At 34.1% G+C, this 69,868-nt stretch overlaps 8 protein-coding genes across 14 annotated transcripts; 4 read left to right on the forward strand and 4 right to left on the reverse strand.

Annotated features, from left to right (window-relative positions):
* Positions 1–1,105: 1,105 nt before the first annotated feature.
* Positions 1,106–2,844, reverse strand: LOC114753788 (leucine-rich repeat extensin-like protein 2). The gene has a single exon (XM_028942502.1). It carries the CDS (start codon positions 2,682–2,684, stop codon positions 1,302–1,304), a length of 1,383 nt encoding a protein of 460 aa, XP_028798335.1. The 5' UTR covers positions 2,685–2,844; the 3' UTR covers positions 1,106–1,301.
* Positions 2,845–10,470: 7,626 nt separating this feature from the next.
* On the forward strand, positions 10,471–16,221 carry LOC114753787 (phosphatidylinositol 3,4,5-trisphosphate 3-phosphatase and protein-tyrosine-phosphatase PTEN2A-like). The gene is made up of 13 exons (XM_028942500.1): positions 10,471–10,582; positions 11,547–12,074; positions 12,499–12,600; positions 12,690–12,746; positions 13,233–13,298; positions 13,646–13,822; positions 13,935–14,021; positions 14,149–14,213; positions 14,284–14,360; positions 14,839–14,885; positions 15,003–15,133; positions 15,223–15,292; positions 15,490–16,221. Exons 2-13 carry the CDS (start codon positions 11,628–11,630, stop codon positions 16,009–16,011), a joined length of 1,848 nt encoding a protein of 615 aa, XP_028798333.1. The 5' UTR covers positions 10,471–10,582; positions 11,547–11,627; the 3' UTR covers positions 16,012–16,221.
* LOC114753789 (cyclin-D3-1-like) lies at positions 15,017–28,722 on the forward strand. 3 transcript variants are annotated; one of them, XM_028942504.1, is made up of 5 exons: positions 15,017–15,021; positions 27,179–27,700; positions 27,796–27,997; positions 28,088–28,218; positions 28,317–28,722. In XM_028942504.1, the coding sequence occupies exons 2-5, from the start codon at positions 27,197–27,199 to the stop codon at positions 28,626–28,628; spliced, it is 1,149 nt and encodes a 382-aa protein (XP_028798337.1). In that variant the 5' UTR covers positions 15,017–15,021; positions 27,179–27,196; the 3' UTR covers positions 28,629–28,722. The 3 variants fall into 3 exon arrangements, with proteins under 3 accessions (XP_028798337.1, XP_028798336.1, XP_028798338.1); XM_028942503.1 differs by having other exon boundaries at positions 27,182–27,700; XM_028942505.1 differs by having other exon boundaries at positions 27,188–27,700.
* LOC114753790 (protein SRC2 homolog) lies at positions 22,218–25,594 on the forward strand. 2 transcript variants are annotated; one of them, XM_028942506.1, is made up of 8 exons: positions 22,218–22,318; positions 22,422–22,531; positions 22,622–22,726; positions 22,902–23,028; positions 23,134–23,205; positions 23,848–23,893; positions 23,989–24,328; positions 25,105–25,594. In XM_028942506.1, exons 2-8 carry the CDS (start codon positions 22,489–22,491, stop codon positions 25,140–25,142), a joined length of 771 nt encoding a protein of 256 aa, XP_028798339.1. In that variant the 5' UTR covers positions 22,218–22,318; positions 22,422–22,488; the 3' UTR covers positions 25,143–25,594. The 2 variants fall into 2 exon arrangements, with proteins under 2 accessions (XP_028798339.1, XP_028798340.1); XM_028942507.1 differs by having other exon boundaries at positions 22,219–22,318; positions 22,426–22,531.
* Positions 28,723–39,929: 11,207 nt separating the features above from the next.
* LOC114753785 (cyclase-like protein 2) lies at positions 39,930–44,329 on the reverse strand. Of its 2 annotated transcripts, XM_028942497.1 has the most exons (8): positions 43,812–44,329; positions 42,874–42,918; positions 42,358–42,430; positions 42,033–42,130; positions 41,346–41,416; positions 40,426–40,502; positions 40,215–40,250; positions 39,930–40,076 (listed from the first exon to the last, which is right to left on the reverse strand). In XM_028942497.1, exons 1-8 carry the CDS (start codon positions 44,236–44,238, stop codon positions 40,037–40,039), a joined length of 867 nt encoding a protein of 288 aa, XP_028798330.1. In that variant the 5' UTR covers positions 44,239–44,329; the 3' UTR covers positions 39,930–40,036. The 2 variants fall into 2 exon arrangements, with proteins under 2 accessions (XP_028798330.1, XP_028798331.1); XM_028942498.1 differs by having other exon boundaries at positions 39,930–40,250; positions 40,368–40,502.
* Positions 44,330–46,029: 1,700 nt separating this feature from the next.
* Positions 46,030–53,628, forward strand: LOC114753786 (sodium/proton antiporter 2). 3 transcript variants are annotated; one of them, XR_003741048.1, is made up of 11 exons: positions 46,030–46,404; positions 46,981–47,157; positions 47,287–47,415; positions 48,640–48,816; positions 49,252–49,358; positions 50,173–50,293; positions 50,616–50,677; positions 50,781–51,083; positions 51,365–51,659; positions 51,791–52,013; positions 53,610–53,628. XR_003741048.1 is itself a non-coding variant. In XM_028942499.1 (10 exons), the coding sequence occupies exons 1-10, from the start codon at positions 46,144–46,146 to the stop codon at positions 51,908–51,910; spliced, it is 1,752 nt and encodes a 583-aa protein (XP_028798332.1). In that variant the 5' UTR covers positions 46,030–46,143; the 3' UTR covers positions 51,911–52,225. The 3 variants fall into 3 exon arrangements, 1 of the variants encoding a protein (XP_028798332.1); XR_003741047.1 differs by lacking the exon at positions 53,610–53,628 and adding an exon at positions 52,092–52,225; XM_028942499.1 differs by lacking the exon at positions 53,610–53,628 and having other exon boundaries at positions 51,791–52,225.
* Positions 53,629–53,715: 87 nt separating this feature from the next.
* Positions 53,716–62,292, reverse strand: LOC114753792 (D-3-phosphoglycerate dehydrogenase 1, chloroplastic). Its single transcript, XM_028942509.1, has 5 exons — positions 61,661–62,292; positions 55,423–55,799; positions 55,235–55,345; positions 55,051–55,146; positions 53,716–54,581 (listed from the first exon to the last, which is right to left on the reverse strand). The coding sequence occupies exons 1-5, from the start codon at positions 62,205–62,207 to the stop codon at positions 53,910–53,912; spliced, it is 1,803 nt and encodes a 600-aa protein (XP_028798342.1). The 5' UTR covers positions 62,208–62,292; the 3' UTR covers positions 53,716–53,909.
* A 4,203-nt stretch (positions 62,293–66,495) lies between these two features.
* LOC114753791 (receptor protein kinase-like protein At4g34220) lies at positions 66,496–69,188 on the reverse strand. The gene is made up of 2 exons (XM_028942508.1): positions 67,498–69,188; positions 66,496–67,320 (listed from the first exon to the last, which is right to left on the reverse strand). The coding sequence occupies exons 1-2, from the start codon at positions 69,104–69,106 to the stop codon at positions 66,710–66,712; spliced, it is 2,220 nt and encodes a 739-aa protein (XP_028798341.1). The 5' UTR covers positions 69,107–69,188; the 3' UTR covers positions 66,496–66,709.
* Between the last annotated feature and the right edge of the window lie 680 nt (positions 69,189–69,868).

Consider the following 69,868-nt stretch of genomic DNA (forward strand, 5'->3'; position numbering starts at 1 on the left):
AATGATTAAGTGTCTTGCGGGTTATAAAAGGGTGCAGCTGTTAAGTTTCCTACAAGGGACCTTCTGCTCCTCATAATACTACTCCTTCAGTTTCTAAATATAAAAACCTTATATGTGTATAGGGTCTTATATTTAGGACCGGAAAAGTATTAGAAACCCAAAGAGATAACATGTTATGTTTCATATTTTGCCATTGCAATCTCTAGTTTTTGTTGGGAATCATACTGGTTTCTCTCTTTTAGCATTTGCAAATTTGGCTCTTTCTCCGTTATTTTGTAGTATCTCACAACTTTGTACTTTTAGTTTTACAAAAGTTAATGTTTTATGAGATTGACTTGATGCAGCAGTGCGGGTTGTGTCCGTGCTTATCCATTAACTAACACCAGGCCCTTTGAATATAGGTTTTATGCATAGTACTATTTCTCCGTATTCTCTCCGCTTCCTTCAAACAATCCAAAACCAAACATTTGTGTGCCATATTATTGAAAAGCCATCTTGCGCCTTTGGACCACCGTACCCAAAACGTAATTTTTATTGACCCATTGTGATAAGCCATGACGGGCTTCATTTTCTTTTAAAGAAAAGTAGTACGGTCGCATGACATAATTAATATATTACTATTCCAGTCCTTAATATAATATTATTTAACTAATTTATTATATTTAGAAACTTCGGTAAGTTTAGTTAATTATAAAAAATATGACATTTTTTTTCTAAAACATCATAATCATCTTTCTTAATATCCTTCATCCCTCACTTACTTGATTATAGTTGAGAGAGTATTTATAGGGGTAATTTAGAAAAATTGATAAATATGAGAAATAGATCTTATATTTAAGGTTAAAATTAATTTAACAATTAGGTCCTATATTAAGAATCGAAGGAGTATTATATAGTGTGCTACTTCTTCATGATTTGCTGGGCAAAGGCACAACTAGAAGAAGCACCAAACAATAATTAAACAAGATTGATTGATTGTTCCAAGTGTCTCAATAAATTATACTAACCTCCAATCTTGAGTATAAAATCCAATTTATATATAAATTGGATTTTATACTCAAGATTGGAGGTAGTATTAACATTCTAAGATGTCTCTTTCGGATAATTACCATATCAAACTTAGTTGCGACAAATTTCAGAGAATTAACAACACTTGAGGAGCCCAAATTTCGTTATTCATAATAAACGCCATCTTAACGAGACCCCAAAGCAGAAAAGTTAACCATAAAAACACAAATCCACCAATACGGTGGGAGGAGAATACACGTAAGCCAGCCTACCAACATGCTTGGGCCTTTGGTTCACATTAAACGATGGCGTGTCGGCTTCAGTGTCTCGTACGTCACAGGCGCGGGAGGCGGCGCCGTTTCATCGTACTTGGAATAAGAGCCTTTCTTACACGGAACAAGCTTGAGAGACCATTCATTCGGGCATGGTTTCACGCAAGATAGAAACTTGTGACATTCTTCTGGTGATTTCTGATTGGGAAGCCCCTTTATGCAATTCTGGCTCACATCAAGCACCTTAGAATCTATCAGCTTCTTGCATTTTGGTCCCACGTAAGTGAAATAGTTACCCGCCAAGGTAAGATTCCCGTTGTTGCAAATTCCAGGAAGCTCGCACACTGATTCCGGAACAGCGCCGTAGAATTTGTTGTTAGCTAAATTCAGGAAGCGAATCTTCTGTAAGCATGCAAAAGATTCTGGGATTGGACCAGTCAATGAGTTCTTGCTCACATCGAAGACTACAGCTTTTTTCAGGAACCCAATCTCGTAAGGTAGACACCCAGAAAACTGGTTTCCCAGGAAGAGAACTTCCGTCAAAGTCTTCGAAGCATTTCCTATGCTACTTGGGATTGGTCCCGTGAATCTGTTGTTGGCGAATGTGAGGTATCTTGCAGGTGTGTTTCCGAAATTCCACGGAAGTTTGCTGCTGAATTTGTTGTTGTTGATGAAGATGACGTCTAGATCCATGGTGAAGAGCTTCGGAGGGACTGGTCCAGTGAGGTCATTGAACCTGAGATCTAAGAAAAGTATCTGATTATTTGAAAGAGCTTCCATTGGGAAACAACCTTCGAGCTTGTTGTTGCTTAAATCAAGCTCGAAGAAAAATTTGGAATTACTGATTTCTGCGGGGACCTGTCCTGAGAAATTGTTGGAGTTGACATGGAAGAATGTCAACTCTCGAATCGAACCCAAGATTCCTGAAAGACTCAATCTTGAACCTTGACGACCAGAAAAACCAGCTTGGTTGAAATCTAATCCTGCAACGGCTCTCTCCTTATTCCCATATGGGTAATCCGCGCATCTAACACCCTTGTAGTTACAGGGGCTGTCTTCAGCCTTCCAGCTTCGGGTGAAGCAATTGGGGTCGTCAACTGTCTTGGCAAATTTCAGAAGCACACGGCGTGCGCTCACCAGCCGGCGAGACAGCGGCGGAGGCGGCGGAGGCGGCGGAGGCGGCGGAGGCGGCGGAGGCGGCGGAGGCGGCGGAGGCGGCGGAGGTGGCGGAGGCGGCGGAGGGGGACAGTCGGCGGGAGGAGAAGGGGCGCCTCCGCCTCCGATGATGATCTCTAATGCTTCTCTTTCAGAACGAGGGAGTTCTGCAGAAAGAGCTGAGAGTGATGGGTGAAGTAAGGAAGAAGATAATATGAGTGAAACGATACAGTAAGAGATGGCGTCCATTGTGTTAACTCGAATGAATTCTGATGTGAGAATTTAATATAATTTTCCGAAGATAAGGACGGAAAAGTCAATGTTCACGAGCCTCAGTTTCAGAACGAAACACATTACAATGAAGGGAAAGATTTTAGTACTTCTTTCGTGCGGTAAAGGAGTCAATAGTAAGTTAATTATATTCTTGTACAATCTGGGTTATTTTCTTTTTAGTTTTGCTTTTTAGGGAAAAAATAGTTGTATTGAAAACTAACAATTTTTTGTTTTCTAAATGTCAAAACTTTCCTCTTGGAAATATTAAAACTATCACCTACGTACATATTGTTTACAAATTATACACTATTTCTGGTCCTTAATATAATATTTTATTTTATTTTTATTTTGGTCATAAATATAAGTCTTTAATTCATTTCGTCTCTTATATTTATGTATCTTTTTCTAAGATAGTCCTTCTAATAATGGTAGTTTTAGCCAATACACTTGATTAGTAAGGATATATTAAGAAAAATAATATATATTTATTACAAACAACTAACTTAACTTATTTTTTTAATATCTTTAAATTAGTTATAATTAGGATCGGAAGTAGTATTATTTTTGAAAATATCAAAGTAGCTGTAATTTTCTATATGAAAGTAGAGATCTAGGAAAAACATGTGTGGAAGGAAGGTAGAAGGTAGAAATGCTGTTAGGCGTTCGTTTTCGAACAAGGACGCCTTTTCCCGTACGTTGTGTGAGTGCGTATAAAATGCCATTTTGGTAGGTCCTCAACTTTTAAATCATATGCCTCCGTACTCCAAGACATGCAAAAGACTCTGAAAAGATAACCTTTTGATCATGACACGTTTGCTATCACCCAAAAAAGAGAGAAAATTAAATAATAATAATAATAATAATAGAAGGATAACTATTTTAATATAATTTAATTTGATATTTATTATATTTTTATCATCAATTTATTATAATTATTTTTTACTTAGCACCATAATCGAATTTTTGTTTTGGTCGTTATAATTTCACGTAATACCTTTTTATCTGTATAACTTCATAAGAATTTAATCTAAGTTAATGTGAATAAGCAATGAACAAAATGAGTTCTAATTTTTGCCTTATACTTGACGAAATTAACTTTTAGTTGTCAAATTTAAACCAAGTCCCTATGAAATTATAAGGACTAAAAATTAACAATTTAAAACTGTAGGATTTAAAACAAAAAATTATTCAAATCCTAAGAACTAGCAATAATATGAAACCCTTTTTTTCAAATTGAAGGGTGAGGGTGACCTATCGCAGAGGGCATCATGCATGGCCTCCAATGCCAACCTGTTTCCCACATTTTCTTCTTAATAAGACACACAATCCATTTGAATCATTCAACATTCGCCAAAGGAATGAATCATTGAAGTTTGCCTCAAATTGCGTATTCTCAAATAACGTGGTTAGTTTGATCATGTTTTTATCAATGAGTCCTCCTAAAAATTGTGAAAAGAAGTGGATGAAACGAAAAATTCCAAGAGAAACCTGAAAATTGTTAAATTTTAAATTAGGTTTGTTTTCTGTATTTTAGCTGGTTTTATTACACTTGACTTATACAAATAACAGCATACTTTTTTCATAAAAATTCCTGATTTAGGATTTAATGATTTTTAAGTTCTTTTTGTCGGATTTACTTATGAAACAACTTTTTAGGAATAACTGAAATTTTTGACAAATATAAGAAAATAGAACAGTTTCTTAAAATGCATCAAAATACTTGGAAATATCTTATAACAAGGTCTGAATGAGTATTCATTTAATACCAACTTTTAACTTGTGAAACAGTACATAATCAAATAATTATGTGGAAGAATATAATAAAGTACGAGTATTACGTAAGGACCGTCGGTTGATGACCTCCACGAAAGAGGTGGTCCACATATGTCTCACATTTTTTCCACTTTGGTGAGATGTTTACTTCTCTCCTGAAAGGTATTGCTCAACACAAATGAGCTTCACTTTAATTTATTATCTTGCATGGCCTCAAAGGAGTTGAATTAAAAATACTTACTTCTCTTGTTCTTAATTTATGCCCTAATAGAGGAGTTAATATTTGTCATATATGTAAGATTTATCTTTAGTCTATTAATTTTTTTAAAATTAACCTTATTAATATTCTCTTAACAATAATTAAGTAGGAGAAGGAAGAAGAGAATTGAGCAAGATATTTAAGGTATTTTAGAAAAAAATATATCATATTAATTAATTTAATTAACATTCTTAATATACTCAAATTAATTAACTAAATCTTACCGTAAGGACTGGATGAGTATTAAATAGTACTCATCCACACCTCTATATTATTTTTCCCCCAACATTCTGCCTCTAGTTCTAAGTGTAAAATCTATTTTAGAGTGTAATTATACTACAGAATAGGTCTTACATTTACGAGCGGATGGAGTATCATAGTATAAAGGGTTCGGAAAAAATATAATATAGAGGTGTGGATAAATACTACTATTTAATACTTCTTCGGCTTTTAATGATACACTACAAGATGAGTCTTATATTTAGGATAGGAGGAATATTCACTACTACAAAAAAAAAAATTTAACGGCGGTTAAAATAAGCTTTTTACGGCGGTTTTGAGAGCGATGTCTATGTTATCAGTGTAAAATGTAGAGGATTTCATGGCGGTTTAAGAACTGCCATGGTATGTGACTTTTCACGGCGGTTATATAAATAACCACTTTGAAAAGTTTTTTTTTAAGTCTACGTTTCACCTTATTGATCAGGATGGAATGGGAGAACAAAGTCTCAAAGGAAAGGGTCTAAAAATCAATTAATTGATAATCTCTCACCAGTTAAAAGCATTCTGATAGAGCAAATGTAGATTTTTTCCCGCCGTAATAGCGCCACTTAGCTTCACCTTCAACCACTAGATCAAAGCCACTAAGATTTAATAAAGATAAAATCAAAGACTCAGATCTGAGAAAAATCAGATCTCTTTAAACTCAGATTAAACATCATATTTTTAACTAAAGAAAATAATCATATCAAACTACAAAAATTATGAAATTCACAGAAAGAATGGAAGTGAAAAATTCACAAATAAAAATGAAGATGGCGACAGTGATGGAAGAACATGGCGGAGATGATAGAAGTAACAGATAAATACTGACAAAGGTAGAAGAAGGGAGAAAATCAAGTGAGGACGGTAATGGGGGACTATGAGCTCTGACTCTGAAAATTGAAAACTATCACGCCATGGATTTTAAAATTCTGATAGATTTTTTACGGCAGTTATTTAAAAAACCGCTGTTAAAAGTATTTTTTACGACGGTTTTTCAAATAACCCGCCTTTAAAAGCATGCCTATAATTTCAGAAATGCTGCCATTATATTTTTTACCATGTTTTTTAAATAACCGCTGTAAATCAGTGTCGTGAAAGTTGTTTTTGTAGTAGTGATTATATATTATTACCCTTGGTCCCGCGCACCAAGATTCCTATGACTTTTCTTCTTAAAAAGACTTCAACGATAGTAGCATGACAAGAGGGAATACACCTAAGGCAACTTAATTTTAATTTATCTTAATAACAAAATATCATATATACGGCAATAAATGAATTTATATATACAACATAAAATCACAATAAATTGTAATGTCTGAATTATGAAGGATGCAAGTAATTCTTTAGGGTAAAAAATAAAAATGGATAAACACAACAGCCAATTGGGAGGCTGCCGACAAATTTCACAGAGCAAATAAAGCTGGAATTCGAAAATACAAATGCAAGTTGTCAGGATTTGTCTGCACTTGCACGTGCATGATTGATAATACCGCTTGGCTTTCTTACCGCGACGTACACTTTCAATTATTGAACCTTAAATATATTTAATTAATATTTTATCCTATTTTTTTTAGGTTTCTTAAAAGATTTGAGCTATTACTGCTGTACACCAACTAGATATATTTCTTTGTAAAAAATTGATCAATTCGACGTACGTATAAAAATAAATATTCATCCTTTTTATGTTATTAATACATGTGAAATGCCTTGGTAAAAAAAAATACATGTGAAACGTAAATTTTGAAGCGCTTTTCTCACTGTGTACATAGTTTGAAAATGAATTTTAAAATAATTTATAAATAGTTTTGCAGTTGTAATTCATAGAATACAAAGTAAATATGTGACGACTGTTTTGTCTCAACTTATACAAACATGTTTATAATTAAGTGCTTGTAGATCACAATTCCAAACCAATCCTAAATAGTTTCTCATCCATTCACAACTTATTAATTATTCAACAAGATATTATTTTTGGGCCAAAAAAGAAGCACAATATTATTGCTGATCAAGTTAGAGAAATTAAATACTGTCCATTCCCGTGCACATTACATGCAGGGCTAGTTTTCCGGCTACAAATTAAGATTATTTATTTTTCATGCTTTTTAAAATCACAAATTAATTTTCTATTTATCTCAATAAGACTAGTACTATTTTTTCTTTTTATTGTTGAGAGAAAATAAGTCAGGTTAAATACTTCTGTCATCGATGAGGAGACCCATGATATTTTTTAAAAAATCTTATTGGTCATGATGGATTAATGACTGGGACAAAAGAATTGCCCTTTTTCCTTGCAGACAAAATTAAAAAGGACATCACGTGACATTTTAAACTCTTCGAAGATCCAAATCACCTTTAAAAGATGATAAAATAAATAAATATTCCTCGAGCCATCACCCATATTCATAAGGTTTATATACTTACCTCCTTAAAAGGCAGTAATAAATTGAAAAAATTGAAATTAAATTTTTAATTATTTTATGCAGTAACTTTGGAAAATATCATTATCAAACTATTTTTGTAGATTTCAATGGAGATTTTAACCTTAAAATATCAATATTATGAGTTATGGATTCTTAAGTGGGGACCAAATACGACAAATGAAATAGGGGGTGTTTGGATAGAAACCAAACCATAGTTTCAGAAGTGTTTTTACGGATTACGAAATAAATATGTAGAGGAGATTACCTCGTTTTACAGAAAAGTGCTTCTGAAACCATAGTTTTGGGTTTCCCAAACACCCCATAGTCAGTCAACTGATTATTTATAACACTTACATGGGGCTCACCCTTTTTTCTTGGGGGGATCTGAATGGGGTTGATACAACCGAGAAACGAGCCCGTGGCACCTGGACGTGGCTATATAGGCCTAAGGGGATTGGGCTACGAAGGTGGGCCTCGTCTGGCCCATATCATTTCTCCCCAATTTATTTAATTACTTAAAATTTACCCATCATCCTTAAGTTTAGTTGGCAAGAGGTTGGACACTCTCACAAGTCGCAAATGAAATGAGTTCGATCCTTGAGCTGGTTAAGGTGCTGAGGGAGGCATATTCGTAGTTCAGTGAAACTGAGAGATTATTATTTATTGGGCAAAAAAAAAAAAAAAAAAGACTTACTTGTCATCCTTCTATGCTTATAGGGACAGGTTCCAATAGACTATAAGTTAGTTTTTCTGTTCTTGCATTGTGAGTGAACCTAACCCCTTTCCTAAAATTCTTGCACCCAAAAAAATTACTTAAAATTCTTAATAATATTTATAGCTCTGTGAGCATAAATTTGATTTGTGGGTTTTTTTTTTTTTGGACTGAGGATTTGTGGGGGGTTGAATGGATGTTTGATTAATTATGGAAACCATGATTTGTGATAAAAAGCAGCCAAATATCTCGTACTATTTCTGGTCCTTAATATAAGATCCAGTTTGACTTTTAGTTTGGTCCTAATTATAAGATTCCAATCTATTTTGTCTCTCATATTTATACATTTTTTCCAAGACAATCCTTCTAATGATGATAGTTCTAGCCAATACACTTAATTAGCAAGGATATTTTAAGAATGACAACACTTATTTATTACAAATAACTAACTTAACCTACTTCCTTAATCTCTTCAAATTAATCAACTAGGTCTTATAATTAGGACCGGAGGTAGTACAATTTAAGAATTGATTAATTATATCAAAACCATAATTTTCATGAAAATCAATGATAGCATCAAAGAGTAATGTACCAAAAACACCCTCCATTCAATCACAGACGGCGGTGCAAGATTTGTCCAAGATCTAACGTGCCAGAGAGAGGCAAACGTATAGTGTTGGTGGAAAAATAGATTTGTGAAAAACTATTGAGCGTCTGGATTTTTTTTATTTAAAAAACCATAATTTTCTCTCCTAGCATCCCTCCTTCCTATACTTAATGGGGAAAACATATTGTGACATATGTAGGAATCATGGGAGACTATGCAATTTGAATTTTGGGGTTGCTGGAATTGCCCAGTTCTAGACAAAACTCTCGGGTGTTCAGCAAAGCCAATTACAATTTTACATAAATCAAGAAACATATTAAATGTCATTTTTTAAATTTAACAACATTTTAATTTTACTCTTATTAATATATATGTGTTTTGAAAAATAATAATATATATAATAAATGAAGAATAACATAATACGTTTCTGTTTAAAATTTAATATTAACTTATAAATAAAACAAAACAAATTATTCTCTCTCTGCTTTATATACAGAATAAGAGGAATATAAAAAACTTAAAATCCATGACTTAAATATAATAAATATTAAAAATAAAATATTCATAGTCAAAACATTTAAATTCTTTTCTTTAATTTGAGTATCGTTATTAACATTCTCATAAATTCATACTACCTCCGGTCCTTAATATAGGACTTCGTTTAAATTTTATTTTGATTTTAAATATAAGATCTCAATCCACTTTGTTTCTAATATTTATACATTTTTTCAAGATAACCCTTCTAATAATGATAGTTCTAGCCAATACACTTGATTAATAAGGATATTTCAGAAAAAAAAACAACATTTATTTATGACAAATAACTAACTTAACTTCTTTTTTTAATTTCCTCAAATTAATCAAACTAACTCTTATAATTAGAACCGGAGATAGTATCTTATACAAAATATGAGAGGCGAAAAAAAATTCCAACTATGATATATCTACTCTACGTCAAGTCCTTTTAGTATCACACCAAACTTTAATTAACCGCGTTAATGTATGAAATGAGCTGAATGGGTGGCAAAAAAAGGAAAAGAAAAAGAAAAAGAAATGAGATGAATGAAATAAAATAAGTGCTTCAACTTAAATTGTCATTTTCCTCCATTTCAGACAAAAAATTGGCATCTACCTATCGTTTTTTTAGGGAAAACCATATTGAAGGTACCTATACTTTCTCTCAATTTTTAATTTGGTACCTATGTGTTTTTTTTCCTTTCAATTAAACATTTAATTTTATCTTTTTAGCAACATTAGCTCTTGTAACTTTGTTCTATTGATATTTTTAGTTTCTACAAAAGGATTAATAATGTTAATAGAGCAAAATTAAAAGATTTAGTTAAGAACAAAAAACACATAGGTACCAAATTGAAAATTGAAACAAAGTATAAGTACCTCCAATATGGTTTTTCTTTTTTCTTTTTAATTTTGACCAGCATTGGCATCTACCTATCTAGGATAAGCATTAAGTCAATTGTTTTATTTAAAGTTTACTAAATGATGACGTGATCATTTCTAATTGGAGATAATTTGCAGGGGGTGTAATAACCTAAGAATAAGTTTTTTAAAAAATTTTCGGATCAATATTTGGACACCGCTGGATTGCAACTTTCTGACGTCACACATATTTTTCAGGTTAATCGACGCTTGTCGGTCCATTGACCAAAAGATCATCGTGAAGCGACGCTAACATTAAATAACTGCCAATCCATTTCTCGCCAATGCCCTAATCCTGTGATCCCTAATCAGCTCCGTCACTTGCCCTTTAGATCCAGTGCATAGATTCCCACGTCGATTTGAGTCTGCTTCATTTCTCGCTTCTCCTGATTTCTGACTTTGGTAAGATTGGCTCCTTGCTCAAGATCTCAAATTGCTGAAATAGCCGTTTTCTAAATTCAATTTTGATCGTCTCAATTTTATTTTTCGTTGAGTACAAATCAAGGAAGGTGTATTCCTCCATTTTAAGTGCACTTTTGATCATTTCGCTGTTTTAATAGCTCGGCTTTAGGCGTGCTTCGGTTTTTTTTTTTTTTTTTTTTAGGGTCATGGTGTTATGTAGTTCTATGGTATGAAACTATTATCTCCGAATGTTTGAACACATAAATGTAGTCTGTGGCCAATGATTGGCTAGGCCGGATGGGATTGAGTTGAACAGGAGGCAGTGTAATTTGTATGAAATCCCTAAGATGGCTGTTGGATTCTGCCATTGAGCTTAGTCCCATCCTCCTCTGGATACTGAAATGAAATGTGAAAATGGTTTTCCTTTTATATTACTTCTGAATTTTGAATGAGGGAGTGAAATAAACGTTCATTACCACAGCATATTGTTTCTGCTGGCAAGAACTGCATGGAAGCAGAAGAAATAAACTTTTTTTTCCTCGCGCACTGTTGTCGTCCTATTGAAGCCGCAGCTTTACAGGCGTTTCTGAATTTTTCGAACAAATTTTTGAATTCTTTTTAATGACATATCTGGGGTTTTCCTTCCCTAATAATTCTGCATTTTCTGGGGCCTTATATGATTTTGCCTACTTGTAACTTGATTAGCCCTTTTTCCGCCTTGATCGCGAATAACTCTACTCTCTATGCAGGGATAGGCAACTTAGACACAATGACTGATAAACATACTACTAATGGATAGCATATTTTCTTTGTTTCATCTAATTTATAGTCTCAAACTAGCCTTTGGTATGATATATAAGTTTTTGCGCACGGTTCAATGGAGGAACATAATGTAAAACGATAATAACTATTTGATTTTCGTTATCATACATTTTATTAATGCTCATGATGTTTGTATGTGCAGCTTTAGCCAGAAAAATGCTGTAGAGATACCTAATTTTCAAATCAAATCCAGCTAAGTCCCTGTTAGTACATTTCCAGTCAAATGGATCCAGTGACTGCTGATACACCTGATTTACCTCCTGCTAAACATCCATCTAGTTCACCTTCTGTTAAAGATCATGAAGGACAAACTTCTCCCCCTGCAGTCTCTGGGCAAGAAAATTCTTCTCATGTGACCTCATCTGCGCAATCTTCCACTGGCATTTCATCATGGGCTAGAAATTTGAAAATTCCCCAGCCATTTTCTGGCTCTCAAGATGATTCAGCTACTGAAAATTCTGGGAAATCTACCTTTGCACGCTTCACGAATAATTTAGCTATGCGGTTGTCTCCAAAACCATCTTCATCAGATGACAGCTCCAATGAAGCTGCTCAATCTAATTTAATTGAAAGCTTCACAAAGGGTCTGGTTGACTCTTCAAGAAATGCTGTGAAAGCTGTGCAGGTCAAGGCCCGACATGTTGTTTCTCAGAATAAACGTCGATACCAGGTGCTCTTCATGAGTGTTCCAATTTACTCTCTGATTATTCCAGCATGGTATCTTAAATCCTAAGCACACGCATTCTAAAACATTTTTTTTGGCCTAATGGAGTGACTCTTAATTACTATTCCCCCTTGCCTTCCTTTCTTTAACCAGGGGCATTGTGCTTATCTATGTACCCTATTGATAGACCCCTGTTGTTTTATGATCAATATTGTTTATGCAGAAGAATAATTTGATCAGACAGTATTTTAAAATGTTTGGTTCTCTATATGATTTGATTTGTGTAACTATAAGGTTGCAGATAGTTGCCTGCTCTTTGTTTAAATATGCCTTTAATTTAGTATTCTACATGAAATCCTGGTCACTTCAGTGATCAAAACTTTGTAGAAATTTTTATGATATAATTTTTTATCTCGTACTCTTTTTCCAGGAGGGAGGATTTGATCTAGATATGACATATATCACGGAAAACATTATAGCTATGGGATTTCCTGCTGGTGACATGAGCTCTGGGTTCTTTGGTTATGTAGAAGTGAGCTGTCTAATCTAGCGTTCAGTTTGTTTTGATTTTATTTTTCATTTAAAATGTTGCTTTTCATACTAATTAGGCATGCACTGCAGGGGCTTTACAGAAATCATATGGAAGAAGTGATTAAGTTTTTTGAGACTCATCATAAGGTGCTAATCCATCCTCCTAACAAATTTAGTTTTGTTATGACAATTCTAGTACAAAATCAAATGTTGCAAGGTATGGATGATGTTATGACAAAATATTTCCTACCGCAAGTGTGCAGGTTGTATCTAAGTAGTAAAGTTTTGGATACGCAGAAAAAATTGTCATTAAATCTCCTAAACGGCTGGCAAATGTGGGAATTAACAGTTGCCAAGACACATTCTTAACTCTGACAATCTGATTAACTTCTGTTGTTAATTTGTTATTGAACATTTTCCTTTCTCTGTGATCACCTTTGTTTTTCTATTACCATCAAGTCTTCCCACCCTGTAAACCACATGGTTCCCATGTTATCTTGCAACCTTCCTTACATATTATTTTGACTACAAGTTGATACTGCATCAGAGCCACTTTTCTCAAATTGATTTCTTGTATTACTCATCTTTTTTTCCCCATGCCTTAATTGTTTCTCATTTGACATGTGTTTTCAGGGTAAATACAAAGTATACAATCTTTGCTCTGAGCGGCTGTATGATGCATCATTATTTGAGGGGAAGGTATGTTTCAAAAGTGATATTTTTGTGCACACTGCATAAGCCTGAGCCTGATAATGAATGCCTGTTTTCCTAAAGAATTTCTTCTTAAATTTAGATGTGTTGAGGCAAGCAAGTGAATTTCGTCCATATTTTTCTAATTGTTCTCTTCAATTTTATCAACTTTCATCATCCTTATCTGTCATCCAATTGACAAGTCATTCCATCAATTTGCACTTTTATTGATCATGCCAGGCTGTTTGTGTTATGTCTCTGTTTAACTATTCAATATTTGTTTCTCAAGTGATATTTACGTTTCAGTCTAAATTTATTCTACATCTGGCATATGATACATCAAATTCTTTCTTTAGGTGGCTAGTTTCCCATTTGATGACCATAATTGCCCACCAATGCAACTGATTATATCATTTTGTCAAAGTGCTTACGCATGGTTGAAGCAAGACATTGAGAATGTTGTGGTTGTCCACTGTAAAGCTGGAATGGCAAGGACAGGGTTGATGATTTCTAGTCTTCTATTATTCTTGAAGGTGATATTTTATACGACATTTCCTGAAAATAAAATGGATGGCTGGAATTGTCTTTATTTGTTTTGGTATGTCACTCAATCTATTTAGAGTTGGTGACTTAAATGTGCTGCAGTTCTTCCCTACCGCCGAGGAGTCCATTGATTACTACAACCAGAAAAGGTGTTTGGATGGAAAAGGGCTTGTTCTGCCAAGTCAGATTGTGAGTTCTTCAATAAATTGGAGACTCTGGACTAATTACAACCCCCATTGTTTTGCAAGTCTTGTCTTGTGCTCATGAGCCTTTTTTTTTGTTTTTTTTTGTTCCCCCTTTTTCTTGTCTTCACTAGAGGTATGTCAAATATTTTGAACGTGTCTTGACTTACTTCAATGGCGAAAATCCTCCTGCCCGCAGGTATATTTTACGTTCAATGCGACTGTAACTTCTCTGTGACTTTCACATGCTGACATTTTCTTTTGAGCAGGTGCATGCTTAGGGGAGTCCGACTTCACAGGTGCCCTTACTGGATCAGGCCTTCTATAACTGTCTCAGATCATAGTGGTGTGTTTTGACTTTCTTCTCTCAATTTTCTCCATCTGCTGGTTTTCAAAATTTGCTTGACTATGATGTTACAATTCTGTACTGGTTTTCTGGACATTTTTGCTAATATTTACATTGTTTATGACTCTGTTTATTATTAATTTGTAGTTCTATTGTATTATGGACTGTTTAAAATAGGGTTTAGCTTTATGACGCACATTTACACATTTAGTTGGAAGGCATGGATTTGTTAGGTTGTTGTGCAATTCCTACAAATCCACCTTTTGACTACAGTTCCGTGACTTCTGAGAGATAAATCTGAGTGGTAGAAAAGTATAATGAACTGCAGGATCTGTAGCACCTTCGTCTGTGAAATACCTCTCAACTATGGTCAGCCACCCAGAAAAGAAACAAAAGAGAAAAGATAAAAATATTTTTGCAATACTTTTTGTTAAGTTCTGTCAATTTGTGTTTGTTCTTATCCTTTTCTAATATGCAGGTGTCTTGTTCTCAACTAAAAAGCATCCAAGGACCAAGGATCTTAATGTGCGTTTGTTTGATTTGGTGTCAACACATTGAATGTTGATATTAAGTTGTCTTTATATTGAAGTTCTCCTCTATGGCTTTAATTCCTGACAAAACGTTGTCTGCCTGCTACCGCAGCCAGAAGATTTTTGGTTCAGTGCACCAAAGAAGGGAGTAATGGTCTTCGCATTGCCTGGGGATCCTGGTCTTACAGAGGTAGCTGGGGACTTTAAAATTCATTTTCATGATCGTCAAGGAGATTTTTACTGGTATTTGATTTATATTCGGGATAAGTATTTGATAGCTTCTGCTGGCAACGCTACATTAAACTGAAATTTCGTGCTTCTTTCTCTTGTAGTTGGCTGAACACAACAATGACTGAAAACAGGAAAGTATTGAACACCAGTGATCTTGATGGTTTTGACAAGGTAAGAAGTTAGGTTTCTCTGCAACGAGAGCTTGACGACAACACACCCTTGCATTTCTGTTGACTAATTTTGTCTGTGTCTAAATTAAGATTTGCCAATATTAAAAGCGGTCTATCTCCTGTTAAATAGAGTGACCCTCTAGTTCCTTTATAGTTATATCCATATTAAGCTCAACATTTCTTGCTGGCTTTTGGCAGAGAAAATTACCTTCACCTGGATTCCTGGTTGAGGTTGTGCTTGTGGATTATAATGGCAATGTCACGACACCCAAACCTGAAGCTGTTACCAATAGATCAGATGAGAGGTCAAGTAGTATTCCTGCCCCAGTTGATGCAAGTACCACGGCTCCAAAAGCTGAAAAAGAGTCGGAGAATCGTGATAAAGAGGATGATGTGTTTTCAGACGGTGAGTCAGAGGATTCTACTGCAAGAAGCAGGCAGGCAAAAGCAGCTTCTGAAGCTGTTACTAATTCTAATTCTGCCACTGGATCTGAGTCTAAAACTTCAAGTGAGATGACAAGCTTAACGCATGCCACGGAACAAATTTCTTTGGGACCTACGAGTGCTACTCCAATTCCTAGTGGCAGTAAACCAAAAAGTGGAGATGCAAGAACAGCGTCCAGTCTGGAAGCTCCCAGCTCAGAAAGTGAATTTAAGGCAATGGCCGCAGATGCCTCTGTATTTACGTTTGGGGATGATGAAGACTATGAAAGCGAGTGAAGAAGTACAGTGTTAGCATCCTAATATAATCCATCCAATATTTGTATATAATATTGCATGATAGTTGATCAACAATAGGATGTTCATTTCATTTGATTGTCTTGACCTTATAATGCTAAATCTTGGTTACGATTCACTGGCTTGATCCTCAGACGTTGCAATATGATTCCTTCGAATGTATGTGAAAAAGTTTATTGTTTCACTGCCTTATCCCTGCTTGCCAAGCTTCAAAATTCTCGTCTGGGCAGATCACAAATGAACTCTTAACGGCTTTACTCTCCCAAAAGGATCGAGCAAATATTTCTTCATGGTTTAATGCAGTTCAAGAGGGAGGGAAGCTGCAGGCAACGGCTGATCCTTGATCGGGTTCCGCAAAGTCAAAGTCAAATCAACCTTGTAAAGTTAAATGTCCGTTAGGATTCGTTGTAGAGAATTGATTTTGCACTGTAATTTCAGGATGGTCCATTACTCCATTTCCCGCCAAACCATCCATTGACTTGACAGAGTCAATGGAGGGAACACGAGGGATATTTCGTATGGTATTGGTAGGCGTGGCTTGGGAATCTCTCTCATTCTTTATCATTTCATTCGGCCGCGCGTTGATTGACCCTTGAGAAAACGGGTGGGTCTTCTAATAATTCAAAGGGAAAATCACAAATAAAAACCCCTGAATACATGAAATTGCAAAATGGGATCTTCAATTGATAAAATTGCTGTCAGGGATCGGGTCTCAAATATGAATTATGAAATATTAAGGAAAAGATGAAAATGTCATTCCCCTTCTCTTCTTTCTCTCTTCCTCTTTCTCTTTCCTGCTCCTCTCCTTCCTCTTCCCCCCCTAACGCCACTTCGTCATCCCCACCCCTCTTCCTTGATCCCACCGCAATCTCCTCCCACTTCTCTCATTCTCTTTTTTTAGGCGATGGCTTCACGTTTGCCATTACACTTGAATCCGACCAAGATTCGGTCTTGGACAATTAGCAGTATCTCACTTGCGAGGAAGTACTGCAGTGCTGGCTCCACCAAATCAAGCAACTAGCTCGCTGCTACAGAGTCCACTACTGGTCGCTTATGGAGGAGCTCAAGGTTAAGTAGAAAGAGCACTATTGGACTTACGGCATGAGCCCTTTTGTGAAGGATCACCAAAACAATCAGGCCAGGCACACTGAACGCGTTGTGGCATCTGGGGAGAATGTAAATTGCAGCAATGGCAATGAAAAGGCAATCATTGGTTCCAATGGTGGGGCTGGTCAAGATCTCGTACATTGCGCTTTTAGCAGTTGCAATCTTTCAAACTCTGCCATATGTGCTATAGTCTTTTGTTGCCATTATCAAGCCTTTCTAAAATTAGATGTGAGCTTGCATAAATATGAGGTAAAGCCATGGAGGACATACGTCCAGCGGCTTTTGTTCTTAAAGATAGTCTTGTGCTTGCTTGGAGAGACTTAAGAGAAACCATCATGATGAGGTTTATAATTAGGGGCATAGAAAGGTTGGAGAGACTTCAGAATAGAAGCTGCTCGCTTATTGGCAGAACAAAAGGACCCGGGGTCGTTATGTTTGTCTTCAGTGCTCCTCCTGCAATTCCCAACGTTCTTTGCTCTAATTAGTTCTAGATTTTGATTGAACAAGAATATTCTTTACATTTATATCCAATTATCAGGTGAAAATGCAGAAAACATGGAAATTAATTAATGTTGTTGTTTTGTATGCATATCACTCGTTAATCATGATAATGGAGATGTGTTACTTTTTCTGAAATTTACGTAGAAAGTGTTGTAATTCTCAACATCATAGTTGTTATTTCATTTTGTGCACAAAAAGAAGTTAATGGTAGTAGATTTGTAAGATTTATTATTTCCTAATGACGATTTGTTATTAGCAATTAAATTGTGAAAATAATGTAATTTTGTATGCCAAACATAGTTAATGGTTTTAGCTTTTCAATAGTTGTAATTTCAATCAATAGTTAATGGTTTTAGCTTTTCAATAGTTGTAATTTCAATCAACTTGTTATTTTTTTATTACAGATTTGTTTCTGTTTCAGACTTATAATTTTCTAATAAATTTGTAATTTTCTATTTCAGACTTGTTATTTTATATTATAAACTTATAATTTTCTATTCTAGACGTGTAATTTTCTATTCCAAATTTTTAATTTTCTATTCCAGACTTGTAATTCTCTATTTCAAACTCATAATTTTCTATTTCAGATATATAATTTTCTATTCTAGAATTATAACTTCCTCTTTCAGACTTCTAATTTTATATTTCAAACTTATTATTTCTTATTACAAACTTGTAAGTCTCTATTTCAATCTTATTATTTTCTATTGTAAACTTATAATTCCTAATTATTTGAGACTTATAATTTTCTATTACAAATTTGCAATTACCTATTGCATATTTAAAATTTTTTATTGTGGATCTGTACTTCCTTATTTGAGAGTTGACACGGATTGGGAGACTTGCTACTCTGTAGAGAAATTTCCCTTGATTTACCCCCACAAATCTCTCAACAATTTCACGTGCAGTGACTTCAAAATGACCAAGTCAAATGAATATAATTCCACGTGGCATCGCCGGTCAAATGGCCATGCGCATGCAAGGGCATGTGGCAATCGTAATTATCCCTTGCGGTTTGGTGATTGTCTCATGTCAAATAGGAATAATAAATCTGAAATACTAGAGAATTATAAATCTCAAATAGAAAATTATATGTCTGATAAAAAAAAAAAAGAAAATTATATGTTTACAATAGAAGATTATAAGTCTACAATAAAACATTATAAATATATAATACAAAATCATAATTCTAGAAAAAAAATTATTATAAAGCTGCAGTAAAAAATTACGATGTTGTAATAAAAAATAACAAGTTAACTATATCTATATCGATATACATATATGAGAATCACATCAAGTGACTGTAGCCTGTCATGACACCATGGAACCTCATTATACATCATCAAAAATCCAGTCACATGTTTGTAATTTGGCTTACTGCTCTTGTCATTTAACAGTAAAATATGAAAATAATGTCAGTTTTTCGTTAAACTTAACTTCATGAAAACCCAATCACAAAAATTATTATTTTGTTTATTACTCTTATTATTTAGTTTACTGTTTTTGTCATTTGGTAATGAAGCGTGGAAATAACCATTGGGAGTTTACTCTTCGTGACAAAATGGAATAGAGAGTTTTGTACCTAAACCAAAAACTATATCATATTATATACTCTTGACTAAAGCTAAACAAATTAAGATCATTTAAAAAACCAAAAAGAAAAGCGATCAACAATATACTCCTCCGGTCCTTAATATAGGACCCAATTGGTGAGTTGGTTTTGGTCTTAAATATAAGACCCATTTATCATATTTATCGATTATCTCTAAATTACCCCTATAGATACCTTTTCAACCATAATCAAGTAGAAGAGAAAGATGAGGTATTAAGAAATATGATTATGGTATTTTAGGAAAAACGTGTCATATTTCTTATAATTAACTAACTTACCTAACTTCCTTAATCTAATCAAATTAATTAAATGGGTCTTATATTAAGGACCGGAGGAGTATAATTGTTTAGACGAAGTGGATGTTTAATGAATGCCAATGATGATCATTATTTGAAGATTAATGTGTCTTGTAAGACAAATAAATCTACCCGTCTTTAAGGGGGGAAAAATACAACCTCCTGTACAGTCATCAATACAAAATAAAAGAGATTACATTATAAAAAAAACAATCAAATACATCTCATCTATTCAGTGACTATAAGAGATAGGAAAACATGCTAGTCGCATGAGCAATCTCTCACTATCTTTGTTTTCAGATATTTTAATTTTCACTTTTGATAGCAATGGTATATTTTTGTTTTCATCTCCATGATTTTCATATTTGTTTATAAAGTTTTGTGTTTCGATTTTTATTATTATTTTTGCTGGATTCGTGTTTTGGGAGGGCATGGCATGAACAACGCCAGTAATGTGATGGGGAAGAACTTTTGGGTAAAAGAAGAAGGGAAAGGGAAATTCACTTTGGGCATTTCTGTCTCTTTATTAATATTTTATAATTAATATTTAGAAAAAATCTCAATTAAATCCATCTAAAATAATGAAATTCTAATTAAGGCTTATACTTTTAACGAATTCCTAATTAGACCAAGAGACCTAATTAGGGATTTTCAAATGTTGCTGAAAGACCGGAATGCCTCTTTGTAATAAAAAAGGAAAATTGAAAGTAGGTGTAAATCTGATTTTAGTTTTAATTATTCTAGTAAATTTACTAATGAGGACATGGTCTTTCTTAGATTTTATGTCAAAGGTGTGTTTTGTAATTGTGAACGTTATGTCAACTCTAGAATTTATGGCCTTTTAGTTTTTTTTATATAATAAAAATTTGATATTGAATAAATCTTGGAAACCGAAAAATTGAAGATGAATTGATGAGTCTAAATGTAAGTTGTGAAATAGTAAAATTAATTTTGATAGATATTCAACAATTCCATGAATCTTTGATTTGATTTTTTCTCGCACAAAAAAAAAATTGATCTTGTTAATCTTTTACATTTGAAATCGTAAAATTTTTATTAGTTCCCATATTTTTGCAATTCTAAAATTAGGTATTTTTTTTATCTTGAATTTTCAATTACTTTTTATTGGTCATAATCATGATTTTTCTTTTTTTGTTTTTTATATGATAATGTTTTTGGCCAAATTTTCATGTGATAATGTTTAAAGAAAAAACATGTTAGTTAAATTCAATTAAAAGAATTAAAACTAAAATTAGGCTTTTTAATTATGAAGGGTATTTCGGTCTTTTAGAAATATTTAAAAATTCCCAATTAAGCCTCTTCGACTAATTAAGAATTTGTTAAAAGTGTAGGCTTAAATTAGAATTTTGCTATTTCAAATAGATTTAATTAGAATTTTCCCTAATATTTAAGACCCAGCTTCTAACAATAATTCTGTAAATTGCAGAACCCATTTTACAATTATATATACTTATAAGTGTTTTTTTTTTTTTTTTGCGATTTTTCCTAATTCAAAATGGGATGGCATTAATGATGCTTTCAACCTTCAATGACAGAAATGGACCGGAAACGGCATTTCCGTCTACTCAATAAATTTTTATTTTGCTGGCAAAAGCCTTAGCTTAGAATAAATAAGCTTGCGTCTCGCGTGGCCTGCTGGCGTGGAGAAATGGTCTCAGCCGCACGGTCGCGTGTTCGAGACGCAGCACGAGAGAGAGCCTGAGAGAATCATAAGAGAATAAATAAGAAAAAAAAATCACAAATAAAGATTCCTGAATTATTAAAATTACATAAAGGTCACCTAAATAGCAAAATTATCATAAGGGACTCAGTCTTATATTGCAAATATGAAATCCTAGTGAAATGTCTGAAATGCTCCTCAACCAAATAACAAGTTGACTATAGAAAATGACAAGTTCATTTTAGCGAACGCTAAATTCAGTCGACCAAATCAGAACTTGGTTGAATGTATACCAAATGACAAGTTGACTATAGGAAATAAAGAGTTTGCTTTAGCGAATGATAATTTCAGTAGATCAAATCACAACTTAGCTGAGAGGTATTTTGGATATTTCGTCAAGATTTTATATTTACAATAAGAAATTGAGTCTTTCATGATAATTTTATTTATTCAGATAACCTTTGTGTAATTTTAATAATTCAGGAGTTTTTATTTGTGATTTTCTCAGTAAAAAAAATGTGAAAACAACCCTTCACGAGATCCGATCAATTAAGGGTTTTTTTTTTTGGGGGTCAAAGATCAATTAAGTTGACCCGTTTAAACTTTATGGATTGAGTCAATCAACAAAAAGTTAAAAAATAATAAGCAAAACTTGTAATGGGAGACAAATTGATTTGATTAACAATAAATAAATGGATCAAGTAACCTTTTTTGGCTGCCAAAGTAATATTTAGAACTTCTTAAATTAATAAATAATGCTAAGCGTCAGATATTACTAAAAAAATTAAAAATATAGAAATAATGCATGTACGATCTTTTTTCATTTAAACTTTTAGATATTAGATCTTAAAATTGATTTTTAAGAAAACAAATTAAGAGTTTTTATTATATCGTTCCTCTCGGCTTTATTTCTGACATCGATTTCCCAAATTTTTTAACCTAGCTGTAGTTCTAATCTTCTCACACGCTTTATTTTCAATTTTACCAAGTCATCTACTTATGAATATGAAGGAGCTTCATCGAAAGTCAGGGGGAATAGCCCAGAAATCAGAAGGATCACCGTATGCTGGTGACTAATTCCGAGTAGTACCGGTAATTTATTATTTATCTCCAAGGTGTTTTTTTTCCTTTTATGTTATAAATCGGCTCGACCCTTTGCGGAATCATCACTATTTAACTTTTCCCTGTCATAAAGCCAGGGCAGTTCAAAGTCCAAATACTTCAAATCCACTCTCAATCACATAAAGCTTATTTGTTCGTCCATGTCGATATCTGGGATCCAAGGTCACACTCTTGAGGTTACTGGTACGTGATTCGCCATTTTCCCTCTTCGCCCCCGGGTTTCAGTTTTAATGAAGAGAAAAATCATACATATTGTCTGTAATGTCGATGCAGTTGTCGGTTGCTCTAAGTTGAGGGATACAGAATGGATTTCCAGGCAAGATCCCTATGTCTGCGTCGAATATGCTAGCACCAAGTTCCGTACCAGAACTTGCACAGGTATTGACTTGACTTGTGTATGAATTAGGTCTTTTCTGGTGAAGTTTACAAAGTTAGAGCAAAATTTTTATAATAAATGGAGCAGGGCAAATAGAATTGTTCGTTTGAAATTTTATTGTCAACTCAGTTTTACTTCAAACTGGAGATGAGATCTTTTGAACATTGGCCTGTGCAGACGGTGGCAAAAATCCCACATTTCAAGAGAAGTTTGTCTTTCCGCTAATTGAAGGGCTTAGGGAAATTAACGTGTTGGTTTGGAATAGCAATACAATTACCTTTGACGACTTTATCGGAAGTGGAAAGTAATAATTTCAGATTCTCTGGCTTCATTCTTCACTCATAAGTTTTTATGTATCTAGTACCCTTTTGGTTCACACTAAGATTCGATTCGAATTCGATATATTCAGGATTCAATTGCAAAAGGTTCTTTCAGAAGGTTTTGATGACTCTACCTGGCCTCTTCAAACAAAAACTGGCCGGTAAACACCAAGCCAAAATCGAGAACGTCTCTGAGTTGTTAATTTTTGGTTTTTTGCTTTAATTTTTTTACTTATATTTGGACTATTCTGTCTTCCTATTTACCACCCCCATGAAATGTATGTTAAAATTCATAAGGCCTCAGTATTGCATCAGATCATTGGAATGGCTTCTTAAACAGGAACTGCTAGTCCTTCAAGGTATCTGGTTTTGCAGAAGCCATTCAGAGTATTGAAGTGAAAAGATTTGATTAAACGATTTAAGGCAGATATGACCAAGTTTTTATTTGGATAGATTCGTTATAACATCATTTTTTAGACTACAAAATGTGTGGGAATCGAACATTTGAAAAAAAAAAAAAGAATTAGAGTAGTGCTCCTTAAAGTATGTGCGGCAAACTGTAATTGGTGAGCCTATACAAAAATGTCTAAATATTTTAGTAGCATATCATCTATACTAAACCATGGGTCAACCACCGAGCCAAAAAAATTCAGTGGTGTCCTGTGTTTCATGATTCATATCATATTCATATCTATGTCCTTTGAGCATCCTAGAGTGAAAGAAACTCATTCTCCCTGTCTGTGCTTGTTGAAGTTATAAAACACTCGTCGACACTTAACAATCTCGCTTTTTTCTTTTGGCAGACATGCAGGGGAGGTAAAAGTCATAATGCATTATGCAAACGCCAAAGTAAGCTGCATTTTCCATAATGTGTTATGTAGATGATTGGTGTTGATTAACTTGAAGTAATTAACGATTTCATATGTTTGTATCATAATTTGCAGAAACCAACTTCAAGTTATGCTCCATCAGCACCACCATACATGAATTCAAGCGTCCAATATTCCGCCCCTCCTCCTGCTTCTTATCCACAGCCTGCATCTGCACCTTATGCACCGCCACCGCCACCTGCAGTTTCTTATCCTCCACCTCCTCATACAGCTTACCCCTCTTCATCACACTATCCGTCATATCCATCTGGCTATCCGCCACCACCGGGACCACCACCATCTTATCCTCCGCCTCCCAGCACTTATCCTCCACCTCCGTATCCACCACCACCCGCAGCTTATCCCCCACATCCATATCCACCGCCTCAACCAGCTTCTGCATATTACCCTCCTGGTAATGTATTGTTTTTTGTCTCTCTGTGCCAAAAAAGGGGGGGAAAAGCTGGACTCCAAAATTTGGCCCATTGGTTGTTAGTCTTATTTTAACTTTACGCAGTTATGAGTTTAATCTTTTGTTTGCTGGCAATAATCCTTTTATCCATAGGCTAAACGAGTATAGAGGAATTGACGTGGAACGATGGCTGTTATTATTATTATTATTATTTTTTTGAATCAAAACCTGAGAACAAGTACTTACACAAAAGCAAAAAACATCAAGACTTAGTTTCCTGTATCAACCTCCCCCTCACCCAAAGGAAGTGGCTGATCTAGGATACAAAAGTTATCCTCCCTATGATGAGAAAGTTTTGCCAGGTGATCAGCAATAGGAATAGATTCCTTAGGAGAATGTATTGGTATAACCATCCACTCCGTACGAATCAGGAGCCTAGCATCATCAACTATGTCCTTAAAGGGATAGCTGCTTTGACAACCTCTACAATCCAAAGACAAGGCTTCTACACAATCGCTATAAACTGCTATGTTTCTATACCTTCTATTCCAACATAAACGCAACCCATGAATTATGCCGAGGATGGCCGTTATTTTTGAAAATTCACTTTCTAGTTTTTTTGGGAGTTAAAAGCTTCTATTAGGCCTAACAAATTGCAAAATTGTTGATTAGTCTTTTTGATTCCTATTTCATTCTTGTTAATATATTATTCTGCTTAGTTTGCATGCTCTTCTTTCTTTCATAACATCATTATATATATTTTTGGTCTTTGTTGTCAGGTCCTTATCCTGGAACGTATCCTCGGCCGCCGTATTAGAGATCTCTTTGTACTTGGTCAAGTCTGAAGCTAGGAAGCAGTATGTATAGACCTGTTTTGATTTAGCAGTTATTGAAGTAGTTTTATTTTTATCCAAAAAAATTCAAATTTTATCATTTCTGTAGGCGTTCCCAGATTTTCTTTATGTTTTGGATTACATTGATTTTAGAGATGCCTTCAGCTTTAACAGAAGTCATCAATTGTCTTCGTTTGCTCTGTATTCACCGGGAAGTTTCAGAAACTGTCAATAGATTGGCAAAAGATCATGAAATTACTCCATCCACATTGTAAAATTTGGTTGTGCCTATGTTTGAGGATGGCGATGGTCGTTAGATTTTTCATGCTGGAGAATTTACTTTCTTTAGAAAGTTCTTTATATGATTATAAATCATATAGCTTACACAAGACGTGACTGTAATTTTAATTATTTTTGAACATGTTTTTATTTAATTCTACAGTCTTACATCTAATTTACAATGGATTGTTTAGTTAAGGGATCATGCATATAAAATACTATGGTTAGAAATAAATAACTAGTTTGAAAATATTATTAAAATTTGTTAATTAAATTAGTTATCTGTAATAAATAAGTGTTATCTTTTTTAAAATATTTTTATTAATTATATATATTAAAATGGAAATCTTTGTACAATCACTAAAGAAACGACTTTGAGGAAAAATAATAGGCAGTAAATTTGAATTTTATATATTAGATTAAATTGAGTCTCGGACTAATGTTTGTATTTATTATAACAGCTTGTATAGAATTTATGCTGGGTTCCATATTTCCTGTCAAATTTGTAGTCTGGTCTTAAAAAAAAAAAAGTCTATAAAATTGACAGGCATATCAAAGGGTCGTCGACAATGAACTTGCTGTAACGACAAGACTGATTCATAATCTGAGGTTATGTGTGATAAGACCTACAACTAAGACTGTCCAGAAATTATTTTGCAGTATAAATTATATTATAAAATAAATCTTATATTTAAAATTAAAAAAGTATTATATATTACTTGTTCAACTTGTTATAAATTTAATATTGTATATTAATTAATCACATTTGATGTTAATCCATATGTAATACTCACTTGGTCCTATTAATAAGCTGTAAATTTGAAAAGATACGTGATTTATTTTATAAGTTTCAATTTGTATTTTTTTTTTACATTTAATGTATTTGTTTCAATTTTATCCTTAATTATTTATTCTCTCTTTTTTATCATATTTTTTATTATCACATTTTTTCGCATATCTTATTTTATTCTTTTTCTTATTTATTATAAAGATATATTTAAAAAAATATTTTTATTATATTTATTGAGTTTAACTAATTTTAACTAATTGTTCCTTATTACTTATTTGAAGTTTATGATAAAGAGCATGCGTGGTATAAAATATACTCTTTTGATCTTATTTATAAGACATAATTAGTGTATTTCACATAGACCAAAAAAATATCTTACAATGCATTAACTCTCCATTAATATACGACAACTTTTTAACTTTGTCTCTATTTAATATATACATTTTAAAAAGAATAACTTTCTACATTATAAGAAATGAAATATAAAATAGTACAATCATATTACAAATTTAATAAAGTGACTTATAAATAGGATATAAAAATATTTTTTCTACTTTATAAATATAATTAGAGGAACACGTGTATAAAAATTGTGTTATTTATACATTATAAATATAAATTGGCTGTTTAATGACAAAAAAAAAATAATTTTTCTATTTTTATTAGCATTAAAATTAAAATATACCCGAAAAGTGGAAAATTGGATTTAAATAAATTATGAAAGCATAGTAAATATATATAAAAGGACAAGCGTGAAACCCCGTCAGCTGTAAAATCAATCCTCTCTCTTGCTTTTTCTGTTTCTCTGCTTTCCCCCTGCAATCCTTCCCTTCCATTAGACACAGTAAAGAAAAGAGCGATGGGTTTCAGTCTCAGTGTCTTCTTTTTACGATGACCACATCGCTCCTTCACATCACAACTCATCTCCCTCTTCTTCCCTTAACCAAAAAGAAGAAGAAGGAGAAGAAGATGGCTTTTCAAGATTCTTCCTTTCTTCTCGATTCTCTCTACTGTCATGAGCCCAACCTGGATGAACAAGACGACGAACAAGAACACCCACAATCAGAGTTATCAGATGAAACTGATCTCTCGAACAATAATGCTTCTCTGTTTCCTCTGCTTCTGTTGGAGCAAGATTTGTTCTGGGAAGACCAAGACCTCATCTCTCTCTTCACCAAAGAACAGCAACAACATCAAGAAGTTGCCAACTTCAACCTGGGTAATCTGGAATTTTCAGGCTCTCGCCTCTCCTTGGCTCGTCGTGAAGCTGTGGAGTGGATTCTTAAGGTGAATACTCACCATGGCTTCTCTGCTCTTACTTCAACTCTGGCCATTAATTACTTGGATAGGTTCATTTTAAGCTTCAAAATTGAAATAGAGAAGCCATGGATGATCCAACTGGTGGCTGTCACTTGCCTTTCTTTAGCTGCAAAGGTCGAAGAGACACAACTCCCTCCTCTTCTAGACCTCCAAGTACGTTGAAAACGCAACCTTGGGTCTTGTCCTTTCATTTTTAAGTTTTCGTTCTAAGATATGACAGATCTAATTCTTTCCTTTTTGGTTTTAAGGTGGAAGGTACGAAGTATGTGTTCGAGGGCAAGACGATTCTGAGAATGGAGCTTCTGGTTTTATCGACCCTGAAATGGAAGATGCACCCAGTGACACCATTATCGTTCTTAGATCACATCATTAGAAGGCTTGGATTGAAAACCCATCTTCACTGGCAATTTCTCAAGCGTTGTGAGCATCTTCTTCTATCAGCACTTTCAGGTAAACATTTTAAAAGAACTCACATTAGAACAACAACGAAAGAGGCCACTATAAACAGTATCCTTATAAACATCGAAACACTGTCTGTAGATTCAAGATTCGTGGGCTGTCTTCCTTCTGTGTTGGCCACAGCCACAATGCTTCGTGTTATAGAGCAGATACAGCACAATGATGCAGCTGAATACAAAAAACAACTCCTGGATGTGCTTAAAATCAACAAGGTATGAGCTTAATTCTTGTTCTGTCGTCTAGTGTTACTGAAAGAACTTGGAGTTAGCGCGGTATCATAATTATAATGTAGATCTGTGTTATGAAACAGGAGAAAGTAGAGGAGTGTTATAAAGCAATTCTCGAGGCGTCTGATAATAAGAATAGAAAGAAGAGAAAGCATGATGAAAGAATAATAATCCCTGTGAACCTAAGTGGCTTAATCGATGGTGGAGTTGGGACCGATGAAGGATCCAACGGTTCGTGGAAAGTGGGGTCATCTTCATCATTATGTTCTTCACCAGATCAGTCTCTGTTGAAGAGGAACAGAGCTCAGCAACAGCATCAACAACAACAGCGTAATATGAAGTTGTCTCCATTGAATCTGGTTGGTGTTGCAATTGTTGTCTCATCTCCTAAATAACGAAGAACTTGTAATTTTCATATTCTGGTATCCCGCAGCATATGGTAAAGAATGAGTATATATTATCTCTTTCTTCATTTTCAGCAATGTCCAACGTGCACATCTCAGAAGATAAAATGGGCCCACGTCTTTTGATATAATCAAGATCTAATAATAAGATAAATTCAGCACAAATGGTTTCTTGTTAATAAGTATATTGCAATGTTATATGAGAAAATCGGCGCTTAAGGATGAAAAGGGTTTGAATATTTGATGGAAAGATGAAGTCTTGAAGGTATATTGCAAGTCTGCATATTTGATGGAAAGGTAAAGTCTTGAAGGTATACTGCAAATCTGCAATCGAGTTTGAGGAGCACTTCGGAAATCTGGAAATGAAATCTTCAAGACTTGGTTCTTCTTGTCAATCATTTCATCCTTTTCATCGTTGTGTCCAATTTTTTTCTTCTTATATTTGGATAGAATGATTGCACAGATATTTATTGACCACCCATCTTTTGCAAATTAAACCAATCATGACAATAATCAAGGTTTCTTAGTTCAATTCGGGTTGAACTATCCAATAGTAATAAAATTAATATACTCTTCCGGTTTTAAATATAAAACTTTTTTTGTAGTATTATATTTAAGATTAGAGAAGTATTTTTTTATATATTAACTAGAAGGGTATAAGAATTACAATTTTTTATTATATATATGTATATATCAAAATAGTAATTTAAAAAACTATTACTAATGAATTTCGTAACCTACTATTCAAATCTGAATGAGTTAACATTAATCCACAATTACACATTGAACTCAAAATAGCAAAATTGACCGGCTATCATCATAGTACTCATTAAGTAAACATAAGTAAACACTAGCAAAATAGTAATAATTATTTACAAGAATAGTTCATACATGCATGATTTTAGGATGTAGGAAGAAAAGAGTATGTCCTATAAAGATACTATTTTGTACTAACAAATATAAAAACTATAAAAAAATGATTAAATAAGATTTTAATCAGTTGAGTCAATAACTCAAATGGTTTTCCTTTGTTTATCTCTTTTTTTCAGTTCTTGACCAATTTAATGAGCTATTTAATCAGTTTACTTTTTGACTGTTCCGGCAAAATTTCACCATGTTGTTTGTATTGGTTCATTAGTTTTGACATCTTTTTAATTTTTTCAATCTAATTCTATTAACACCCATATTAGCACCAATCATTAATAAGGAAAAGAATCAAACAAGACTGGAAAACATATGATTAAACACTTTCAAAGTCAGTCGCAGGTAGTGCGATACAATATAGATATGAACTTTTTGCAACAAGTCATAGTTGGATTAGACTAAGTATGATTATCTTGTGCTTCATCTTTATAAAAGCATATAAGAAAGGTGGAATAACCCATGTGGGTGACTGCTGACATTCCTCAAACATTTTTTTTTTAAAACTTTCTCTAAATTGCTTAGTGATTTTGATTTTCTTTTTCTTTTTCTTTTTTCTTTTTGTTTTTTTGTTACCGCCTCTCTTACTTTAGAAATTGGGAAGATTCAGTGTGTGGCCATTTTAGTGGATTCCCTATAGTGCTTGCTGCATTTTTCCAGTTGCATTAGACATGTAGGATAAAAAATTAGCATTAAATATTTAAAATCCATAGTTAACTTTTAGAAAAACTAATCTTGGTCCTGTATTTTTTATTTGGTTGTTAAATGTACATAACTTAATTCTTATAGTTTTAACTATGTTGTAAGTCAGTCTCTCTGAACCCTTAATTTACTATAACTCAATTAGCTTTAACCATTTAAAACTTTAGTTCCTATATTTTTAAAAGGTTTAAGGTGTAATTTTGTCTTTGATCTTTTTAGTTGCACAATTTTGACCCTGATCTCTCTTTTTTTTTAATGCAATTTTGCCCCTCAAAGTCAAAATTGCATCCAAAGATCATAGGCAAAATTATACTTAAGAAGTAAAATTAGGGGTCAAAATTCTACCTAAGAAATAAGATCAAGGTCAAAATTACACCTTAACCCTTTTAAAAATATATATATTTCATGAAACTTAGGTAATAAGATTTTGACTGAATAAAATTATAGGAATTAAATTGTAGTGAGTCAAAGTTTAAAAATTAAGAACAAATTAAAACCATCGGGATTATTTTACATTGAATTAAAACTTAAACATTGAGTTACTAATAAGCTATTAGTTGAAATGGAAAGCGGTCTCACTTCTGTAAGAAAGAGAACACAAATTTGAATTCCAATAAATATACTTGTTGGAAAGTTTTAACCTTAACGCTCTTAACCTGATAGAAATTAGTTTTAACTTCAAAGTAACTTGAGAATACTATGAGTCATATAAAAAAAATTAGAGACTAAATTATTACAACTAAGTCCAAACTATACAGACTAAGAAATTAATTTTTCTTTAATTTTACCTTGATTATGTTTTCCAAGATCGAATTCTATCAATTATTTTGTTAGTTGAATTGGTCAAATTTTTCAAAGCTATTACATCTGTTGACTTAATTACTAATTATTCTCATCTCAATTCAAAATATTCGTCGGAGTCTCAATTCAACACTCTTATGTGATTAGTCTTCCAAAGACCAAATAAAAGTTAGTAATTCGTAGGCTCAGAAAGCTTCTTCTTCTTTTTTTTTCCCAGTTTCAAACTAAACTTTTCTATAATTTTTCTACTCTAATGAGAATGAGGCAGTTTTGGATAGATTATCGGCAACCAAAAAGGGAAAACACAATATTCCATGATTAAAATTTGATCTTCATTAGACTACTGTGATTTTTAGGTGGAGGGTCAATATCAATATTTACGTTTTTCATTTTTTTTCACAATTAAATCTGGTCAAAGCTACAAAAGCAAAAGGTATTTCATAACTTTTTTTTCAACCCAAAGGTTAACATAATTTTGTAGTTTTACAATACATCACATGTTCGTCACTCATCATCCTCACATAAACCACACAAATATCTTCAAATCTTCTTTATGTGACTTGATGTTTTACCAGCTAATTATACTATTCTGAGAATAGTTTTGTTTTTTTTTTTTTTTTTAAAGAATCACGAATTAATAATACATTTTGTTACTTTGTTTCCAATAGAAAATTTTAGCATACTGTTTATTTCATGTGGTATAAATTAAAGAAAGAATCTCACAAGAGAATCCGAAGATTACTGAACCTCAAATTTAAAACTCCTAAAAATTGCTTACAAGTCAACTATAGTCAAAGCTTATTAAAATGTAGGAAAAAATCCTGATTTAAAATTTAGTAATTTTTTTTTTGGGATATTTCCTAAATTAAAATCTATACAACTCATAATGTAAAACAATAATAATGATTGCATAAAAACAAACAACAATAACCATTCATACATGATGATGATATACACCCTTGGAACCACCAAATAGGTCTGGGATGGGAGGTCAACATGGTAAGAAGTTTCAAAGGAAGAGACCGATATTATTCCACAACAAAATAATACTGGTAAGATATACTAATTATGCTACTCCTCCAGTCCTAATTATAAGACCTAATTGATTTATTTGAGGAGATTAAGGAAGTAAGTTAAGTTGGTTATTTATAATAAATAAGTGTTGTCATTTCTAAAATATCCTTGCTAATTAAGTATATTGGCTAAAACTATCATTATTAGAAGGATTATCTTGGAAAAAATGCATAAATATAAGAGACAAAATGGATTGGGGTCTTATAATTAGGACCAAATAAAAAGTCAAATGGGGTCTTATAATAAGGACCGGAGGAGTATTAAATATAAAAGTTAGTTGATTAATTTGAATAGATTAAATAAACTAATTAAGTTAGTTATTTATAATAAATACTACTCCAGTCCTAATTATAAGAGCTAGTTGACTAATCTGAGAAAATTAAGGAAAGAAGTTAAGTTAGTTATTTGTAATAAATATGTGTTGTCCTTCCTAAAATATCCTTACTAATCAAGTGTGTTGGCTAAAACTATAATTATTAGAAAGACTATCTTAGAAAAAATTGAGTAAATATGAGAGAAAAATGGATTGAGATCTTATATTTAGGATCAATATAAAAGTCCAATGGGGTCTTATATTAAGGACCGGAGGTGGTATGTATTTTCTTTCATAAAATATCTTTGTTAATCAAACATATTGGCTAAAATTACTATTATCACAAGGACTATCTTAAAAAAACAAATAAATATGAGACAAAAAAATTAGAGTCTTGTATTTAAAACCAAAATAAAAATTAAATAAATTTTTATATTAAAAACCGGACATAGTATCAAATACATATAAAATTATAGTTAAAATTTAATATATGTCATTAGTTAACAAACAAGCATTTTCATATAAGTTGAACATGCCCATTATTTAAATGGGTGTTATAGTCATGAGTATTTTTTTCTTATCTAAATTCTTTTCAAGATGTTATTGATTTCCAATAAATATAAAATATATTGCTTTTTTCAATCAATATATATTTTCGCCAGAGTATACATAAATATGTTAAGATGATTTATCCATACCTCATTTATCAAGAATTGTTGTAAAATTTGTCTGTCTATAAGTCGGACATCTCGTGGTTATTTGTCACCCACACACACGCGCATGCGAGGAAATTGCTCAGGTTTCATTAATATTAATTGTAAGAAATAATAAAGTGAACTTGTCAAGTTCAAACCTTGGAATGAACAATTTTCGTAAATTTTGCTCATATTTGTAGGACAGCTGTAAAGTCAGAAACCAATAACAACAAATGGAGGACAATATCTAACTGTGGGGTCCTCTCCTTCCTATGTTTCTTCGGCAGAAGAAGACAATAACAATACACGTCCCCAGCTTCACCCAGACATCACAGTAATCAAGTACCACCTTCTCTCCTTGATACAAGGATTAAGTAACTAATTTAAATAAATTTAAAAAATTAGTTAAATTTTTTCTTTGTAATAAATAGATATTATCTTTTTTTTAGTTATTTATAATGACTAGACTTTATCTTTTTAAAAATATTCTTATTAATTAAATATATTGGTTAGAACTACTATTATTAAAAGAACTACCTTGGAAACAAATAGACAAAGATGAGAGATAAAATATATTAGGGTCTTATATTTAAGATCAAAATAAAAGTTAAATCAGCTCTTATATCAAGCACCGGAGGTAGTAATTATAAATGTAATTTGATGGTTAAGATTTAATAGTTTTTAAAATTATATATATATCAATGTGTGCAATTAAAATTCGTTTTGAATTGCAAAAAATACATGCAATGAAAAATAAACTAAATTTGTTACACAAACCATATTTGACACTGTCGAATGTTGCTTGAGACATTAGATTTTTTCTTATTAAACTGTATTTTTTATTTTAAAATTTGTATGATAATTTTTTGTCAAAAATTATGCTATCTCCCTTTTCATTTATAATTGCCATTTTCATACTCAAAACTGTCCCCCCCCCCAAAAAAAAGGGCCAAGACATTAGGAAGATATTATTAGGAAGAAGATTGACTATGGTTCAAGTTAAACAAAAAAAAAAAACTTGTATTAGGAAGAAGATTGACTATGGGGTAAGGTAAGATGTCACACCATACGCTGTAATTAAAGATGGAACCTAAACATTTTAGAAAAAAAATTAGGTTGTTAAATTCAAAGACTCAAGTGCAAACTTTCCAAGGGAATATTCTTTTGGTTCACCTGCCTGGATTGAAATTAATCAGCCAAAAACAAAAAATAATTGTTTTCCTAATCTTGTATTATATATATATACTTATAGTTACCCTTTCGTTTCATTTGTTTCATAAATAAAGTAATTAATCACAGATTAGGTAAATCTCTTGCCTCCAACTTAATTGGCCTAACAATAACAGAAAAAAGCTGCAGCCCCTGTGGAGTCCACGTATAATATAGTCATTTTTCAACATATTTGGTTAAGCAAAAGAAGACCAATTCAACAAAGAAACCTCAAAATTTAGATGTAATTTTTTTAGGGAAAAAAAAAAACACCCACAGAAATTTACATAAATTAATAAAAATCTAATAGGATGTTAACATAGAACAAAGTGTAGGGTCTAATTCAAGAGATTATAAAGTATAAAAATTTATGAATATTGCTCCTTTTTAATACTTCAATGCATTTTTTTGGGAAATTGATTGATATATAAGAGACAAGATAAAGGATAGCTCCACCTAAAATGTTCAAAACTTATTTTGAAAATGAATTAATATATATATTAAAATCATTAAGTTATTATTGGTGTTTTGAAGCTATCGCTTAAACATGTTACTATTATAAGTACATATTCTTAATATTATATAGGAGTATTTTCATCTAGAAATAATCAATTCAAAGTACGGATGTAATACTGCTTATCCAAAATGCAACAATTATTTTTGTAAAAAAGTTATGATTATAAGCTACTAGAATTTATCAATAACTTACTTTTTCGTTGGCCAATTTATTAATAACTTGGTTACTTTACTAGGATTCTTAAACATGAACACATTCTTTTATATAAAAAAATGTTTCCAACTAAAATTCATAATTAGAAACAATTAATCTTAAACCTTACATTTAATGCAGCTCAAAACTAAAGCCTACACATTATTGTTCACTATTTGGGACACATCATGTATTGATTTTCCCAAACAAAAGCCAAGTTGTTAATCTTTTACAAAGTGATAAGAAGAGGACAACATTTTTTTTATAGACAAAGATTTTGGGGATCTTTGAACAGCCAAGAGTGACCCTTAACGTACAAGCAGAGTCCTTTTTTTTTTTTTGGATGAACAGCAAAGTCTGAAATTTGGAAACAGATGTTGGTTGAGAATTATAAAAAGTAATAAATAGAAGCAACCCCAGTATGTTAAAAATCAATCTGTAAAATGAGTTTCAGGTCACAAATTCAGAATCAGAATGTATCAAAGCAAATAAAAGCTTATCTACTTTTGTACAAAAGAATAGAAGACTAATCATAAATGGCACCCAGATAAACTGATGAGCAAGCATTTATAATTTACTCTCCTTCTGTAAATGTTTGTACCGACATTGATCTAACACCTTAGCTTCAGACTTTCAGGTTGGATCCCACCAGTGCCATAGTGAAACTACTGTGTTGTTTTTGGCTTATTTGGAACGATGGTATAATATTTTTAAAATAGCTTTTCAACCGTGAATTATGATTGCCAGATAAGCATGTGAAAAAAATTTGGCATCAAATTGCATGAATAAGTGATTTTGGGACTCCAATTGTAATCCCAAACAAACCCATGGTCTTTTTTTTTGGGGGGGGGGATTTGAGCCGTTCATATGGAATTTTATATTTTATATTGGTCTGAATAAGTTGGAGATATTAGGTTCTATCAATAATGGTGGACGACCAACATTCATAAAGAGAAGAACGAACCCGTGAATGGTTTTGAGGGTACAACATTTGAGCTGTTAATGGTTGCTGGTGGGTCAGCGCCAGTCATATTAAAAGTTTGGACGCATGGCTTGGGGTCAAAACTGAAACTCAAAGCCAGCATGTGTTTAGTTGTTCTCTTTGACGCCCAAGTTTAATTTTGAAAACTCAGTTTTTAATAAATGCTTGTTTGATTGGTTTTACTAAACTGGGTTTTACCTCTTAATCCTCAGCAAGCAGGAAATTAGATTTTCTGAATTGAGTTCTGTTAATATCATTTTAGAGCCTATTTGGAACAGTTTATAAGTAGTTTTTTAACAATAATTTACGAAAAACGAGACAAGTGAACTTAAATGAAACGTGATGATAAGGGATTTCTTGAGCCCTCCAAACTAGGGGTGTGCATGGACTAGACTGGACCGGGTTTGTTATCAACCCGAAGTCTGGTCCAGTAAAGACCTCGGGCTGAAAAAAACAACCCGAGGTCTGGTCCGGTCCAGTGCCAACCCGAGGTCGGGTTGGACTGGACTTGGTCCTCTGGACTGCCTGGACCAGTCCAGGCAGTCCAGAGCTAATTTTAATTTTTTTTTAAAAATTTTTTTTCTTCAATAAGAGGCAAGATTGTAACTTACTATATAAAATTTTGCACATATTTTAATTCAAAAGTTATCAAATTTGATCATTCCTTTTCAATTTCCCAATGAAGTCATGTTTTATTAATTAATTCTCATCAATATAGATCTTAAATTGTAGAAAATATATATGCATACTCATTACTTTGAAAGTTAATAGATAAATCTTAATTATTTGAATAGATAAAAAATTTATATAGAAAAATTAAATCAAATTAAAATTATATAAATAATAATTTTAAAAAATCGGGCTAGACTGGACTGGACCAACTGGTCTGAGGGGTCAGTCCCTAGTCCAGTCCAGCCCGATGAGACCAGTTCGGTCCAGTCTGGTCCAGTCTTGTTTCGGGCCAATTTTTTTTGGACTAGACTGGACCGGGTTTGTTCGGGTTGGACCGGACCATACCGGACCACCGGGTTTTTGCACAGCCCTACTCCAAACAGGCTCTTAAGGTGCATATTCAAATGCTGCGCCCTTCCAGTTCCTGGAATGGCCATTAATAGTATTTAGGCATGAGCAAGGGAAGCGATTGTAGTAAGACAAGTACAAAATTACAACCAAACTGATATAACCCACACCAGGTTGGAGCACAGAATTCCTGCCACAGACGCAGAAACACATGCTTCATCACTTCAACAAACGCTTTGTTGCTATCCCAAGCTTCTTAATTACCTCCCCCCCCCCCTTTCTCTCTCTCTATATATATACACGTACACTACATCCCATTTTTTATCTTTTAACGTGAGAGCTAGATAAATAATTTAAAGATATTAAAAAAATTAGTTAAGTTAGTTATTCGTCATAAATATGTATTGTCTTCCATAAGCTATTCGTTTTAATTATATAGTAGTATATTAGAACTATCTGTTGGTAGGAATTCTTACAATCGATACGAATGTTTTAGGAAAAAGATAAATTTGAGAGATAAATTAGATTAAAATTTTATATTTAAAACCAAATTTAATTTTTAACTAATTTTTATATTAAGGATTGAAAGAAATATACATAAGAGTTATGATATGCTCGGTCTACTGACAGTAGGCCGTGCTTAGTTGGAAGATGGTCTGTTGGACTGTCTGGGCTCAGTCCTGATAGCCTCGGCTTGGATTCAATCTTCCGATCCCAAATCCGAATATACCAGAAATTTTAACCGTTAGCTTCATAAACGCAAGTAGAGCCGGGAAAACGGGCCGAGCCCGTCGGGCCGGCCCTTTTAGGCCCTGAAATTATGAGGGCCGGGCTTGATATTTTTCTCTTAAAATGAAACATAAGCCCTGGAGGGCTGGCCCTGGAGGGCCGAGGGCTTAAAAGGGCCGGTCCTGGAGGGCCACGGGCCGGCCCTTTTAAGCCCTTTTATATTTTTTTTATTTTTTAAATTTTTTTATATAATATTAATGTTATTAATTTTTTACATTGTTAATAATATTTCAAATATTTAGTTATTATTATCATTTTAAAAGTAAATTTAGTTTTAGATAATAATTTATCCAATTAAATTTTTAAAAAATGGGTTAATTTGGATTTTAATAATGATTTGATTTATATTATATGCGTTGATATTTTTAAACTATATATATATTTGATAATAGAATATTTTTATACTTATATAACTTGTGATTCTATAATTTGAATTAGAAATTCATGAGTTTCAACAGCAATGTTTCTCACATTAAAGTAAAATAATAGTTAGATTGCAAAATTTAAAAATAAAATTCTTATAAAGAAGAAAAACTTGATATTTTTGTTACGAAAGAAAAGTATACTTATGAAAAAAGTAATTAATTATAGTGATGATGAAGTTTCAAAAGATTAATAATAGTGTTTATTTATTGCATAATTGCATTATAGATAAAACTTTTAGATGTTGTTATCTTGTTAATGAATGTTTTAGATATTCTTAGATATTGATGAATATTTATATATGATGATATTTTATATGTGACTTAATTTTATTCATATTTATGTCTTTTATTAATAATTTCATTGATTTATTTTTATAAAAAATATGATAAATATAAAAAATAGTATTTTTTCTTAAACGGGCCAAAAGCCCGCAGGCCGGCCCTGGCCCTGTAGCTTAAGGGCCGGGCCTAGCAAATTGGGATATTTTTAAAATTCCAGCCCTGGAGGGCCGGCCCTTTTAAGCCCGCCAGCCCTGAAAGGCCAGCCCTGGAGGACCGAGCCGGCCCTGATTCCCGGCTCTAAACGCAAGTTGACACAAAATACATTGTTAGATTTTTTTCTTTTTAAAGTGATTCCGAAGGTTGCCAAACTCCCCATTAATTGCTAACATGGATTCAACTGTAAATATGAAACTATCCGGTTTAAAATTTTATTTAGGTGTTTTGGGTTTTGAAAATTAATTAGAACATAATAAATTTCACAATTCAAAAAACACCCAAAAATGCACTTGCAAAATTATCTGTGATAACAAGACTCAAATCCACGTTTCTGATAGGATAAGCCATATCTTTATTAACGAAATCAACCTTTATTGACTACCTCGATTTACAATATATTGTATAGATATATCGATATTTATATAATAAAAGTCAATTTTTTTTAACAATACTATTAACTACAGAAATTTCATTCCACCTTTACCAATCTAACCTTGAGTGGGAACTTGCAAAAACATTTAGAAAAACTCAATTGCAATTTGACCAACCTAGGCTCTGTTTGGATAGCACCCCAAACCATGATTTGGGGACCCAAACCATGGTTTGGGAAAAATGCTACCTAAACAGCCTCTCCAAAAACCAAAACCATGGTTTTGGGTCAAAACCATGGTTTTGACTCCAAAACCATGGTTTTGGAAAAAACAAAATTTTTTTGTTTTTGGAGAAAAAAGGGAGAGTGTGAGGGCCTATATGATATGTATCTTGTTATTTTTTTTATAAACATATTTTTTATAAATATATTTAATCTTATATTTTATAAATATATATAGACATTAATTATTTATTAATTATATTATCTTATGTATTATTAATTATGTTGGTAAAAAAGCATATTATTAACAATTTTATTTCTTCAAATTAAAATATATCATAAAATCTATTTTTTCTGTAATTATCATATTAACTTATGTCTTTTTTTTAGTAATTTGTATATATAAAAAGTGCTTCTGATAACAACTATCCAAACACTCTCACTTCTCAGAATCACTTTTTTACAAAATCTATTCTTCACAGAATCTATTTTTTCCAGAATCTATTCTCCAGAATCACTTTTTCAAATCACGGTTTGGTTTCATCCAAACACACCCCTAATCTTTGTTTTTGGCCAGGTGGCACCCTCTTAACGTACTGGCAAGAAATATGTTGAAAAGCTTTTACATCCATGGAGAAGAGCCATATCTAGTAGTTTCCAAATTTCAATCTACGCATATAAAAGAATACATCCTCTTTTTTTGTTTGGCCTGCATACCATACATACATACATGCAAGTCATGCTATTTATTGGCCAGTGCAACTCATTCCTGGACTTCGTACAAGAGAAACATGTTTAATTCAACAGAAAGATATTAGTGTGGCAACGTAAACAGCATCAATCTCACCATAATGCAGCAGCATTTGACATCTTGATAAGGGCACTGCATGGAAACAATGTCCAGAACAGGTCACGTCCCATCCAAAAAAGAACAAAAGTACAGCGGAGAACCAAAAGCAGAGATATGAACGAATGCCAGGTTTGGCCTCCTCAAACTCACATGGACCTATTATCTGATCAGGATGCATCGTATTGGTGATGCCTCGGAACCAACCAACCTAAGGGGCAAGCAGTTCAGCGTATATATTCCTTCCGGGACATCATCGAGCTTCAAGCCTTCCACCAGAATGATTTCCTGAGAAGTGCATGGTTTTGTTAGCACATTGCTTATTCATACTAGGTCTTATCCAAGAAAGAAAAACGCCTTTTGAAAAAAGAAAATAAAATAAAATAAAAAGTTGTTGTCTATACAAGCAAAACCTGAGAACCTTCTGGCAAGTCTTCTCAAGGCTTAAAAACAAAAAAAATTATTTGTCCAGAGGCGACACTTCCTCAAAAAAGCAGAAAAGAAAATTTAATGCAGACTGAGATTAGTTCATCAGCCTGCAGCTGACCCCAAGCAAATGAATTGAGGCTAAGAGACATGGTGAAGCAATCATTATGAACTGGGGCAGAGGGCAGACTGAATTTGTGTTGATTGGTAGTGTGTTTGTCAATAAAACCTGATCTAGATGGGATAGCTACAAACATCTCCTCAAAAAAAAAAAAATAATAATAATCCTTACAGCTTCTACCAATTATCAGGAGATCAGCAACCAGAACTAAATGGTCCAAAAATTTGTGAACTAGATGCACAGAAAAAGGAGCGGCCACAAAAACAGGATGTACAGCAAAAGAATTTATTGATATTTCCCAACTATCTTGGGTGAAAATAAAAATGTAATTTTCATGAGCACAGGGATCACAATGATAACCAGAATCACCAGTTAGCACGCAGACCATCATTATCAGTACTACTAGTCTGGAAATTGCGGGAGTTCAGAGCTTAATATAAAACCAAACATGGATGGGATAGCTAATGTTGTTTGAAATGTTTTCTTTTCCATTAAAAATAAATCAAGGGATCGAAAATTAGCAGGTCGATAGTGTGAAGTTACACATGCATGAATCAGTATAATGAAACAAACATTTTCTTTACCCTGCCTTCCAGAAATACATGATGAGATTGAACCGAGTGATCATAAGCAGCAGCGGATAAGTAATCAACTCCTACAGTGCATCATAGGAATGTGAATAGGCATAATAGGAACTTTTCCAAGAGAAGAAGAAAAAAATTTGACAACAATCAATTCGAACAGCAGAGGTACTTTTACTAAATTTTCTCATAGCACACAAGACATAAATTTTGATTGGCAGAGAGAGGAAGGATGCAAAAGAGAAGAAATGTCATCCTGTAACTAGGAAATACTATTGATAAGCCCTTCCTGTTATTATTTCTTCATTGACTGAGTTTCAAAAGACTGAACACACACATACACACAAACACACAAACAAAAGAGTATTTGCTTGAAAGACAGAAAAACTAATGGTGATAAATTTGTCGTAGATGAAATATCTTGCTCCCATGATATAGGGATACTAGAGGTAGTGTGGTACCATGCCATGCAATTATGGTAGACTCAAACCTACGTATTGGAAAATGGATGCATAGATGGAGTTAGATGTGCATGACTACACATGCAAAAATTAAAGGAATCTGGTCATTCATACCTTGGGGGAAAAAAAAAAAAAGATGAATCTGGTCATTTGACACGGGAAAAAGGTCAGAGAATATGCCCTTGAGAATAAGCAGCCAAAAAGTTTTAAGAGACAATATATATCTCACCTACAAGTTTAATGTCAGTATTCTCAACCAGCCATTTCGCTCCGTCCTCCTTGAAGCCTACATAACTTGTGTCGAATTCCTTCTTAAACATAAGCCGCCTGACATTTTAACAAATTTAAGTTTGCATGTGGCTTCTAATGAGCTAGTACACATTGCTAAGCTAAATGATGGCAACAAGAGATTTTATTTTGGATCATCAAGGTCAAAATGTGCAGAATTCTATAAACACGTCAATTAAGGAATATATTCAATTAACTTTTTATGCTAGACCAACAAGAGAAAAGTAATATACTAAAGTAACAATACAAGTATTTATACAAGTAACCTGTCAGTATTTAATGTCCTGAAGAGCACACGACGTACACCGCTAGGAATACTCAGGGACTTCATAACTTCAGCTGTAAAAAAGGAAAATGTAATCTAATATACAATTATTGAGGAAGCTAAAATACCATGAAAAAATTCACACAATTATGAAACATTTTTAACTAAAGAAACCAAAAATAGCAAATGTGAAGAAATGGGTGTTTATGAGAAAGCACCCCCCCTGAGAGCATATTTGTTTTGTACCCTTTTATCTTTTATTATTAATCATAAAACTTGGTATGTTGGGCAAATTAACATTCAGATCTTTAAATAATTTTTAATCTATAGGATCTTAATTACACATGAATGATCAGAGCAATTATATGGTGTGTTCATCAGATACACAATAGTTCTCATTCATCAGAATATTGTCAAATTTTACTAAAGTTAACCTCAAACTTTGATCAACATGTGCAAAGTCCAACATAGCAAACAAATAAGAAGTCTTCAAAGCAAACTCACAAGTTATACATACCAGTTATGTTTGTATCCCTTGGAACATCGACCAATAGAGCATAGCCTACAGATAGAAATAGGTTTTCTGTTAGCATCTATGCCAATATGATCAACTATAGCATTCATAAAATGAATTACCAAAAAGGAGAAAGGAATAACTTTTATCCTATAATACAGCTAAGAAAAATTTAAATCCTATCAAATGGATGGGTATAAGCTCCAGAAAATCCGAAACGTGAGTGGATAAAGCATCTGACTACTGGCTATGAGTTCACGAGGAAGAAGTTATTACAAACAACACTTTCCAAAGCCAAAGAGCAAAAAGCTAAAAAAGAAAATAACACATTCAGAAGTATTAAACACTGAGATGGTCAGCAGCACATATATATACCATTCACCTGTGCTGGTTAATTGACAAATTTTAGATACCAAAAAATAGCTTGAATTGATTTCCTTACTCAGGATGCATGCTCTAAATTCTTGCATCGTGGGTTTCAACATGTAATAGCGAGGGAAAATTGATATTCCTAGTCCAAGATTGGGCTGAGCTAAATTGTACATACGCTTTCATAAATCGTTCGATCAAACAGACAGAATCTAGAAAGAATTATGCAAAACACCCTCAGAGCTACTAGAGGCTAGTAGCATGTCCTAGCAAAATGCTTTTGCCACTATTCGCTTCGCTCTGCAAAGCTTGACGCAAAAATTAGCAAACAAAAAGCTGTATGAAGTAGGATGAACCATCCACCACTACCAGAAGAGAGGAAGCCGAACACTATCCTGAAATTTCACCGAAAGGTTTCATATAGCACATGGGATTAACACAATAAATGTCAACGCGAAGGGACATCCAAAAAACCTCGTACTTTCCGCGTACGGCTAGAGTGCAAGACATTATCACCAAGAGAAAAATAAAAGTGAAGCACAAGGCTACAAAAACCATAACCATTCTTTTACCATTAAGGACTTCCAAATCGAGCGTGTCAACATCAAAGCCGGCGTCGAAGTAGTTGTCGAAGAAGTGGCTCGGCGCATCGACATGGGTACCAGTGTGAACACCCAGCTTCATAGCTGAGTTATTGGCGCGAGAACCATTTTTCATGCTTTTCTCAAGCCAGAGAAAGTGTCTACCAAGGCCATCGTTAGAATCCCAGACTGGCATGTGGGGGACGTATTTGTGAGTGATATCGAAAATTCGACCATTATCGTAGACTTCTCGGCGAAGAGGAATAAGATCAGAGTCACCACCGGCGATGGAGCAGTCGACGGCATCGGTGCCGGGGATGGTGGGATAAGCCGCAGTATCGGCAGAGACAGCTCGGTAGTGGAGGGAGATCGCCAGGGCCAAGGCACAGAGAAACGAAAGTGAAAGTAGAGAATTCATGGCCGTAAGAATGACAAGAGAACCTGGTTTACGGTCAATCAGCTCACTGTAACTGACACAGCACTCCACGGATGAGTCAATCTTTTTTTTTTTTTTTGGGGTCAAGAACGGAGGAGTCAATCTATATCTACATTTTACCCGCATTTGCTGCCCAGAAAACACAATGGAATATTGATTTCTGGGCAGCAAATGGAATGAGATTTGAAAAATTAAAATGAATGAAATATTCCGTTCTGTACTTAATATAATACTTAGTTAGTCAATTTAGAAAAATTAAAAAATTACTAAATTACTTTGAGCTGTTTATATGTATTGTTTTTCTTCAAAACTAACTTGTTTTACTTATAAATTGATATACTACCTCCGGTCCTTAATATAAGACCCCGTTTGACTTTTGTTTAGTCCTAATTATAAGACCCCAATCCATTTTGTCTCTCATATTTATATTTTTTTTTCCAAGATAGTCATTCTAATAATGATAGTTTAGCCAATACACTTAATAGCAAGGATATTTTAGGAATGATAATACTTATTTATTACAAAAAACTAACTTAACTTACTTCCTTAATCTCTTCAAATAATCAACAGGGTCTTATAATTAGGACCGAGGTAGTATAATTTAATAATTCATATAAGTATTTTAGAGATATCATATACTATCTCTGGTCCTAATTATAAGATCTCATTTGTAGATTATAAGTAGGACCGGAGGTAGTAATACATATTATAATTAAGTAATTTAATAACTCCTTTAATCTTCTCAAATTAGTCAACTGAGTTATTAAAAATAATATTTTTTCCTTACATAAAAATAATAAAAATACTGCTAATAATTAATAATAATATTACTTCAGCATATCTTAAATGCACGAATTATTCAGAATTCAATAGTTGATTTTGATTTTTTTTAACATCAAAGTTGAATCTTTTATTTATTTATTTTAGATGAAACAAGAGTATCTCCAAGTTATATTGGATTTGAGACTAATCCTTCCGAACTTGGGGCAGTATTTTCAAGTTATATTGGATTTGAGACTAATCTCTTTCAGGCCTGAAGCGGTTAAGAAATAGTCTTCCTAACAAATATGTTTTTTTGAGATTCAAACTTGTATTTTCAACTTAATTTTACCTATGAGCTTTTAGGATTCTCAACTTAATTTTCAGGATCTTCATTTTGTACATAAATGAGTGATTTTTTTTTTTTGCCAACTACATAAATGAGAGCATTTTGACCAATTGGAGTTTTTTCTTGCCTTGAACGACATTGACTAAGGTTTTTTTATTAATATTTTAAAAATTTTTAGTCCTAAAAACACTATGTAGTTTTCCCAGGAAATTACATGTTCTGTTCATCATTCTGCTAGCCACGTCAACTAAATTGTTCTGTTTTCCTTTGTCTGTAAAATGCACAAAATGTCAAAATCAGTGAATAAATTGTTACATTTTTTATTTTGATATATATATATATATATATATATAATGAATTGTTCTATTTATAACTTCTTGATCCTCGCCATAAACTTTGTTAATATTGATTATAATTGAGCCCGAAGTTGCATGGCACTCCAAGTTCATTGGTCAAAATAAATCTTAGGAATTGCTTTTCATCCCAAAAATTCAAGTGGTTATTGATGATATTTAATACGAAGTTTTGGCCTTTTCTCCAGAAATCTAATAGACTACGACTCTGACCAATATATTATTCATGGCCGCCACATAAAAATACACAACGCCAGGGTGGCAACCAGTTCTTCCATTAACTTCCAATTCCTTTCGTTCTGATTTCGCGGATAGTTTCAAAGGATTTCACTTCCATTTTTTTCCACCACTGTTCCTTAATAAACTCCTTATAAGTATGCCGTTTCTTCAACCTAATCTTTTGCTGCTTTAAATCCACCTTCTCAGATGTCATCGTTTTCAGTGGGCACTCACTTGTCCCCATCCCAACACCTACGGAATCTCACAGTTCACCTTTCAGTTCATGGCATTCGTACTGTCGAATATTCACCATCAAGTCGGCTCCTTTCTGGCCTCTCTTGTTGTAGGACCAGACTTCCTAGATTGTTGGGTGATAGTGTATTGGCACGTGCTGAAAACAAGGCTAGAGGTCCTACTTCGTCTTTTCAGCCGCCTCAAGCTCCTCAAAATTGCGACTCACAATTTGAGGTTCTTCTTCTACTATTATATGACAAAGTTCTCAGATTACTCGTTCAGCTGAATTTCAAGTTTATGAATCTGGACATACCATGTTTGTTGGCAACGCCGAGAACTTTTATTTACTTTATGTGGGGATGGGTGGGGTGTTGAAGCACAAAACTTGCATATGCATATGGTTGTTTAGGTGTTTACCATCAACTTCTTCAATGAAAGTATAACGTAAAGGAAAAGTCTTCTATAGATCCCATTACACGGCGCTGTAGAGTAGGCAGGTGTCATGCTTTCATCTTCCTCACATGTTTTTTGGTCTATAAAAGTTTCCCGGACTTTTTAGCAAATTGAATTCTCTACATTAAGAGAAATATCATATCTTTTACCAAATGTATTGTAGGCATTCTCTTTCGAGAATGAGGAGGATTCTAATTGCTTTTTTGATCGGTTACTTTCCACACTTCATTCTCGTTTTTGCTGGCATTATGGAGGAAAAAAGGCTAGAATTAGTATTGAAGTTTCCAGCTTTGTCTCTTGTATGCTAATGCTCAATGCTGCTCATAATGTTACTGTGAAAATGTTTTTACTCATTAGGACCTGACGCCAGAACCCAGTACTAGCGATCCCTTGTGCTCAATTGACGAAGCTAGCTCACAAGATTTTGAAGGTAGAAACCAGTCCAAGACTGACTTGCTTAAGGCTCTTGCAATATTTGCAGCAGCTGCAACTGGAGTAGTGGCAATTAACCACTCTTGGGTAGCTGATAATCAGGTCCATGAATACCCTCTTACCGGAATCTACTTCTGTGTGTTTCATAATAAATTACATGCATTGAGGGAAGATGTTCTTGAATGTGCTCTGGTTCAAATTCTATTAACTCTACATGACCTCAAACTGCAGGATCTTGCTATGGTATTGCTGTTTGGATTAGGGTATGCTGGCATCATATTTGAAGAATCCCTAGCCTTTAATAAAACAGGAGTAGGACTGTTGATGGCTGTAAGTCTTTGGGTGATACGGAGTATTGGGGTAAGGTCCTTTTTTTTCCCTCAACATTACCAGTAAGTTCTTGATTAGTCACAAGTTTCATGCGATCCAGAGTCCTGGGTTTGAGATTTAGGTTGCACTTAGAATTTTTCATTTTGACAAAGCGCAACACACATCCCACTTGAGCTTCTATTTCCACATGATAATGTGTAAATCTCTGTATAGAAAAGGATGCTCAAGTATTAGACGTCATATACCTGAGACAGGGATATGACTGTCGCAATACCCCTTCCGTTTTCCTCCGATATTTTTTAGGCATATTTCCCAAGGATAATGAAACCTTGACAGGGATTAGAAGTGATTGTATGGACCTTTTGATTATCCTGACCTTTATAAGTGGAATCACAATTTTTTGTGTAATCCCATAGTGATTGTAAGGATCTCCTGTTTCTCAAATTTTTACCTCAGATTTCTACTCTGCCAAACTTGTGTGGTCATAGGTATGCTTTCAACCTTAAATGGTTTCTCTTGCCTTATGCAGCATAAGCTGCAAAGAGAAGTGACTGGTTCTTGTGTTACTCTTTTTTAGAAATACGAGTTTCATTTTTTTAATTGTACTGTTTTTATCATTAATACGCTGTAATAAGGCCTTTTTTAGGTTTATACAGAAACTAACTTTGACTGAATAATATGCAGAACCCTTTGGTAGAATCATATATTTGGATGGAATTTCTTCGCCAAAGGGGATTTTAGTAGGTTTGGTTCAACTACGCATCATTTTTAGATAACCTTACCTCAAGTTTATGTGTTTCATTTATGGATTAAAATTTTTTCAAATATTGTGTCTTTTAATGTTTAGGAATTGTTGTTGGTTAAAAGTTGACTTGGGGTTAGAAAAATATCTTAATATTTAACAATATGATTAACATAATGGTATATAAATTGCTCATAATAAGCTTAAATGTTGCCAAGGAGTCTCGTTTTCTCTTTAATACCAGTATCACAAGAATTCCATGTTTCCATTACATGAAATCTGGAGGGCAAGATTTATACTTATATAACCTCCCTCAAAAAGATGATAGTTCGCCAAATGATCTGCAGATCACAAATACTGATTAGCACTAGTTGTTTTCTCCTCTCCCTTTCTTATCTCGCATTGAAATTTACCATATCTCTGATTTTCGCAGCTAGTATGTATAATTCAGTCCTTATTTACCCTTTGTGGTTAGATTTTTGTACTACCTTCCCCCATTGGATTGTCTGTAGGCTCCTTCAACTGACATAGCTGTTTCAGAGTTGACGCATGCATCTGCAGAAGTCAGTGAAATCGTATTTTTCTTGCTTGGTGCCATGACCATTGTTGAGATAGTTGACGCTCATCAAGGATTTAAACTGGTTACCGACAATATAACAACTCGAAAGCCACGCCTTCTTCTTTGGGTGGTGAGTGCTCTATTCTGCATAGCTGCTGATAGGTAGAACCACACCCCCCCCCCCCAAAAAAACCAAAAAAAAAAGGGGCATATTCTTCGATATATGACTAACATGGACCAAATAAGGGGTCTCCTCCTTGCAGATGCGTGGTGCATTAATGACGGCTAGCCTCCTGACGTTTGATGCTTTGAATAATGGTATTCTAGAGAAACGAATGGCTTTATTGATGATAGAAATTTATGTGACACTGCAGAAATTAACTGTCTATAATTGAGAAAACTTATGTACTTATCTGACATTCTATGATAATGGAAAAGTTTATGTGTTCCAATAAATAATTATTTTTATTTTTTTAAAATCCTGCTAAATAATTAACTGTCTAACATGACAACTCAGCTGTTGCGTCTCAAAAAGTAAAATTTGGCATATGTTTTGTGCTTGCAGATTGGATTTGTGACATTTTTCCTCAGTGCAGTTCTAGACAACCTCACATCTACTATAGTCATGGTTTCTCTGTTACGGAAACTAGTGCCTCCATCCGAGTATCGAAAGTACATGCTCTTATTCTTTTAAATACTTTCAGTTTGATTCTTTCCAATCATTTGTATTTTAAATGTGCCTAGTTTTACTACAATAACATGTATGTATGAATGAAGATATTTGTGGCTTTATTTATCTTGTGAGTTTTGGTCATTAGAGCTACCTCAAGTTTATTAGTGTTCGTACAACATATTGATGGATCATGAAAATTTTTCTTCCATATAAAATTTGTAGTTAGTTGTTTCTGTGACTGTTTTCTATTCATAAGATGTTATAAATGGGGTAAGCTACCACAAGCTTAAGCTGAATTCTGCATCAACAATATGGTTCCTCGAAATTTTTGTTTCAAACATTTGGAGATTTAGTTGTTTTTTTATGATAATAACTTGTCTTTTTATGCGAATTGAAATTTAAGAAAATAATAGCCAAATTATTGTAGCTAGGTTGTAAACAAATACAAGATTTTATCATAATGCCTGGTAAGAGTTTTTAATGAGAACTTGTTCACAATGATAGTAATGCTAGAACAAACTCTTGCCCATTGACATTGTTGCCTCCTGATTACATGAGCAGATATAACTAAGAAGCAGCAAAGGCCAGGGGGTCATAAAGAGGGTTCAGTCTCCCCAGAATCTAACTTTATTTATGTTATTTAACTTTTCTTGTCAGAACATGCTTCTGAGCTTCACGCTTATGTGTAAACTATCATTGTCAGAGCATGCTTTTATACTAAGAGACATTTCAATGAATTGTATGCTAATTACATTCTTCTCCAAGACTCTGCTATATTTCCAGGAAAATTACTGACTAGGATTATGTTGACAGGATTCTTGGAGCTGTTGTTGTTATAGCTGCAAATGCTGGTGGCGCTTGGACTCCTATTGGTGATGTTACTACTACCATGCTGTGGATACATGGTCATGTATCTACATTGCCAACTATGAAGGTTAACTCCTGGAAAATTGTTCCGTTATGATATGTTAGTTTGTATTATGGCATAGTTTGACCTGATAATCAACTATACGGGTGGAATGAATTGGAATTGGCTGAACTAGTGGTGACAAAAGCACATTCTTTGTTGACTGAAGTCTAGATGTTCTTTGTTGTACTCTTCTTCTTTTTGCTCTTTGGTTGCATGGACACTTAGGTTAAGTGAAGGTATTATTTACCCTATATAAAGTATTGATTTTGGGGAAAGATCAGTAATCATGCAAGTTATGTTATATAGAATAATCAAAGCATCCGTAATTGCATTTCGTTGCTTGCAGGATTTGTTTGTACCTTCGGCCATTTCTCTAGCTCTCCCTCTGGCTCTTTTGTCATTGACTAGGTACTCATAAAGTGAAAGTACTCCAAGAAATTTGAGTTCAATAATTAGATATAGGTTAAGAATGACAACTTCAACAATTCTTCTCTTCTTTTCTTCTGTTCAGTGAAGTGAATGGGAAGGGACGTGATTCTCCCACGGTTTTGGCATCTGAACAGATGGCTCCTCGAGGACAGCTTGTTTTCTCTGTGGGTATAGGAGCTTTGGTGTTTGTGCCAGTTTTCAAGGCCCTAACAGGTTTACCTCCTTATATGGGGATGTTGCTTGGACTTGGTGTGCTTTGGATTCTTACGGATGCTATTCATTATGGGGAGTCTGAAAGGCAGAAGCTAAAAGTACCACAAGCCTTATCTAGAATAGATACTCAAGGAGCATTGTTTTTTCTCGGAATTTTATTATCTGTTAGCAGGTGAGTGAGCAAATGATAGTCGTACCTTAGCTTAAAATAAACCTTATATCATACCCTTCTGTTAATCAACTATGTTAGAAACATCATGAAGAATCACATTGAAGCCCCTTTGAAAAGGAAGGATGTACTCTTGCTGTTATGCTAATGACATTTAAAAGAAGTTTTCTTCTTTTATGTTGATTAGACTATGCCTTAATATGACCAACTTGTAACCCCAGCTATTCTTGGAGTGTTTCCTTTACTAGTCCTTATATTTCTGGACTAATGGTTTTGTTCTTTAGCCTGGAGGCAGCAGGGATTCTTAGAGAAATAGCAAACTACCTCGATGCTCATATTCCAAATGTTGAGTTGATTGCAAGCGCAATTGGAGTCATATCAGCAATAATAGACAATGTTCCATTAGTTGCCGCAACAATGGGAATGTATGATGTCTCCTCCTTTCCTCAGGACTCAGAGTTTTGGCAGATGGTCGCATTCTGCGCCGGTACTGGCGGATCCATGCTGGTCATCGGCTCAGCTGCTGGAGTTGCATTCATGGGGATGGAAAAGGTGGACTTCTTTTGGTACTTAAGGAAGGTAATATATATGTGCCACTTTTGCATGAGGGATCAGAATTCTTTTTGTTCTGTGTATGAAATCTATCTTTTATCTAATGATCTGTTTGTATCAAGTAAAGTAACAGAAACACTTGATCTCTTTTTGCGCAGATTAGTGGCTTTGCTTTTGCAGGCTATGCAGCTGGTATTGCTGCTTATTTAGTAGCTAATAACCTCCACATTTCTCTACCCACAACTCTTGCTGATGTTCCTTTCCTTTCTGGTTCATAAATGGCGACTTGGTCCCAATCTGGTGTCTTCCTAATACAAGTTCATAAGGTTTAGATTAATGATGATTTGGGTTGCCCCATCATGGATTATACAACAGAGACAAGTAAGCTTCTTTTTTCTTTTTCTTTTTTGGAGTCTCAATTGAAATCCTCAAGTTTTTATTTTTAATTTTTATACTCAGATAGGAGAAACATCGCTGAGATGAAATCCTGAGATGGAAAACACTCAATATCCACTTGTAATGATAATTTGATATATCTTTTCCTAACATTTTTTAGATTTAATGAATAATCTATCCTGCTCATTTTTTATGAATAATATCGTCATTCATACATATTAATATTATTTTGCCTTTGCGTTTTTCTCTTTTTAAACTGAGATTTATCTTTAATTTTCATTTACTTCCTTGCAATACAAGCTTCTTTTGTAAATATCCTTTACATCTGAATTATTTGCAGCTTCCTCACCAATCATGGTATTTAACAAAAGGACAAATTATGTGCTAAAATATTAGGAAAAATCTTTAAAAAATACCTTTAAAATTATAAAATCCCAAATCAGAAATGACTACAAAAATATATTATCATTTGCTCCTCAAATGTTGTTAATTATTATGAAAGTGCAGTGAACAAAAATGATTTGAAATTTTAAAATTTAAAGGTTTTTTTTTTTTAAATTCTCGCAAATCATTTTGTAATACTAGCACTCAATTCTTAGTTTTTTTCATGATAAGTAGGTTTCAACTTTGAACTCTTTCTTGAAATTGACTCTGAAGAACAAATAAATTTTTTAAAAAAATTAGAAATGAAAAGGCATGTCTAATATTTAAATAATTAATTATAAATATTTGTTGAACCAAGCTTTAGTTTGGTTATGAAATTGTTCTTGAAATATTTTTCTCAATCAAATGGAAATACAACAGGGGATATTAAATTATCTGAATTTATGCTCCTCGTTTTTTATTCTATTATAAACTTTATAAACTAAAATAATCACTTGGATGTTTAATTAAAATATTACTTTTGGTGTTTAATATAAAATTTAGTTTGTAAAATATAAACTAGATTTTATTAAATAAATTTTTTATATATATTTATCTTGTATATGGTAAAATTAATTTTAAAAAATGAATTCACACACTCGAATTTAGCCGTCAAAGCCGCTCTCCACTAAATTCACAATGCTTTTAAGAAAGAAACTTCAAATGTAAAAGTGCTTGTATTCACAGCTGCCACTGTCAATTGAACTTGATTAATGAACCAACAGTTTAGCAAGTCTCCATAATTAAACCTCTCACCCTTTCCTTATATTACTTTCAATCCTAATTATAAGACCTCCTTTATAATATACAAACAAAATCTTAGGTTTTATAATTAAGACCAGAAATAATATCATGTTTTGATGTTTATATGAAATTTACAGACTTCGGCAGCTCCGTCTAAGCATATACAACAATAACTTTTCTTTCACTAATTATTTATATGTAGTTTCACAAAAAAAAAAATAGAAAATTATAAACAAAACCCATTACAACATTAGTATAAGTTTTGACAATAATTAATAAGTAAATGACATCAATTTTTGTAAATAAGCTTCGGCGTGCAATTTTTCAATTTTTAGAGTTTTTTTATTTGATTTTTTCAATTTTATATCTGTTTTTTAGGTCCTAAGTGGTGATACTTCTCATTAATCCTACCAGAATGGTAACCACTCGAAGAGATTAGTCATCAGGATCTAAGTTGTCCCTTGTCAATTCTCATCAGCCATCCCATTGGCACATCAGTTTCACATTTTGATGACAGATCGAAGAGGAAAACTCGGTTTCTTGTTTCTTTGAAACTACAACACTGACACAAGATGACTGTATTATTCTTTTCCCCGCCCCTACTCCAACCATCACAACTCGCATTTCGTGCCTCACCAAAACTGAGCAAATCATATAGTTTGCCCAACAAAATTAGAACCAAATACAGAATTAAGCAAAAACAAGTACCTCATGTTACAACTTAAGGAAAACAAACTCTTCAATGGCAGGAATCTCTCCAATCTTCTTCAAAGTCTCTTTGGTAGGTTGATCATCCACACCAATTGCCATTACAGCTTGCTTGCGAGGAGCAATCCTTCCAACACTCATGAAACTAACATTCACATTCTCCTGGCCTAGAATGCTGCCAACCTTTCCAATCATGCCTGGCTGATCCACCTGCCTGCAAAGTATAATGCTACCTTCCAAGCTCACATCAACCTCGAAAGATCCCACCTTTGTCAGATGGGGGACCCCATCCTTAACACAACCCTCGACCTTGATTTCACCCGAATCCGATATGGCACTAGCGAATCTGGATTCCACATTAGCAATCTGTACCTGGATGGATTCAAGTGGATTCTCAGGTGAGCCATCTAGAATAACCCTTTCCTCAGTTATCCTGAGCCCTCTTTGTTTAGCAGTGAAATCAGCATTGACCAGATTCACAAAAACACTGGATATGGGCTCAATGAGACCCTTGATTATCATGGCACGGAGAACACGGGTGTCAAGATCATCAGGAGCCCTGGCAGAAGCATAAGTCACCTTCACAGTTTTCACACCACTTCCTCCAGCTACCAACTGGAGAGCGAGTCTTCCCAGTTTCTCAGCAAGATCAACAAATGGTTTCAGCTCTGTTAACACCTGCATTGAGTAAGACAAGATAGAAGTTAATCCATTCTGGATTTAGCTTCACCACAAACTTAAGTGAATACTGGGGGTTAAAAAAGGTTCAAATAGATCATTTTATCAACTCCAGAGTTTCAAACAAGATAAAACAAGTCAAGTAACAAACTAACAATAAGAGTGAATGATTTTCCGCATGATAACTTACTAATACTAGGGTTTTCAAACCCAGGATATGGGAAGCAATTAATTAATTCAAACCATTTAAGCAAGAAACAATAGAACTTGCACTTGGAAAAAAAAAGTTGAAGGAAGAAAGAAAGCACATGTTTGAAATCCCAATAACATACAAACTTCAAATGAAGTTTTATCTTAACGTCACATGTTAATTAATGAAAGGTATATAGGATGGGACAATTGCAATAATTAATTAAAGATTTTCTATTTTAAAAAAAGGGAAAGGATAAAGATGAACTTCTTAAAGTACCTCTGCCGGAACCATTGGTGCATTGACTGCAGTCGAAGCAAGTTCTCCTTTCAATGCCCCAATAACAGCTTCAGCTATTTCAATAGCCACGCCTTCCTGCTCATCAGTTTCGAAGCTTACAAGTCATTATCCTTATGAGGGAAGAAAGTAGTGAACTGGAGCACACAACGTTTGCTAAACAAACCTGAGCTTCCATGGTACTAGCACCAAGATGAGGTGTTGCAGTGACGTTCTCATGGAGAACCAACTTGCTTTCTTTTGGAGGTGGTTCCTCTGTGAAAACATCAAGTGCCGCCTGAAACAAAGGCAAAAGTTATATACTCAACCCTACATTCTATCATCAGCGCCTTCAAATATGAGAATGGCAAGAACCTGAGCCACGATTCCAGCATCCAGAGCCCGAACAAGAGCTTCCTCATCAATGACTCCTCCACGGGCAACATTAACTATTCTAACTCCCTTTTTCATCTTAGCAAAAGTCTCATCATTAAGAATCTTTGATGTAGCAGGAGTAAGAGGCATGTGCAAGGAAATGAAATCTGCAGTAGCAATGGCTTCATCAAAGCTCACAAGCTCAACACCAATTGCACGAGCGCGATCAGCTGCAGCATATGGGTCATGAGCAATGACATGCATACCAAGACCCTTGGCACGGCGAGCAACTTCAGAACCAACCTTGCCAAATCCCATGACAGCAAGCGTTTTGCCGACAAGGGATACTCCGACATACTTATTTCGTTGCCATTTGCCTGAAACATCAAGCAGCATGCATTTCATTGAATACCAGTTAAAAAAAAAACAGAGAGAACCAATAAAACCAGCACTTGAAGTGAAAAACATCATCACTGTAAATAAAATATCCTTTGTCCTCCATATGATATATATCATATCGGAATCAGAGAGAAAAACCAAGCAAAAGTATAAAAAAGTTGGGAAATTGACATTGAGGTCCCACAGAACCAAAAATACAGCAAAAAGGTCCCCTGAAATCCCATAATTTTTCTGAAGTCCTAAAGGGACTTAGATGCAATTTTCAGAATCTGGAAATTACCCTCTTGCCCTTGCTTATGAGATTCGAAAATGCTGAAAGGAGATTAGAGCCTCTGTTTTTTGTTTGACCGGAAGAAAGCTGAAACCCTGTTGTGCTTTTGTGCTGCTGGAAATCTGGTGAAAACCCATCGCGATGCTCAAATTCCCCTCACAACCCGCTGAAAATCGTGAGCCTTCGTGCTGGTTGGTGTGTGTTGTGATTTAAGTTGGGTGTGTAGAATGATAATGGGTGCTCTGTTTTTGGGTTGTTTTTGGGTGGTTTTCCTCTGTTCTGACATTGGTTTAGTGGCAAAGGAAGAAAAGGATGAAGGTTAGTGAGGGTAGAAACCCTTAGCACGAAATGGGACTGTGTTGTCAATCAGGCCGCGATTGTTGTCAATGTGTGCCGCTACACTTGTCAATGTAGCTCTTTAAGTTGTCAATGACAGTTGCGTGCTTCTTGATGCAGGTTTAAGTTACTGATGGTTTTTCAAAGCTTTTGTTTTTGGTTTAGGATTCAGAAGTTAATGAATGGAAAAGCTGTGTTTTTGGTTGGTGTGTGTTGTGATTTAAGTTGGGTGTGTAGAATGATAATGGATGCTCTGTTTTTGGGTGGTTTTCCTCTGTTTTGACATTAGTTTAGTGGCAAAGGAAGAAAAAGATGAAGGTTAGTGAGGCTAGAAACCCTTAGCACGAAATAGGATTGTGTTGTCAATCAGGCCGCGATTGTTGTCAATGTGTGCCGCTACACTTGTCAATGTAGCTCCTTAAGTTGTCAATGACAGTTGCGTGATTCTTGATGCAGGTTTAAGTTACTGATAGCAAGTACGTCTGGAAAACATCTATTTTGCTTTGTTCACATAAGGGGAAAGTTTATAAATGATGGAGAAGATAATATGAGATATGTGGGAGGTAGTGTAAGAACAACCAATGTAAAGGAGGGCACAAGTTATGAAGAATTGAAGGAAATTATATCATCAATTGTTGGAAAAGAAAGCAACTCATTTCTTCTGAAATTCTCAGTTGTGTTTGATAAAAAAACTTTTGTGGAGTTGGTAGATGATGATGGGGTGGAACATTTGATAAAGTTCAATGAAGAAAGTGGTCATGTGTATGTCAAAGAAAATGAAAATGAGGACCACATAAAAGCAACAAGGGATAATATATACAATGGAGGAGCAAGTTGTGTGAGTATAGTTGAACAAAACTGTAAATTGGTGTGAAGGGAATTTTTTGTAAATGGATACACACCAATAGTTAGTTTCTCGTAATTACATGCAACCCCTGTGTTTTTTTGGAATGGGTTGTGAAATAGGTGTAGTTTCATGTATATGAAGGTGTAAATAAAAGTTGACTATGAATTGGCATGTTAGATTCTGCTGTCATTTAAGTTGTCATACTTGCACTCTGTATTGTCATTAGACCTGTTATGACTTATCAATAGAGCACTGTCACTTGTCAATTAATTTGCTGATGTAAGTTGTCAACAATATGAATTCAAGTTACGTAACTTGTTTTAGTAACATATGATATTTTTAATCACTCTGTCATATTATATTTTTGGTTATTTGTCATATATAATCATTATTAATGAAGTGTCAATAGTGGCACTGTGACTTGTCAATGGTGGCACTGTGACTTGTCGTTGGTGGCACTATGACTTGCCAATGTGGCACACTGACTTGTCGTTGGTGGCACTATAACTTGTTAATCGTGACACACGGACTTGTCATTGGTGGCAATTTGACTTGTCAATGATGGCACACAGACTTGTCATTGGTGGCAATGTGACTTGTCAATGGTGGCATACTGAGCGGATTTTGAGCACCACGGTGGATTGTTAAAGTTACAAAAATGAGGTTGAATAGTTGATATGTCTTGCTTGGAGTTCAAAGTATTTGTGAAGATTGTATGCTCTGTAGTGGTTACTATATTCCTTTGTGGGGATTTCTATTTCCATATTGATGATTGTGTCTGAAAAAGAGGACGAATAAAGGGCACTTCAATCCCAAACACTTTATGGCAACACAGACTTTGTGTATTTATTTGCTGCTGTTATACTTGTCAATGACTACTCTTATAGTTGTCACTAGCAGCCTGCGTAGTTGTCACTGGATGCGGTGTTAGTTGTCACTGGATACTGTGTTAGTTGTCATCACATGCTTTGTTAGTTGTCAGTGGATGCTAAGTTGACTAGATGCTGTGTTAGTTGTCACTGCATGCTCTGTTAGTTGTCACTGCATGCTCTGTTACTTGTTACTGGATGCTGTTACTTCACACTGGATGCTCTGTCATTTCTCAGTGGATGCTCTGTTAGTTGTTAGTGGATGCTGTTTTTTGTTACTGGATGCTCTGTCCCTTGTCACTGGATGCTATGTTACTTGTCACAATATGTTCTGTCCCTTGTCATGGATGCTGTGTTGTTAGTAAAACCTTTTGATTATGTGTTTTTTTTGCAGATGAACTGTTTCCATACGATGTTGCGTGCTGTTAAGCCAGAGTTGTTTGCCAATGAGGACAAAATTGGCAACAAAGTGAAATGGGCTAAAGTTTATGTGCAGAATGATACGTGAGTGTAGTTGTTCTGTTTGATTGTGTTATGTTGTGTTTGTTCACAATAAAAATTGCATGCTGCTTACATATTGAATTTGCTTGGCAGTGATTCATGTGGAAGTTCATGTCCTCTCTTAGCTACAAGAGTGGGATGGCGCTATTCGTGATGCTGCAGGATATACCATGCCACGATACTCCAATGATGAATTGCAAGAGTTGAAGGTTGGCTGTTTGTGGTGGTTGGTTACCCATCCACAAAATGAACATAGGGATGAAGTGATGTCAATGCTATTGGACTTCAACAAGAGCAAGAGGAGGAGACAGAGGAGTCCATTAATTTTTTGTTCTGTTATGCCAGGATGTGTTATGAGATGATTGGCACCTAAGGGTGTGAGCCATGAGGGCAATAGCTTAATGGTCAATAGGTCCTTTTGTAACAAACTGATCAAATTATGTTTATAATATTATTATCTTTGTTATCAGATGTTATGATACCAATTTCTTGGGGACAACTCACATTTTTATTTTTGTTGTTTTATATCTTTATTGATATCGACAAATTTATGTAATATTAATAAGTAATATAACATGAGTTAATGACAAGTGATATAACAAATGAATATGTGGATATTAACAATTGATATTCAAAATTTTTACAACTGAAGGTGTTATTTATTTGTAATGTTAAGTAATATTTATATTAAAATATAATTAATCAGAAGGTGTTACTCAGAGTTATGTTCAATTAACAAGTCACTCTGCTCCATTGGTAAGTCACAGTGCTCTATTGGCAAGTCATAGTGCCACCATTGATAAGTCACGGTGCGACGATTGACAAGTGAAATTGCCACCAATGACAAGTCCGTGTGCCACCATTGACAAGTCATAGTGCCACCAACGACAAGTCAGTGTGCCACCATTGGCAAGTCATAATGCCACCAACGACAAGTCACAGTGCCACCATTGACAAGTCACAGCGCCACCATTAACAAGTCTTAAGGACATGATTGACAAGTCACTATGCCACTATTGACAAGTCACAGTACCACCATTGACACTTCATTAATAATGATTATATATGACAAATAACCAAAAATATAATATGACAGAGTGATTGAAAATATCATATGTTACTAAAACAAGTTATGTAACTTGAATTCATATTGTTGACAACTTACATCAGCAAATTAATTGACAAGTGACAGTGCTCTATTGATAAGTCATAACAGGTCTAATGACAATACAGAGTGCAGGTATGACAACTTAAATGACAGCAGAATCTAACATGCCAATTCATAGTCAACTTTCATTTACACCTTCATATACATGAAACTACACCTATTTCACAACCCATTCCAAAAAAACACAGGGGTTGCATGTAATTACGAGAAACTAACTATTGGTGTGTATCCATTTACAAAAAATTCCCTTCACACCAATTTACAGTTTTGTTCAACTATACTTACACAACTTGCTCCTCCATTGTATATATTATCCCTTGTTGCTTTATGTGGTCCTCATTTTCATTTTCTTTGACATACACATGACCACTTTCTTCATTGAACTTTATCAAATGTTCCACCCCATCATCATCTACCAACTCCACAAAAGTTTTTTATCAAACACAACTGAGAATTTCAGAAGAAATGAGTTGCTTTCTTTTCCAACAATTGATGATATAATTTCCTTCAATTCTTCATAACTTGTGCCCTCCTTTACATTGGTTGTTCTTACACTACCTCCCACATATCTCATATTATCTTCTCCATCATTTATAAACTTTCCCCTTATGTGAACAAAGCAAAATAGATGTTTTCCAGACGTACTTGCTATCAGTAACTTAAACCTGCATCAAGAATCACGCAACTGTCATTGACAACTTAAGGAGCTACATTGACAAGTGTAGCGGCACACATTGACAACAATCGCGGCCTGATTGACAACACAATCCCATTTCGTGCTAAGGGTTTCTAGCCTCACTAACCTTCATCTTTTTCTTCCTTTGCCACTAAACTAATGTCAAAACAGAGGAAAACCACCTAAAAACAGAGCATCCATTATCATTCTACACACCCAACTTAAATCACAACACACACCAACCAAAAACACAGCTTTTCCGTTCATTAACTTCTGAATCCTAAACCAAAAACAAAAGCTTTGAAAAACCATCAGTAACTTAAACCTGCATCAAGAAGCACGCAACTGTCATTGACAACTTAAAGAGCTACATTGACAAGTGTAGCGGCACACATTGACAACAATCGCGGCCTGATTGACAACACAGTCCCATTTCGTGCTAAGGGTTTCTACCCTCACTAACCTTCATCTTTTTCTTCCTTTGCCACTAAACCAACGTCAAAACAGAGGAAAACCACCCAAAAACAACCCAAAAACAGAGCACCCATTATCATTCTACACACCCAACTTAAATCACAACACACACCAACCAGCACGAAGGCTCACGATTTTCAGCGGGTTGTGAGGGGAATTTGAGCATCGCATGGGTTTTCACCAGATTTCCAGCAGCACAAAAGCACAACAGGGTTTCAGCTTTCTTCCGGTCAAACAAAAAACAGAGCTCTAATCTCCTTTCAGCATTTTCGAATCTCATAAGCAAGGGCAAGAGGGTAATTTTCAGATTCTGAAAATTGCATCTAAGTCCCTTTGGGACTTCAGAAAAATTATGGGATTTCAGGGGACCTTTTTGCTGTATTTTTGGTTCTGTGGGACCTCAATGTCATTTTCCCAAAAAAGTTTTCCATACAGACACATTTTTTAACGGAGATATTATATTGAAGATGAAGGGGGGGCACTTTCGGTTTCGAAAAGTTTGTACTTTGTTCCGTATTCACATAAATGTCAGTGAAAGCAAACAAAAAAGACGCTAAAAATAAACATAAGTGCACTTTATAAAAGTCCTAAATCAAAATCAAAGCTTAATAATTTATATATGGGATCGTAAAACCACATTCAAAACTGTTGGAGTTAGACAAAGTGACAAACACAGCAAAGCATATCAGTCACTGACCAGCTTTAACAGACGCATCGGCCTGAGCAACTTTCCTAGACATAGCAGCCAAGAGCGCGATCCCATGTTCGGCAGCCGCAACCGTATTGGCCGTGGGGGCGTTAACCACCAAGCACCCATGCTCGGTAGCTGCCGCCAGATCCACATTATCGATCCCAACACCAGCTCTCCCAACCACCTTAAGCCTTCCCCCCGATGATTCGAACACCTCACGCGTAACTTTGGTTCCACTACGCACAATCAGCGCATCGCAAAGCGAGATCTTGGTGCGGAGCTCCTCAGGGCTCAAATTATAGGAGCAGTCGACATTTGCATAGTCCTTCAGCAGCTGAAGCCCAGCTTCACCAAGCTTCTCCGCCACAAGCACGGTTGGCTTCGCATCAAGACCCGCCGAAACTACCACCACAAGAGGGCGTGCGCCATGGCGGCGGGGAGGCCGAAGGGAAACGGAGAAGGCGGATGATAGAGGGATTTTGGAAGAGAGAGAAAGTGATGGATTTCTAGTCGATGAAACACGAAGCGCTTGTGAAGAAGACAAGGAAGCCATTATAATTTAGAAAATGGCGTAGAAGTGTAGAAACTAGGATTTGATTTCGGCAAGTGAGCGCCGAAAGATGAAGAAGGGTGTGAGAAGAAGAGGAAGACAAGAACTGCGTTTTATATGCGTTGTGAAGAGTTAGGAAGGGAAGTGAACTGCACGCTCTTTTGAAGGTAACCTTAGATTAGGCGGACGCCCTTTGTTTGCATATTAATCTATACACACGCTGGTCAAAAAAAAAAAAATCAATGCACAAGTACACATACAGAGTAAAAATCTATTATTTGGATTATAAAAAAAAAAATCTCTTACTTAGATTTAAATGTAAAATTAAATAATTAAATTTTTTAAATTTTTTAAATTATTATAAACAGAATGTAGTGTTTTAATTTTATTTATTTATTTTTAAAAATAAATATTTTATAAATAATTTTAGAAAATATATTAATCTCATAATTAAAATGAGGAGTGGATAAAAACAGAGACACTTATTTTTTCAATGTTAAAGCCAAACTCACTAACATAAGAACTTATTATTCAATTTATATTTTTTCAAAGAAAATTAACAAGTAAGGAAAGAGAGATCTTAAGGCTAACTTCAGCCAGTTATTTTAGAATTAATATAATCTTTTATCCAAGTTTATCTTTATTTTAATTTTATTCTCTTAAGTTTCAAATTATAAAGTTTCATCTTTTAAAAGACAAAATGATCCAAATTTTTATTGAATTATAAGAACTAATATTTTAAATAAAAATAAAATTAAAAAACCATAATTTAAAATTTAAAATTTGAGAAACCGAAACTAAAAAGAAAGCAAACTCAAAAATCATATTAACGCATTATTTTAATACTCCTCTAGTCGTTAATATAAGACATAATTATTAAGTTAATTTTAGTTTTAAATATAAGACCTATTTCTCATATTTATTAATTTTTTTTAAATTACTCCTATAAATAGTTCTTCAACCATAAGCAGGCAAGTGAGAGAAGAAAGATATTAAAAAAAATGATTATAATATTTTAAGAAAAATATGTCATATTTTTTATAATTAATTAACTTATCTAATTTTTTAATTAATTAAAATAATTAAATAAATTTTGTATTAAAAATCACAAAAATACCACAGAGTGACCTGGCGGCTGATGCAATGTAGGAGGAGCGGCGGTGGAACTTGAAAGTTGGTGCCTTGGTGGGAAAGCTGAAAGGACTCCGAAATGGAGGGCATCACGCTCTCCTTTGTCGCGTGAAGGATCACGAGCAAATCACTGATTTGGGTTTCTGAATCCGACGACAACGACGTTGTTTGCCTGTCGTTTTTGGGTTTGAAGGTGCCCTTCAGATTTATATTTTGGGACGAATATCTGGTCTGGGTCCAAATGAAAGAATCTGGGCACTGGTTGGACCCTGTGGGACCCAATTACCATTCTTTAGCCTTTTTGGGTTGGTGAGATTTTTTTTTTTTTGCCTTTTTATATTTTCCCCCTTCTCGCCTCAAGGCTGGTGAGGTTATCCTCGCATTTGCATTGTAAATCAAGTTATAAGGTTTGGTAAAACGAATAATGACAGCCAGTGGCCTTAATTTTGTAAACATGAGGAAATATACAAAAAGATGGAAGAAAAATAATAGAGAAAATGGCACTTTGATATCAGCTAAGGAGGATAATGAACATTTTAGAACTCCTAAAACTTAAAAATAAAAAATGTCAGTTAACACTTTAGTTGGATTTATTTGTTTATTTTTCATAATTTAATATTTCAAAAATAATCTTATAAAATTTTGAATATAAATTATTCAAATTTGGTCGAGTCGAAGAAGGGGTAGCCATGCAGAAACAAAGATAACAAAATGAAATATAGCTCCTGCCAATACATGATAAGAAATTTGTAATCCTGAAAGAAAATTCAAATTTAATATTTCTCCAGCTCTAAATATAAGACCCATAAATAGGTCTTATATGACTATATTTAGGACCGGAAGTTTATTTTATATCATAATAAATAATAGCAATAATAAATGAGTAATATATAAACCTGGAGGCTTTTTCAAAACTAGGGGGCTCTGTGAGCCCACGAATAAACAGGGAGCCCAATCCAAAATGCTTATAAACCACAATACATGCAGGCCCACAGAAAGAGTCCCTAAAAAAATTACAGGGTGGGAAAATCTAAGTTCGGTGTCCAAGATTTGATTTGTTACGTTTGGATAATTACCTGTTTGGGAACTAGAAAATGGACAATATTACCTCCAATCTTTAATATAAGAAATATATAACTAATTTAAATAGAATAAGAAAATAAAATTAATTACGTTAGTTATTTGTAATACTACCTCTGATCCTTAATATAAGAATTAATTCATTAATTTTAGTGAATTAAAAAAATTATTATGTTGGTTATTTGTAATAAATAGATGCTGTTTTTTCAAAAATATTCTTGTTAAGTTATTGACTAGAACTATTATTATTACAAGGATTACCTTGAAAAAAAAATAGATAAATAGAAGAGACAAAGTAGATTTGGTTCTTATATTTAGGATCAAAATAAAAGTCAAACGAGCTTTCGTATTAAGAACTAGCAGTAGTAAGTATGTGTTGTCTTTCTTAAAATATCACTGCTAATCAAATATATTAGCTAAAACTATTATTATTATAAGGAATACCTGAAACAAAAGAATGGATAAATGAGAGACAAAATAAATTAGAATATTATATTTAAGACTAAAATAAAAGTCAAACAAATTTTATATTAAATATTAGAGGTAGTATAATTATGACCAGAACTATCCCTCTAGTAATGGACTAACACAGGACAGCAAGGTTTGAAAAGGTTAATTTTCCAAGTGCAATCAAATAGAGACAAAGGAAAGTAAACCAGGGTTAAAGTTATTTTTTTTCCTAAGAATATTCGCGAAAAAAAAAATCCGAAATTTTTTTGACTTAATATTATCTTTAAAATGCTAAAAATATAACAATATCGGCCGTGCTATTGAAAAGAATTAACAATCAACATTAATTTTTTAATATTTAGGGAAAAATTTTTTACACTTTCAAATGATATTAAACTTTTTTTGAGCTGAACACATATACTACTTCCGATCCTTAGTATAAGGTCTCGTTTGATTTTTATTTTGGTCCTAAATATAAAATCTCAATCTACTTTGTCTCTAATATTTATACAGTTTTTTTTAAGATAGTCCTTCTAATAATAGTAGTTCTACCAAACACACTTAATTAGCAAGGATATTCTAGGAAAGACAATACCTATTTATTATAAATAACTAACTTAAATCATTTCTTTAATCTTCTTAAATTAGTCAACTAGTTCTTATAATTAAGATCAGAGACTGTATCTTTTTATTCAAAAAAATTAAAATGCCGCCTAACAATAAATGTACTTTTTTCCGGTAAGAATTTAAAGATTAATTGAGCCTAATTCTTTGGGGGAGGACATTGAACTTTTAGTTACCTGCAGCTTTCTTCCGAATACTTGCAGGACAAAACTGCCCATAACCCAGGAATCATTAAACGCATCAACTTCTCATGATTATTGACTCCAATGACGCAATGTGAAAGGGGATGTGCGTGGTACACTGCAATTAAGAAAACAAACACAGAAGTATGAGGGTGCCAGCAGCAGCGGCCATGTTTGCCGCCCTCGCCTGTGCATCAGACACAGACAAGTGTTGCTGATCACTTTCTTTCATTATCAGAAGAATCAAACAAAACACCCATCTTATTTTCATCTTCACGCTGATTCGTTTCAGGTCAGTAAAAGTACGGAGAAAAGCTAGCCCCTTTGTCTTCATTCCCTTAGTCACGGATTTTCTCTATGATTTGCCATCCCTCAGTTTGACTTGAACCGCACCCATTTTTACAAGTGTTTAAACTCTGATTTTGAATTGCCAAAAAAAGCCAGACACACACTTAAGGAGTTAGCTTAGCTGTGTGCCACTTTGTCACTGTACAAGTTATTTGTAGTGTAAAAGTTTATTTCTCTGTTGAGTAAATAAAAGAAATAAGTAAGAGAAAATACATAACATTTTTTTTTTTGAATTTTGTAGTGTTATGCTATGAAACTTTTTCTCTCTCTAGACTTCATTGCTGAATTGTACTCCTACCAAGTTTACAGTAGAGAGTACAACCCGTACTATAAAGTATAAACTATAGATAAAGTATAAATCTTGAATTCCAACTAATGTTTGGAAATTAAATGAGAACAATATTGAATCATCCCAAAAAAGAAAGAAAAAAAAAAAACATTGCAGCCTAATGAAGGTGGTATAAATTAGTCAAAAGTTGAAAATACTCTCATATTTATACTTAAACCTCATGCTTACTATTTGCAATCACACCCTAGTTGAATAATTACATAAAGTGGAATGGAATGACTCTTCTATTACATCCAGACATTTTTGAAACACTTGGGAAAAGGATGGTTCTCAGAATTTAATATGACAAAGGATCCCAAGTACATCATTGTCGTGAAGAATTAACAAGGAGCAAATAATATTTAATTATTAGGGATTTTCTCTAGGATTTGTGAAGCCTCTTTCATGGATGGTCTCCTTTGAGGCTTAAGAGAGGCACAACGAAACCCTAACTTGAAGCACACCAATATGGTTTCTTCCTTCCCTCCCACCTCACCCTTGATGCCCAGATCAACCATCCTCAAAACCCGGTTTTTTTCCTCTTCCACTGACCCGCCCTCTTTAGCCCACCGGTCTAACTCCCGGTCCGAGAAAACCCTCCCACTGAGAAGCTCCAACAACACTATCCCGAACGAGTACACATCCCACTTGGGCTTGGGTTGGACGTGAACGCTTTGAAGAGACTCTGGGGCTTGATATGCCAACGTTTGGTGGGTTCCACTTGATGAAACCATGTGAGGGAGGTCCGGCTGGCTTCCCCGCTTCGCCATTGAACCGGCAGACCTCAGACGGTTGAGCCCAAAATCGCTTATTATAGGTTCCATTTCTGAGCTCAATAAGATATTGCTGGGTTTGATGTTGCCATGAACATGTTTCTTTCCGTGAATGAAAGCTAAGCCTCGTGCAATGCCTTTTGCTATCTTCATCCTCACCTCCAATGGCCAGTTCAGTGGAGAGGAACACCCTGCTCTTCCTGAATATCAATGAGAATTATAATTCATGTTGCATAAAGGGGAGAAAAAATTAGATCAAACTAACGTATTTTGTAAAAATAATATAATTGATCGGTCAAACTCGTAGAACTTGAAGATTTGATTAATTCTCAGGATGAATCTCAAGAACAGAAGTTGCAGGGTGAGAGTGAACTTACTGTGGCTGAAGCTGCCAGCGAGGCTGCCACTGGGAATATAATCACAGATCACGAGCTTCTCATCTTCTCCCCAGCAAAACCCACGAACCTTGACCAAATTGGGATGGCGAATCTTGGCAATAGTCTTCATATAATTCTCAAAATCCTTCTTCCTCTGAAACCCACATTCTCCGATCCTTCTTACTGCAAAAGCCCTTCCGTCCTCAAGCACTGCTCTGTATACTATACACTCACGCTTCGTCGTTCCCAGCATATACGCTGAAGCCTTGAGCAGAGTCTCCGAATCCAGCTCTGTCTCTGCGTCTAGTGTGACAAGAGACACTTGTTTTTGAAGATTCGAGGTTGTCGTGCCAATATTAGTACTCTCATAGTCACTGTCAGACCCGGTTGCTTCTGATGAAGTTGAGTCTTCCCTGGTTGTCAAGCAGGAAAAGTGAAGCTTAGGAGGTTTCACTCTCACACATGGATCTTCTTTTGCTTTGGCTTGATCTCTTGTGATTCTTTGATGGCAGACGAAGAAAATGGCCATGGCTATGATGGCTATACCGGCCAAGTCTCCGAGGACAATAGCTACTATTGTGGTCGGTTTTAGGCCATTGGATGAGTCGTTTGTTGTTGTGTTTGTTTCTGGGTTTGTGTCGATTGTTTTTGGTATCGCCGCAATCGCAGGTGCCGAAGATGTATTTGCTGTTGTGTTCGATGGAGGAATGGAGAGCGTAGAAGGAATAGAACACAGATTTTCCAGAGGCTTCCCACAAAGATCACCATTTCCAACAAAATACTCTGTTTTCTGATTCAGAAGGACGGGAGATTCTGGTATTGGTCCCGTCAGATTGTTGAATGCGAGATCAATGGTAGAGTTTTCTGGAACCAGTGAAGCAAATTTAGGAGGAATGATTCCTGAAATCTTGTTGTAAGATAGATTCAAGTATCTCAATCGCTCCCCACCAAAGTTATTTGGTAAAGATCCATTAAGCAGATTCGAAGACAGATCTAGAACTTGCAGAGAGTTGAACCCACTAGGAACTTGACCAGAAAAATAGTTGCTTCTCAGAGACACAGAGGTCAGATTTTTCAAACCAATGAGATTGTCTGGAACTGGCCCAGCAAAAGCATTGTCGGAGAGGTTAAGAACTTGAAGATTTTTCAGTTGGCCGATCAACTCAGGCAGCTCACCGGAAATGACATTGTTGGCAAGCGAGAGAACCTGAAGCTCCGAAGAGTTGAAAATAGAAGTGGGTAAAGACCCATTAAGGAAATTTGTGGACAAATCGAGACGTCGAAGGTATGGGATGTTTCCTAGTTCTTCCGAAATCGAACCCAGAAGCTGGCTGTTAGGAAGAACCAAGGAAGTCACTCTCAGCATAGTACCTGGGTTTTCGATTTCATCGCAGGTAACTCCATTCCACGAGCATGGGTTTTCATCGTCATAGTTCCAGCTCTCTAACACTGATAATGGGTCGCTGAGGATGGAGTATTTGAAAGAAAGCAAAGAAGCCCCATCATTGTCAAGAGCAGAGGAAGGAGGAGGAAGAAGAAGAAGAAGAAGAAGAAAGAACGAAACCTTAAACCAGAAACGATGGAGTTTCCTGGAGTAGATATTCATCATATCATTCCCAGAGACAGTGCTAAGAGGTCATGTTGCAGAAGAAGAGCTTAGAAGTAAGAGACGGTGAACAACTATGACTTGTTTGATGTTTGTTCCGTACAGAGCAGAGCAGACAAGGGACTAGGATAATAATAAGAAAATAATACAGCATGGAAAGGAACAGGAGCGAGCTGCCTGAGGAGGACGGTGCACTATTTGACGGTGGCACCGCCTTTTTATTTACCCAAAAAAAAAAATTCTCAAAAATGTTTTAAAAAAATGTAGAGAGGTGAATTTCAAGATTTTAAAATAAATTTTTTGTATTATTTTAAAATTTTAAAATATTGTAAAATAACAACATTGTACTTACTTCTAATGACTATTTTCATATAGCTATCAACTACTCTAATTTAACTATTAATTATTTTTGTTTTTAAAGTTCTAATGAGTATTTTTGTATAACTATTAATTACACAAAAATAATAAATAATTAAATAAAAAGTGGTCACCAGATATCTAACAGTACTTAATGTATTTTTTAAATTTTTGAAATAAAAATAATCAATAACAAAACTAGAATAGTTAATAGTTAAAGAGAATAATTATCAAATTTTTAAAAATGAAAGTAGTTAATCGTAATACTAGAGTAGTCACTAGTTAAACAAGAATAGTTATCAGAGTTCTAAGAATAAATATAGTTAATAACTAAAAAAAAGATAGTCAATACATTAAAAAAAAAAAAAAAAGTCACCAAAGTTTTGATGACTAATCACTGTAGTTCCA

Source organism: Neltuma alba, unplaced genomic scaffold (assembly GCF_004799145.2).
Source record: "Neltuma alba isolate B1F8T4 unplaced genomic scaffold, ASM479914v2 tig00008145_pilon, whole genome shotgun sequence".
NCBI classification, from domain to species: Eukaryota; Viridiplantae; Streptophyta; class Magnoliopsida; order Fabales; family Fabaceae; genus Neltuma; species Neltuma alba.

Coding starts and splice junctions, on each gene's coding strand:
- LOC114753785 (XM_028942497.1), bottom strand. CDS start 44,238: ATGAATTCTCTACTTTCACTTTCGTTTCTCTGTGCCTTGGCCCTGGCG. Junction 42,919..43,811: donor CGATTTGGAAGTCCTTAATG/GTAAAAGAATGG, acceptor TTCTATCTGTAG/GCTATGCTCTATTGGTCGAT. Junction 40,077..40,214: donor TCAAATGCTGCTGCATTATG/GTGAGATTGATG, acceptor TATGGTATGCAG/GCCAAACAAAAAAAGAGGAT.
- LOC114753791 (XM_028942508.1), bottom strand. CDS start 69,106: ATGATGAATATCTACTCCAGGAAACTCCATCGTTTCTGGTTTAAGGTT. Junction 67,321..67,497: donor CGCTGGCAGCTTCAGCCACA/GTAAGTTCACTC, acceptor ATTGATATTCAG/GAAGAGCAGGGTGTTCCTCT.
- LOC114753788 (XM_028942502.1), bottom strand. CDS start 2,684: ATGGACGCCATCTCTTACTGTATCGTTTCACTCATATTATCTTCTTCC.
- LOC114753792 (XM_028942509.1), bottom strand. CDS start 62,207: ATGGCTTCCTTGTCTTCTTCACAAGCGCTTCGTGTTTCATCGACTAGA. Junction 55,800..61,660: donor CGATGCGTCTGTTAAAGCTG/GTCAGTGACTGA, acceptor TTGATGTTTCAG/GCAAATGGCAACGAAATAAG. Junction 54,582..55,050: donor CACCAATGGTTCCGGCAGAG/GTACTTTAAGAA, acceptor TACTCAATGCAG/GTGTTAACAGAGCTGAAACC.
- LOC114753789 (XM_028942504.1), top strand. CDS start 27,197: ATGGCTTTTCAAGATTCTTCCTTTCTTCTCGATTCTCTCTACTGTCAT. Junction 27,701..27,795: donor CTCCTCTTCTAGACCTCCAA/GTACGTTGAAAA, acceptor TTTGGTTTTAAG/GTGGAAGGTACGAAGTATGT. Junction 27,998..28,087: donor TCTTCTATCAGCACTTTCAG/GTAAACATTTTA, acceptor CACTGTCTGTAG/ATTCAAGATTCGTGGGCTGT.
- LOC114753786 (XM_028942499.1), top strand. CDS start 46,144: ATGTCATCGTTTTCAGTGGGCACTCACTTGTCCCCATCCCAACACCTA. Junction 47,416..48,639: donor GGGTGATACGGAGTATTGGG/GTAAGGTCCTTT, acceptor GATTGTCTGTAG/GCTCCTTCAACTGACATAGC. Junction 51,660..51,790: donor TCTTTTGGTACTTAAGGAAG/GTAATATATATG, acceptor CTTTTTGCGCAG/ATTAGTGGCTTTGCTTTTGC.
- LOC114753790 (XM_028942506.1), top strand. CDS start 22,489: ATGTCGATATCTGGGATCCAAGGTCACACTCTTGAGGTTACTG. Junction 22,532..22,621: donor TCACACTCTTGAGGTTACTG/GTACGTGATTCG, acceptor ATGTCGATGCAG/TTGTCGGTTGCTCTAAGTTG. Junction 23,029..23,133: donor GACTTTATCGGAAGTGGAAA/GTAATAATTTCA, acceptor CGATATATTCAG/GATTCAATTGCAAAAGGTTC.
- LOC114753787 (XM_028942500.1), top strand. CDS start 11,628: ATGGATCCAGTGACTGCTGATACACCTGATTTACCTCCTGCTAAACAT. Junction 14,214..14,283: donor GAAAATCCTCCTGCCCGCAG/GTATATTTTACG, acceptor TCTTTTGAGCAG/GTGCATGCTTAGGGGAGTCC. Junction 15,134..15,222: donor CGTCAAGGAGATTTTTACTG/GTATTTGATTTA, acceptor TTTCTCTTGTAG/TTGGCTGAACACAACAATGA.